Genomic DNA, 72,089 nt, shown 5'->3' with positions numbered 1-72,089 from the left:
TAATCTAACAGTTTACAAATTTTTAAGCCCTATGAAAATTATTTTTTTCTTCTGAACTAATTCAAATAGAGTAGTTATTTATGAGAAAATTCAAAGAAAAGATAGTATTTGATTGTTAGAAAATTTTGAATCACTTTTGTATAAGTATGCACAATATGTTTTATGAAAAGAAATAAGCAATGGAAAGATGTTTTTGAAAAAAAAATGAGTTTAAAAAGAATAGAGCTACGTTTAGTTGTTGATGTCTTCGTGAATCCTAGTAGTGGAACTCAGACACGAGATGGAGTGTTTGAGTCTTTTGACGAAAAGGATAACGAAGGAGATCATCTTCTTGTCTAGTTGATATCTGTGGCCTTTGTAGTTCGAGTAAGTAGAATCTAAAGGGTGTTTTACACCTGGTGCCTCAAAGCCAGCTGGTTTGGGAGCCACCGGTTTGAAATCTTGTTACATGGACTACATAGAAAGTCTAAGAGATAAAGACATTGCACATGACGAGAGGAAAACTATACGTAAACTATTAGAATAGAAGGTCTAGTGACTCGAGCAATTAAGTCTGAGGGATACTTTGTATCTAGTGCCCTAAGGTTGGCCAACCTGGGAGTCACTGACCCAAAGCTCGCTACATGGGTCACGAAAACTGACTATTCGAAATAGTGCTTGTGTGAGAAGAATGCTCAAGAGAACAAAGTTGAAAAAAAAGGTGAAAATGAAAGAAAAAGAATGTACTGAATGAGAAAATTTTCATTGCTTAGGCATATAGGTGTATTACTGTGCAGAAAATATACAAGTGAGAATAAATGAGTAAAACATGAGAATACTTTACTTTCTGAGAAAAAGCATAAAATAGCTACAATATTAGAAAAGTGAAGGAAAAAGAATTTTTACTGTGGTGGCATGAGATTTTTAAACTTGTTTTGAGAATGTCAATTACATGAAATATTTGTTCCAACTGCATTCTTAAGAGCCTCATATTTTTGAAAAAATCATCCTTGCATTTCATTGATGTTTATGGGTAGCATCTCTGCAAACCCTCACGAGACCTTACTCGTCCACTAGTGTAAGCTAGGGGTTAAAAGGGCTTGTTGCATACGCTAAATACAACCGTGATTCCTACGAAAGTGAGTTAGTTTTTATGCATTCATATTTAGCATTTCTTGTCTTTGTTGCATAGCATAATTAGGGTTTGTTAAGGGACTAACAAACATTCAAGCATGGGGGTATTTGATGATGCATGAAATGCACATCATGTTAATAAGATTTTCATGTATTTTGTAACAAGTTTAAGGTTTTAAACCCATGTTTAGATGTATTTTGATAGTAAGGGGTTATGGTTCGAATTTAAAAAAAAAACAGAGTTAAAATGAGAGAGTTATGGCTATTTCAGTGTTTGGGCACGGATTTCGAGGTGGATCGGATCCATATCCGACCCAATTAGGTTATTTGGACTTTGGATCAACCCTTAGAAAGCCCAAAACCCAACCCACACGCCTATCCATATCCATTTCAAAAAGTTTTGCAGAAAACCCCCCAGAAAGTGTCGCCTAGCAAAATATATTTTTTTAACCTTCTTTCTAAAAAATGTCAAAATTATAAATACAATTTTTAGAGAAGCCCTAGACGTCTTTGGCTTGGAATTGACGCCCCCTGCAGTGCCTCTAGCTCCAGCACCTCCTTCCCCTCCATTCTTTCACGTTTTGGCCATTGAAGACCGGTTCATGCTTGGTTTCCAAGCATATTTCGATCTCTCTTGTGGTTTCTATATGTTTCTTCCTTTTTCCTTGCTGTGTTTTCACCATTTTTCTGTGTTTTTGCAGGTGTAGCAGAGGTGGAGACTACTAACCTTGTGTGGGAGTGCGAAACACACCAACAAGGTGAGCCGGCCCTACCTCCATCCGGTTTTCTACACCCTCCTATCAAGAATCGGCGCATACTCCATCTTCGGTGGATCTCCAACATGTAGCAGCTGCAAAAGTGCTATTTTTGGTGAAGTCCAGCATTCTCGAACAGTTTGGGACGTCAAGATCAAGCCACTTTCCGCTCTTCTTCATCCCCCCGGTCGTCGGATCACCCAAGAGGTAGGTCTTCTTCTTCCTTTTCTTCTAGCTAAAACCCAATTCGTGTGTGTGGTTTTCTTTTATTATTTCTGTGTGTTTCCTGCATTTTTCTTATTTCAGCCCTAGTATAGAGTTTGTGCACAGACCAGCACGATAGATTAGGTTCTATTTCATTATTTTTGTGTTCGATTCGGGTTTTTCCATCGTTTTCATCTAAAACGTGTAAATCGGCTAGAAGTTCTTCTAGTCGATTTGGGTTTTTGTTTCCAGCGTGTTATATGTGTTTTTTTCTAGAAAATCTCATAAACAAATTTCATTTTGATTCATCTTAGTCGTTAGGTTTGTTTGTGTGTCATTTTTGCTTGAAAAGAAGAAAAATCGGCTAGATTAAGTCTAGCCGATCCTTGGATTTTAATACGTATATGGTCTGTCATTAGTTTCTGTATTGTGAGTGCATGATCTGAATTCCTTCAAGTGTTTCCAGGGTCATTTCTTCGCGTTTTAGAGGAAGTTAGATTTCTTATGTGTCGTATGCTAAGTTTTTGTTAAAATCGTGAATGAATGTGTGAAGTCGTGTAAGTATATGTGATTTCCTTGTGTAATTCATGTGGTTTCCTGGTTGTATCGCAGTTCACAGTTTCGTCAAGTTGAGTGAATTAATTTCAGTATCTTAGGATCGTCTTAAATCTTGTTTTTGATGTTCTCAAGTTTTAGGTGTTTTCTTCATATAAAAATCAAAAGTCGATTTGTGTTATGTTGTTAATTGTCTAGCTAGTGGTCGGTTTGTTATGTTGTTTAGTTTCTAAGAGCATAAAGTGTTGATTCATGCTGAGTTTAGTTAGATATTGCATAGACATAGAGCTAGTATTTTCGAAATTTTAGTTTAGTACATTAGGTTAGTCGTTTAATAATTTGTTGTTTTATGTTAGCTTTATTCTTAGCATCTTAGATTACTTTGGTAGTTTTCCTTAGTTGTAGATTTAATTTATGTTCGTTTATATAATTTCATACTTGTGTTATCTTAATTAAGAAATTTTGAGTTTAGTTTTTTTTTTTTAGTCTTCTTCTTCCCCAAGGAGGGGCGGCAGCCATTAGAGCTCCAATTAAGCTCTAGGCTATTTTAGGTAGGACTTAATTGTAAGTAGGTAGAGTCATTAGGGTGTCTACATTCAATGCATTAAGTGTTTAATGCCTTAGACGTTTTTAGGATTCCAATTAGGTAGGTAAGTCTTGAATTAGATATAGCTCATTTACTTAGCTTAGAAATTCGTATTTTTCCATCTAGATCTTTTCATTATCCTAGGTAAGTTTAAATTCCTTAGCCTAGAATAACCTTCCTTTAGTCTTGACGTTTTTTAGAAGGAGGGTCATTAATGACTTAAAGTTGGAAACTTTTTCTTGGAAAGAATTGATTTTTCAAAAATCGTGTGGAGTATTTAAAAAAAGCATTAAATTTCGATTATTTATTAGAAGGGAGTTACGAAGTGAACTTTGGAAAGTGATTTTGAAAATTAATTGAATTTCCAAAGTGAGAGGCTACGGTTTCAAGAAAGAAATAAGTGCTTTTAATTCTTGTTTGAAAAGCCAAATCCGTGGGGTTCTCTAGGCTGGACGTTTCCAATTCCCAAGTTGCATTTTAATGCCATTCCTAATTGGGTTGGACGGTTTTTGATATTCCAAATTTCTAAAAGCCATTAATGCACCTTTCCTTCCTTTTATTTAACCTTCCTTAGTGAATTAAATTAGATTAGGGCCTAATTAATTTAGTCATAGTGGCCTTAGTTTTGGTTTTGAAAAAAATCGTGTAGTTAAGTTAGGTTAGTAATTTAGTCAACAATTAGGTAGGTAGTCTTTATTAGTTAATTAATTCTTAGTTAGACGTGTATTAGATTTAAATTAAATACCTTTATTGATTTTTGTTTTCTTTTATTTATTAATTAGCATTGAGTTAGTCTAACCTAACCTAGTCAACTTAGTTGACCAAGTAGCTAAGTCAAAACCCAGCCTAGATCCAAGACCTAACCAAAGTCAAGACCTAGTCTAAACCTAGTCGAGTCAACCGAACCTAGTCGAGTAACCAAGTCAAGTCTTATTCCTACCCAGGGTGAGTCAACTGAGCCTACCGTACCCCAACTCGAGCCTAGTTGAGTCAACCGAGTAAACCTAACCCTAACCCTATCCTAAACCCGCAGCCTTTGGTCTTTAGTGGATTCATTTCATTTGGTTTTAAGTCATATTAACCGTAGAATAATTAGTTTAGTTATTTACTTTATTGATCTAGTTAGATTGTTGAAACGTTTGTTCAAGTTGTAATTGATGCTTGTGATTCATTTTTGTAGTTCAATTATTCCAATTGTAGTTAGTTGGTAATAACTGCATATCTTAATTTATGTAACTAGGTTTGTATCCCTTTGATTATTTTAGTTGCATTTGCATTGTTAGTTAACGTAGCTTTAGTCATAATTTGCTTATCGTATTTCGTTTGTCATGCATTTAGCATAAGTGTATTAATCATCTGCATATACACTGTCATTCAGTGTCATTTAGATTGCATTAGGTTTAATCTGCATTTTTTAGAGTTTAAATAGATTTATAAAGTGAATAGTGTACTCAAAGAAAAACCTGATTTTTGCCCTGTCGCACAAGCATTATTTTATGTGCAAAAATTTTGAGTTTTCCAAAAATTCTTTTTCTGTTCACTTTATTGACATGTTATCTGACTGCAGACCAAATTTCAGCTCTTTCGAAGTTGATTTGGTCTGATTTTTAAGCGTTTTGCGAAACCCGCTTTTTCTGGTTTTTAAATTACAGGACTTTCGATATCCTGATTTTTCCTAGTTTTGAAACGCTTATATCTGGAGTTCCAGATATTGTTTTTTCATTCTGTAAAAACTGTCAGATTATTTAATCTGTTAGTTACAGAACATAATAAGTTTCGGGAAAATCGGACCTTGTTTGCCTTGTCAAACAGTGGTTTTCCGACAGTCTGTCAGAAATCTATTTTCCACTAGTTAGGGATATTTTTGTAATTTCCTTAGTTTTGGCATTTTAAGACTGTTTTCAGTAGTTTCTGCATTTTATGAGCTGCATAATCTTCATACAGCATTATTATGATTAGTTTAGCTAATTTTAGAATTAGTTTAGTATTTTATTTAATTATTGTCTGATAATTAGAACTTGTTTTATTAATTTCGTAAAATTAGATTTAGTTTCATTTATAGTTTTCATTCTTAGATTAAAATACTAACTTTGTATTTTCCTTTATTTTTAGGTTGAAAAGCATATTTAGTTTTCCAGGGTTATTGTCCAAGTGCGATGAGTGAATAATTGGCAAAAAGATGGAAATACCCCTGGCGTGCAACTGAAGACTGGATTGCTATTTCAAGTTTTTTTATTGTAATTTCATTAGTTGTGTAATTGTAGATGGATATTTGTAATTAATAAATTAAATTTTACAGAAATATCTTGATTAATTCCTATTCCCTGAGGATTCGACCCGTACTTACCACTTTGTGGAAAGTCTGTTTTTACACTTTTGGTTGACGATTTTCCAAAGTTTTATTGAAAATAATTGTTTTAAAAAGATCATTTCAAAATATCAACCAACCCCTGGTAAAGGCGCCAGGAACGGTCGAACCTCGTACCGACGAGCGGATCCTGTCTCCCAGTTTTCCCGCAAATATTTTAAAAACGGAGGCGAGTTATTTTTCATTTTCAAAAATTAAGGTCAAGTGAGACCTCGCAAAAGAATTCCTCTTCTCTCCTTTTCTTTTCTTTTCTCTTCTCTTTTTCTTTCTGTCTTTTATTTTCTCCCTTCAAAAAGGAGGAAATAGAGGTTGGTAAGGAAAAGAGGAGGAAGAGAGAGAATATTACAAGAGGAAGAGAGAGAAATTACATTTCCACGGTGGATCGCCGCCCTTGCAGAAGGAAAGGATGTAACTAAGACACGAAGGTCAATCGTATGCTTATACCTTGCTAGGATACTTAATGCTTACATGTCACGGAAGGAATCCAGGATACTCCCAACTTATGGGAATAACATTAGCATCTCCACGGTTTGGGTGTCGCGTCTGCGGACCCGAATCAAAGACACCGAACAATGTTTGTGACTTGAAACCAACGTAGGCTCTATACATGTGGGGTTAGCAACAGTGTTTACCCGCATACACAACTAGTCAACCGAAACGGAAACCAAGGAAGTATGAGGTCCACTACGGACCTACTGACAAGATTTTTGGGCCATCAGACTGGACCGTCTTAGGTAAAACACTTATGTGACTCGCACTCACACTGGAGTGTAAAGGTTGTCGTGGAAACACTTGGACAAAGCACGAGGGTGCCACGTGTCTGGTTAGTTTCTCGTAGGTAGTCGCACTGAATCACTCGACCCTACAATATATTTATATATATATATATATATATATATATATATATATATATATATATATATATATATATATATATATATATATATATATATATATATATATATATATATATATATATATATTGTACTTGTATATGTACACATGCACCCGCGCACGTGCTAGCTGATTGCTCGCAACCGAATTCCCATGTTTGGGGCCCTAATCGATTTGCAATAGATGTGGGAAAAAGGGGGGTGTTCGGGTCTGGCCATTCAGGCTGCACCGAAGCTATTGTTCGGCCACTAGCAAAGGCCTCATGCAGGTCTAACTGGTCACCAATGGTGACATCCGACTAGTGGGACCCAAAGGTTGCAGAGGATCTGAGGGCAATTGAGCACTAGGTGGCCCCTCGCGGACCTGCTACTAAAGGAGGTTTGGAAGGGATATGCAGGTCTGGTCCTCCGGACCAGACTGCTAGAACCACCAAGAGTCTTGGTCTGAACTCACGGTTCAGACTAGACCCTTAGGTAAATCCGGTAGGTCCGGAAAGGGGCTGCCAAGGTGGCAACGCCCGGTAATCTCGTGGCGCTGGGGTACTACTGGGGTTAGGACGTGGGTCTGGTCCGTCGGACCAGACCATGCTGTCAAGGTTCACACGGGTCTGAACCCTTGGTTCAGACCTGAACTGAAGGGGGTTAGCCATTGGGTGGCCTAGGTGCCTAGCACCCGATGGCTCGCACCCGGCTACAACAAAAAGGGAACTGGGCCGGGCCCAAGGTGCCGCGGCCTGGTAGGGGTCTGGCCCCTAAGCCAGACTACTAGGTCTGTTGTGGCACTGATTTGAACCCACAGTTCAAAACAGTAGCCCAGCCAAAATGAATGCCCCAAATCTGGACTACCAAAACTGAGCAGCGGGCAACCCGCAGGGCGCCCCAGCTCCAAAACAAGAAAATACAGGGTTAGCCAATGGGTCTGGTTTGTTGGATCAGACCTTCCGACCACTCAAACCCAAGAGCTTGAACCCATGGATTTGGACCACCGTGCCAAAAAGCTCGGGCGCCTGTTACAGGCTCGCCCACCTGGCTAGACCATCTGGGTGCCTTTGGTACCCGATGGTTGGCTACACGTCAAACGCCCAACAAACACAAAGATAAACTAATATATATATATATATATATATATATATATATATATATATATATATATATATATATTGTGGCCTGCCAAGAACCGAAAAAAAGTATCTCTAGTCGAGCTCAGCTCGGACCAGGGAACACCTGGTTGGTCGGTTTCCACAAAAAAAAAGATAGTCCAAATGTTGAAGCCGAAAACATGTGCGGCATTATTGACTCACTGAAACTCGTTTTGGTGGGTGCGAAGGTGTGTGCAAACTTGTGGCTAAGAGCAGCCCTTCCGTCACAGAAATACAAGGAAAATGAATCTGGTTGAGGCTTATAAGTGACAAGAATAGAAAAAAAATTCAATAGGAACATGGCCAGCAGCCCACGGTTGGTAGCACACTCTTGAATCCCATGGACCGGGAAGAGAGGTGCTCCACATACAAAAATAAACAAAAACAAGGGTAAAGAAATGCACTAACTAACTCCACCAAGGGACGTGCATGCCCGGATGCCACCGACTCCTTGGTTTCATGTATAAATCGTATGCACAAGGAGGCATACACTCCATTTTTTTTCAGCAAGAACGAAATATAAAACATATTGTTGTAACTTCACCTCTCAAGTTCGGAAGAAGGAATGAGGTCATGACTGCAAGGTCCTCCTTCAACAAGGGCTGAACACCCCACGGTTGGGAGAAAGAGAAGAGAAAGGATGGGAGAGAGAATGAGAGAGGTGAGAGGGAAGAGAGGGAGCTCCTAGGTGTCAACTCCAAAGGAATGCTCTCTCTCTTCTCACTAAAAGTTTTTATATCTCAATGCATGAAAACCAAGGGCTAGGATTGATGCTGCCATAGATGAGTGGTTGGGGTCAAACACGCCCCACCAAGTTCTGAAAAAATAATGAATGGCCACCCCATTCGGCCAATGCATGTCCTTCTTTCAATAAGTCTATCATTTTTTTTCAAAAACGCCCTTCAAGGGCCTTCACACTAGCCATCAAAGTTTAATAGAATTATGTGGGGGGCCTTTAGGCTTCCGCCCACTCTATCCAAACATTGAGCACTCTTTTAGACTACAAATGAGGATTTACCAAGGTGCCATGGGCTGCCGCCCATTTGGCCAACCCATGGCTGGCACCTCAAACCAAAGTGGAGCTATTACCTCCATGCCACCGCCCAGACCTGGTCATCCCTTGACCAGCTGGCCCTCATGGCCACAACTGTCCCAAAGCAACTCAAGTGGTCGACCATGGGCTTGGTCGACCCTTGACCAACTAAAAAAAAGAAATAATTAATACTTCCTTCAATTTAAGTGAAAATTTATATAATGTATATCATATATATCATTTCTATTTTAAATTTTTTATGCAATTCTCTTTCCAAGCCTAACCAAGAGGAAAAATCTCCTCTACACATTAAACGGGTCTCGTTTAGACCCTCGCTAAGTCTCTAAGCGATCTCCCATAAATCACATGCACTGACGAGGTTTTTTGGTCGTTGGGACCTCAAACTTGGGGACAACCCAAATATATGTATTATAAGCTTGCTCTAAAAATTTCGGAGGTTAATTCATCATAGATTTCCCTCAATTCTTATTTAATGTAAACTTACGCGATTTTTTACTCGTATCTCCACATAGGTATAAATATGAGAATTTGCAAATTCAACAAGAAATTCTCAATCACAACACAATTCGCTTAACATTACCTCAAAATTAATCATGGACCTTACAGCTACGAACTAACTTCACTCGCTCCTTGAGAGGCACCCCAAGAACGTGGCCGGAGGTACAAGGTGAAGGATGAAGGTGGCGGGAGGTCACCTCTACAAAGATTGGCTGCAGGTTGGAGATTTGGATGCTACTTGGCACCTTGCTGGAAGGTGAGAGGAAGGAGGAAACGGGATATGGGTGTGTGGTAGAAGAGAGAAAGAGAGAGAAGTGGGAATTCCAAGAAAAGTCCTCTTTTTTCAGATGGGACGACTGGATGATTTTCAGAACAAGAAAATGTCTGCCCTTTGGAGGGGTGTGTGAGGCTCTTTTAAAGACCTGGCTCTAGGGTTTTAAAGCCCACTTGAATTTCAAAATTTGGTTTCTGCAGGAGCTTCCCATGTGGCGCCACCTTAGAGTGGGCCACCTTGGATTTATTTAAACAAAAAAAATAAAAAAAAAATAAAACTGAAGAGCTCTGAGGGGCGCCACCTCAAAAGGGGATTTAAAAATTTCTGAATTCTAGTTTCCAGCTTTTTCCTAGAATCAAGCTGCAGAGCTATTTTTGAGGAAAGCTTTCCAGAGATGGCGCCACCTCAGGGTGGGACGCCCCTCTTGCTTGGAGTACATTTGAAATTCGAGTGCTACTTTTTCTAGAGGAGGGAGAGATGGACATGTGACGCCACCTCAGGGTGGCCGCACATTGCCAAGTGGCAAGTGAAGGAAAGAGAGAGAAAGGGCCATGTGGCACCACCTCAGGGTGGCTCCACATTGCCATGTGGCAAGAGGGAGAGGAAGCACCAAATGGCACCACCTCAGAGACAAGATTCCTATTTTTTTGAGATTTTTGAATTTCAAACTATACAAAAGGAGGGCCTATGTGATGCCACCTCAGGGTGGCCCCACATTGCCATGTGGCTGCGAAAAGAATGAGGATACACCAGATGGCGCCACCTCAAGAGCTACTGCTATATTTTTTGGTTTTTCAAAAAGATTAAATAAAATAAATGTTCAATTTTTATGTGGTGCCACCTCAGGATGGACCCCACATGAAATTAAAATTAAATAAGATAACTAAAAGGGAATTTAGGTGTGACACCACCTCAAGGTGGGTCCCACATCATCTCTTTATTGAGTAAAAAGCAAAATTAAAGTGAGAAAGTAAAACTTCTTTTGGGGATTTTTATAAAGATCTAAACTAACTAGCAAATACGAAACAAGTCTTTGGCCTAATTATGAAAATTTTGAAAGAAAGGTGGCCCCTGTAGGGCGATTTTGTGAAAATGATATTGAAATTGCTGATAAAAGGGTAAAATAAAGAGAATTTATAAAATTCAAAGTCTTTTTGCAAAATTTGGGATACAATTGAAAGCTTTGTCACCTTCTTCAGGCAGAGATGGTCCAATTGGCAAAATTGGAAAATTAATGTCAAAATTTATCCAGATTGTTTTCCTGAGAAAACATTTCAAAATTCAGGATCCTGGGGGTAAAATGGGAAAAGGTAACACTTTTGAAGACCCGGGGGTTGGAAATCGATTTTGAAAGAGTTTGAAATTCAAATCTGGATTGAGGATTTTGAAATTACGAGTTCTGAACCTCAAAATGACATGCTATGCGGTGAAATTATATGAATTGCAATGCGATGATATGCAAAGGCATGTCTCAGAAAATGTAATTCTGAACCAGAGATTGGAGATTCTAGTCTCCTGTTATGAATAAGACTTTGGAAATTCGAGACTGAAATTGAAGTTTTGAGCCAAAATATGGGAATTTTGAGAATCGTAGATGAAATTTTGACTTTTACAAGGTTCAAGCTCAAAAATTAACCATTTTGCCCTCTAAAGATCTTGGAGGACAGGCTATGATGATTGTATGTAAGTGTGAGTGAAAATTTTGGGTGTTTACATCTCCACACAACCTATACATTGGTAATTCTTTTTAATAACGAGTGCTAGATATATTACAACGAATGTTACTAAGAATGCACACGATTATTAATATCTACAGTACTAAAAGATAAATGCTAAAGTGACAACGATTTGTACTAATAAAGACAAAAATTCTGCAGCGATAATTACTTAAGAATGCTAAACATTTCAACGATTTATACTACAATGATAAATGTTGAACCGATTGTAAACAATTTTAGACCATTTACCTCATTTAGTTGCAGCCCATCTAAAATGAACTTAGCATTATCCTCCTTGACATTTATTATAGCCCACCAATCGATCTTTGGAAAACCACAAATTGCAGGGCCACACTGAGGATGCAACACGACAATATGCTTCTATGCCCAGGCCTACAAAAATAATATATTAGTAACACTATAACCTTCAACGAGCTTAGTCTATAATGTACTAAATATGTAATAAACAAATACCTGAACAAATGGCCAAAAACCCCTGATGGTTTTTGTACCATTACTCGCACAGTAAAGTTGACTGTATAAGTGTGCATGCATAGCAGCACCCCATGCATAGTTGTCAACTTCGTCTAAGTCTTCCAGGTACTGCAGTCACAAGTAACTTATTCTCGAACCAGAACAATCAAAAAATAAAGTATGACCAAAAAAATAAAGAAGGAAGTCGCACAACTCTTGGTTAGCTCTTTCATATGCACATGTAGCAGACCGGCCTTCCAATTTACTACAGAAAGAAGAAACTTTCATCGATGTGGAATTGCTTCCACCAGAAATACATTGACTCTAGTCGTCCATCGGCATTCCTAAAAGGGTCGTACAGTTTTCCCTTGCGTTATAGTTTGAATCTCGTAATAGGACAACACTGTCATGGTACTTAAGGGCACTGATTCACGTCATATCTTCTAGGATCATGGTGATCTCAAAAGAATCAAACTGGAATGTGTTCGTCTGATGATTCCACTTATTTACCAGGTGGGTCATGGTGTTCCAGCACTTTTCAAAATAATGCTAGTCCAAAAGACCACCGAAGTGCATATTTTGTAATTGATCCTTCTGATATGCACTCAGCTGAACATACCACGATAGAACTACAAGTCATTGACACTGCCCTCTGAGCTTTTCACCTGCTTCTCTACTTCTCTTCTGACCTCCTTGTAACACAAAATAACACATTATTCATATCAATTATAAATTAGTCTCATTTGTACTTATACACCTAACTGTAGACAATAATCGCTATAAATAATAATCGTTGCACACACACTATCACAGTAATCGCTATACATAGTAAAACCCATCACAGTAATCGCTATACATTAATCGCTATCATAAAAATTGCTATACATAGTAATCGCTAACACAGTAAATAAGGACAGGCAGGATCGATTTACGTACCTTGGTCGCACTTTTCTCCTCTTCAACCCATCCCTTCAACCTCTGCCTTTCTTGTTGCTCCACTGCCTCCCACTGTTTTTCTACTACTACCGTCCCTCGCTCCATCACCTCTGTCGTCTGCTTTGCAATTTCTTTCTTCCTTTCCCTTTCCTTCTCTTCCTTTTCCTGCTTCTTCCTTTCTCTTTTCTTTTCTTCCTTATCCTCCATGTCCTTCCTTTGCCTTTCCTTCTCTTCCTTCTCCTGCTTCTTCTTTTCTCTTTCCTTCTCTTCCTCCTCCTCTTGCTTCTTCCTTTCTCTTTTCTTCTCTTCCTCGTCCTCCTTCTCCTTCATTTGCCTTTCCTTCTCTTCCTCGTCCTCCTTCTCCTTCCTTTGCCTTTCTTTTTCTTTCTCATCCTCCTTCACCTTCCTTTGCTTTTCCTTCTTTTCCTCATCCCCCTTCTCCTTCCTTTGCCTTTCCTTCTCTTTCTCATCCTGATACTTCTTCCTTTGCCTTTCCTCTCTAATCTTCAATGTTTGTGTTTCCTTCTCTTCCTCATACTTTTTCAATTGCCTTTGCCTCTCATCCTCTACCTCCATATTCCTTTTTTGCCTTTCCCTCTCCACCGCCTCCTTCATTTGCCTTATCCTCTTTCGCATAGCTGAATGGTCCATGATCATCTTTTGCCTTTCCCTCTCAAACTCCTCGTCTTTATTCTTCAATTGCCTTTTCCTCTCCACCTCCTCATTCTTTTTTTTCCTTTCCCTCTCCTCCTCCTCCTTCATTTGCCTTTTCTTTTCATTCTGCTCCTTCTTCCTTTGCTTTTTCTTCTCTTCATCATCCTTCTTCATCTTTAGTTCTTCCTCATTCTTCTTTTGATCTTCAACCTCAATATCTGATGGATAATCCTCCGCATAATATAATTCCAACGCTTTGTACCTATCTTTATCATTCTCAATCTTTATTATATTTTGGTATCTTTCATAATGCTCATATAGATGGGACTGGCGAATAACTTCTCTAATACACATCCCATAGAACGCCGCGGTATTTCTTCTCTGACGAGCTGCAAACATTGCTAACCTACACAACACATAAATTTAACTGCATCATTATACATTAAAATTGTCTCCCCCAAGTATATAATAATATAAATTATCCCATTTGTTAAACGATCACCAACATTACAAATTGTTGCAATATTTGGCTTCATAAGTAAACATCGTTGTAAGATTTAGCAAACTTAAGTACAAATTGAGGTAACTTCATAACTACACATCGTTATTCCTTTAAATGTATAAATCATTGCGGATTCAAACTTACAAATCATTGTATAAATCGCAACCTTCATAAATACATATCATTGAAATATTTGGCCTTCGTAAGAACCAATCGTGCTAACAATTTTTGGATGCCCACAAAGTGGATAGGTACAAATCGATTTGTTTTTGTATGATAATAGGTGTTATTTAGCATGAATAGTATAACTAGTTGTAAGATTTAGCATTCAGATTTACAAATCGATTCGTTTGCATACTGAAACCTTACACAAAACTCACCGAAATGATAAGATTTTTGGTAATCCGACAGTGGAGTAAGAAACACCCAAAAGGCAGATGCCACAGATGGTGGCAACGATGCGCCCACTGCGCATAAGACGACAAAGGATGCTCTGGATGCTCTGGTGGTAGTAGAAGAACGCAAAGGATGCTCTGGTGGTAGTAGAAGAACGCAAAGGATGCTCTGGCGGCAACAGAATAAAGAAAAGAAAGCTCCAACGGCAGCAGAATAAAGCAAAGAAAGCTCCGACGACAGCAGAAGAAGGCAAAGGATGCTCCGACGACAATATAAAAAGGCAAAGAATGCTCGAGTCGACTATGCTACTTAGGGCAAAAATGTAATGTTTGGACTTTTTAAATCCTTAAGATGAACCTTCCTACGCAAATTTTGTTGCAAATTTTGGTGTGTTCTCGATGCGTCGTTTCACTTTTCTAGATGGAGGACAGTTTGGTCCTTTTCACGAATCGATGTTTTAGTTTTCTAGATGGAGTGCATTTTTGTCCATTCCATGATGAGAATGGCAGTAAAGGGTACTTAAGTCTTTGCAACCACACCAGATTCTGATGCTAACTAATGCTGACACACATGGGGATACTAGCCACACATGATCTTATACGTGGCGCTCATTGGGACCCAAGAACACAAGATGTAGCTAACGGCCATCTTCTGGGGGGGGAACATATAACCTTCTTTGATAAATAATGGATGTGGTGGATGGCCCACGTTTGTTAAAAAATATGTACTTTTTGTGTTTTTTGTTTCGCGCGATGCACGGGACGTGCCATCAAACATACCCTAAACACATAGTCACAGATTCCGTAATGAGGATTTTCTTGGCAAATGAAAATCTTGGCATAAATTAACATTTTATTTTTCTCAGAAGGTTCTCAGTATATTTGAATTTTAAAATTGTATAAGAAAATATATAAGGATATCAAAACCATCAAAAATAAAATTAAATATCACGTTAATAATACCATAATACATATGATCTTTCAAAACAAATGATATTTTAAACTTGTGTTTTTTGGGGATTATATTACTTTTCTAAAATTTCTTGGTCAAAAACAATATTCTCAAAAAATAGTTGATATTTGTATCTATGCTTAAACCAATATCTGAATTTCACCTAAAAAAAAGGTTAAAATATTTGAATGTGCATTAAGACTATTCAAATTTACTTGGCTAGATTATTCTTAGATTTTAACCAGATTTGAATCAATATTTTATATAGGATTTATGTTCTTACTCTAATCAAATTTGATTTGTTTATATTTTTCTTTTACAAGTGAAAAGCATTTTTTGATATTTACATATAGAAACCACCCCCAGGACCAAAGACCTAGTTGTGTTGGCTTTGCATGTCATACTTACAGTCGCGGACCTGGCAACATAAAATTTTATGGGCTTAACCCTTGCCCACAGGAGTCGCCACTTTTGGGCTTGCACAAGGGGTGATGCCCATGGGATTTAAACCTAGACCACCTGCCTATCTGCCTAGGTTCCATCCCACTATGCCAAACCCCTTTGGGGCTTACAAGTGAAAAGCTTGATTCTAGTCTTTTTTTTTTACGAGACATGATTATAGAGTCCTTGTAAAATGACATGTTCTCTTAAATGCCTCACAATATGTCAAAATCCCCCTTATATCCAAAATCTCCAATTCTTGATTTTCTAAGACATTTTACCCTTCGTACAATTTGACTTGTTGAGGTTTGCATAATATATAGGTACATTGTAGGATGTTCACAATTTTTTAACAAAAAAGATTGCATGATGATTTCATGGACCTCATGAATTTCGCACAAACAATTTTGTGAACCTGATTAACAGTCCCTTAGACCCTCTAGAACTGATTTTTTATGCTTAAGAACCTGTAACAACCAAATCCACTCACTTGATTCTAAAAGTCATGTTTTAGCCCACCAATCTACCTAGTCACAACCCATAACTCATAGGTCCCGAGATCAAATTTGCATGCTTAAAATTTGGGTCATAACATGTCCTAATGAGAAACAAATAAAAAAAATGCAAAGACTTTATGTATGAATAAAAAAACATGCAAAGGTCAAGACATTCACAACATGAATTTGTGAATGTCATACATTTGTGGACGTAAGTGATGAGTATTTACTTAACGAAAGCTTGCAGGGTATCTTCATAAAAGTCATACTATATTTATGAAGGTCGTTCTATATTTGTGGAGCTCGTATAGAGCGCAAATGTTGGGGATATTCATGGTTGGTAATTATGAATGCCAGCATACATTTGCAGACCTCCTTAAGGAATATTTACTTAAAGGAGTTTCATGAGGTATTTACGTAAATGTCATACTATATTTATGAAGGGTAAAAATGTTCTAAAAAAGTTAGGAATCAAATATTTTGGATATAGATGGGATTTCATCATATTGTGAGACATTTCAAAGAATGTGCCATTTTGCAATGATAATAGTCATTTTTTTACTAGACATTTGAGACTAAAATTCATCCCTAATAAATCATATATCATTTAGATTCATATTTACACTTATATTTAGTTATATTTATCTACATTTTAATTTCAAATACGGGTTTGACTTGCATTTGACCCATAGTTGAATTGGTACTTGATATACTCTAGTGTATCATGTATCAAGCATACCAATACTGCGATATACACTAGTGTATCACGTATCATGCATACCAGTACTTGGTCTTAGTACAAAACTTGTCTTTGAAACCATAAGCAAAAGTATCAAATGTTCACGAAACTTGCCCCAACAACTTAAAAAATGTGTATTGTCTTACGTAGAAACGCACTTTTATTGCATTATAAATGAGTTTTAAGTTCATTTTTATTATCATTTTTTACTTATAAACAACAATTTCATTTTATAAAGACACTATTTTTGTTAAGAATTTTAAATATTCTAATTTGTAAAAATAATGTTATATAATAATAATTGATTTGCATATTGTGTTTTATTTTAATTTATAGGTATCTTAATTAAAATATAGATTTTATATCAACTTTTTAGAAACTCATAACAATTCTTTTAGAAACCATATCAATGTATATTAGAAACTCGTATCAATATTTTTCAAAACCGTACCAATATGCATTTCAAATAAAAATATACCCAAATCTTTTTTAAGTCCTCATACTAGTATTGCTTACCTCTACCAGTTTCTAGCAACTATTGAAACCAAGGTTGTCAGTAAAGGAAATGGAAGTGATAAATGTGTTGAGAAAAACAAAAATGAAAAATGTGACTATTTATTCATGTGAAATGGAAAATGTGATATGTGTGTGTGTGTGTGTGTGTGTGTGTGTAACACTTGCGATTTTGATGTAGTTTAACTTTTATATTCAAGCAAAATTCAAGTTAAATTCATGTTAAAATCAGGTTAAATTCTGGCAAAACTCAAGAGTTTAAGTTAAACTAGGACTCCAGTTAGATACGTTATGAGCCGTAGATCTTGTAGGAGATCTGATTCGGCAATTTTGGATTTTGGTTGGTTCAAAAAATATAATTTCTTGGTTTTCTTAAAATTCTTGAATTTCTTCATTTTCTTTATTTTGAATTATTATGAAATTAAGTCTTAATTTAAGAAGAACATTGCAAGCATAATTATAAAATTTAAAATATGTGGACTAAACAAGAAAGTAAACGATTTTAATATTTTTAGATTATGGATATTGAATTTGGATCTAAAACCTAGCATTCGAGTCCAATATGGATTTAGACATTAAATTAGGTAGTGGATTTAACTAATGGTATTTGGATCAAACCCAATTAGGTTGGATATAATCCATGACATTTGAATCTAATTAGAGATGTATTAGGTTGGATATAATCCATGACATTTGAATCTAATTAGAGATGTATTAGGTTGGATATAACACAGGATATTTGGATCCAATCTCATTGGATTAAACCCACAGGGTCAGACACTCTAAACAACGTCATTATTGTTTTAACAAAATTTTTGGCTGATTCATGACTCACCTATTAAATTAGAGTCAACTTTGATGTTGCTCATTTTGAGGGCATAGAAATCAACTATCTACACGCCCAAATTGGTGTTTATTTGAGCATTTTATCATTGACCAAAGTTCATGCCTAATTATAGATCGAAAATCAACATTTTTTTGTGTCAACTAAATTTTCTTGTTGATCTGTGTGTACGGCTAAATCTAAGACTACCACAATGATCTACGTTTCATAGGATATCGAATTGACTATTTAAAAGTCAAAATTTGTTGATTTTTTGAGTTTGTAGGCCTCCCAAAAGGTTACCATATCATTAGAGCCCAAGCTAGAGTAAGAAGTCCCCACTTTTCTTTTATAGTTTAAATAATTTTGAAATCTAATGAATTATGACCCATAATTTATTTACTTATTTTATTAATAAATAAAATTAATAGACATTAACCTTTTATATTAGAGATAGGACTCTTACCTAAGACATCTATAAATAGACACCCTTATAAGGAGGATTAACAAGGTCAGTTATCTCTCCCTCTCCTATTCTCATTAAAGTTCTCTAATCTCTCTCTCTCTTTCTTCCATCTTCTTCTTCTTTCTTCTTCTTGGATCTTTTTCAGAATCCATTGAAGCTCTTCTAAGGTTTGAAGATAGGAGGCAAAGGTCAATCTACGTTTGAGAACCCGATTAAGGTAGGTATATCAATCGTGTAGGCATAGATTTTTCCAAACGCATGAAATATGCATGGGACAATTTTCAGATCTACACCAGTGATGGATCAGACCTTGAAACATCTCTTTAAGATTAAGTTTCAATCTGAAGAACACATTTTTATGGATCTACGTTACCATAGAATAAAAAAGAAAAAAATTAAAATAGAATGATTTTTGGGCTTTTAATGGAAAAAATGATTTCAAAAAAGCTTATTTCTTGTTATTTGCTATATCTTATTTGTTTCAACATGTTTAATTCATTAATATTATGTTATATTGATAAAATATCAGTTTTATAAGTTCTAAAAATTTGATATATCCATGAATCCATGTTCTTGTATGCAAAAAATGTTTTTGAAGAAGGTTTTGGCAAAAACGTTTTAGGGTTTTAATGTTTTTGATAAAGAAAGTCGACTTGAGCAAGTATGGTAGATTATTTCATGTTTTTCATGACTAAACAACATGTTAGTGCATAAAAAAATTATTTATTCATGATTGTTTAGGGTTTCTTATGATTCTTGCATAGATATAATCATATTTAAGATATTTCTTGAAGGTTTTGTAATTCTTGGGTAATGTATGTTATTGTTTTAGCAAAATTAGCATGAATATAAAAAAATATGTGTTGTATGATGATATAAAGATATTTAGAGCATAAAAAATCATGATTGTATGGATTTTTACCTTGAATCTTGTTCTTGCTTAATGGATCTTGCATGAGTTTGAAACTTGGCTTTTCTGTCTTCATTTTTTATCCTGACCTATTTAAGAAAAAAATTAATTTCTCTATAACAATGAAGCCAATAAATTAAAATAATACTATTGGAGTGTTCTACACATCGAGAGCTTGAATTTAGAATCATTTTTTGCTTTGTTTGGATCAGTATTGTGGCTGAAACGTCTATTGCAATAGAGTATAGGTTTTATGTCATGTTTGCAGTACTGTTCCAATAAATGATTTTCATGGTTCTAATGACCCAACCAAAACTAATCAAAATAAATTGAAAATTTTTTGGGTAAAAGGTAACATGTATAAGAAGATCAGGTAAAAAGGGTTTTGTCAAAAGATTTTTTTGTAGGTCTGAAAAAATTCTCCAAACCAGGTTGAATTTCTGCAGTTGACGGGATCTGTCTTATATTTTTCCCAAATAGGATTTAATCCCAGAATTTTCTTGATTTTATTACATCAAAATTTTCAGTTTTGTTCCTTGAACTGTATTTCTAAGATATGTGGGCAATCCTAATAAAATTGGAAAAGTATAATTCGATTTTTGTGATTTTGGGTGAGTTTTCCAAAAATGGGTTAGCAGGGATCCAAGTTTACACATTATGAAATATATGGATGTTTAATTATATTTTACATTATGTTGAGTTTTTTGGTCTGTAGGCCTCCCGAAAGGTTACCATATCACTAAAGCTCAAGCTAGGGTAAGAAGTCTCCACTTTTCTTTTCTAGCTTAAGTAATTTTGAAATTTAATGAATTATGACCCATAATTATTTAATTATTTTATTAATAAATAAATTTAATATATATTAACCTCTTATATTAGAGATAGGACTCTTACCTAAGACACCTATAAATAGATGCCCTTATAAGGAGGATTATCAAGGTTAGTTCTCTCTCCCTCTCATATTCTCATTAAAGTTCTCTAATCTCTCTCTCTTCCATCTTCTTCTTCCTTCTTTCTTCTTCTTGGAGCTTTTTCAGCAGCCATTGAAACTCCTTTAAGGTTTGAAGATCGGAGACAAAGGTCGATTTATGTTTGAGAACCCGATTAAGGTAGGTACATCAATCACATAGGCATAAAATTTTTTAAATGTATAAAATATGCGCGGGACGATTTTTAGATCTAAACCAATGATGGATCAGACCTTGAAACATCTCTCTAAAATTGAGTTTCAATATAGAGAACATATTTTTATGGACCTACGTTACCATAGAATAAAAAAGAAAAATTGTTTTTAAAACAAGACAATTTTTGGGGTTTTAATGGGAAAAATGATTTAAAAAAAGTTTGTTTCTTGTTATTTGCTAGGTTTTATTTGTTCCAGCATATTTAATATGTTAATATTAGGTTATATTGATGAAATATAATTTTTATAAGTTTTTAAATTTTGATATATGCATGAATCCATGTGCTTGTATGTGAAAAATTATTTTAAAGAAGGTTTTGGCAAAACCAATTTTAGGGTTTTGATATTTTTAAAAAAGAAAGTCTATCAGAGCATGTATGGTGGATTATTTCATGTTTTGCATGATTAAACATGTTATTGCATAAATAAATCATTTTTTCATCATTTTTTAGGGTTTCTTATGATTATTGCATAGAAGTAATCATATTTGAGTTATTTTTTAAAGGTTTTGTTATTCTTGAGTGATGTATGTTATTGTTTTGGCTAGATTAGCATGAATCTAAACGAATATGTGTTGTATGATGATGTAAATATGTTTAGAGCATCGAAGATCATGATTGTATGGATTTTTACCTTGAATTTTATTCTTGCTTAATGGATCTTGCATGAGTTTGAATCTTGGCTTTTTTGTCCTCGTGTTTTATCTTGATATATTTCAGAAAAACAAATCATTTTTTCTATGAAAATGAAACCAATAAATTAAAATAATACTACTGGAGTGTTTTACGCATCTATGGCTTGAATTTAGAATCATTTTTCGCTTCGTTTGGATCAGTATTGAGGTCGAAACATCTATTGCAACTGAGCATAGGTTTTCTACCCAGTCTGTAGGACTGTTCTGACCATCGATTTTGATGGTTCTAAAGACCTAACCAAAATTGATCAAAATAAATTAAGAAAAAAAATGGTAAAAGGTAACCTATATAAGAAGATCATGTAAAAGGGGTTTTATCAAAATATTTTTTTGTAGGTTTGGAGAAATTCCCCAAACCGGGATGAATTTCTGCAATTGACATTATGTCTTAATTTTTTTCTAAACAAGGTTTAGTCTCAGGATTTTTCTCATTTTATTACATCAAATTTTTTAATTATATTTCTTGAATAGTGTTTCTGAGATATATGGACAATCCTAATAAAATTGAAAAAGTATAATTCATTTTATGTGATTTTTTGTGGATTTTTTAAAAATGGGTTAACAGGGATCCAAATTTACACATTATGACATATATGGATGCTTAATTATATTTTATATTATGCAGCATGGTTATGGATGTTTATCTTGAAATTTGGGCTGATATGCATGCAAACTGAATATATTCTATATTATTCTTGATTCATAACCATTCATATTACATGCATGTTAACGAGTATTAAATATCATAAGGCATGATCAGTGTAAAGTAAATTGTTACACATGTTGTTGCTTGTTTAAGCATGATCATGAATTGCATATGGTTACAACCTTTATTTATGCATGCGGGCATATGACATGGTGATAATGATGTGTGATATAAGCATGTGTGTGGCTTGGTATGAGCCTGAGCTCGATGGAATCTATGGATGCCTGTGGTGCACCCATGATAGAAAAGATATTCATGCACATAATCACATAATGGTTTCATGGAGGTCGGGCTCATAGTGTTAACTGTGGGGATCTGAATGGGTCAACACAAACTTGCTTATGGAATTTTCATTAGAGAGATTGAGCTTGTGAATCCAGATGTGTCTGTTGTGAGCACATGTAATTAAGTGTATGAGCCTAATAATTAAATAAAACCCATAACCCATTCAGAACATATCCTTTGGACTAGGGCTCACTTTAGAGAGAGTGGGGCTACACACGACTGGTTGACCATTGTTTTGTTTTGGAAGGCAGCGACATCTCTTGGTACCCTGTCTCCGGTTGTAGGGGGGGCGAACCACCAAGTGTCCTAGGTGGTATTTCTAAAATCTTTTCAGAGTAGGAATCGATTTCGCGTAGGACCACTAGGAGTTTCTCTCGGTGACGGACCTCTCGAGTGGAACCTCGTTGTGAGGTTGCAGATTCTTCAATTCAATGAGGTTAATAAAATACATATTATAATATACCCCCATTGGATTGGTTAAATCGAAGCTAGGAACCCGCGAGTATACCTTCGGGAGGAAGGAAAAGTGGAACATAAGAAATCAGAACAAAATCATTATAATATTTCAGTTTTTGCATAAATTGTTATTTCATTAGCATGATGCATTGTAGCATATTTATTTTTGTAATATGAATGAAAGCATGATTAGTTATGTAATTATGAATTATACTTAGTTCTGATATTGTGATATTGCATGATTTAGATGTTATCCGAAATTGTGCCAATGCCTATTTATGTGATTGAAATATTTGTATCCACCTGGTTGGTGATTACCTACTGAGGTTGTGAACTTATGCCTCTACTTATAATATTTCAGGTAACAAATAGGTTGGAGGGTGATGATAGTTGGCTCGGGGTGGTGCCAAGAGGGTCATAGTTCTTTAAGGCTTTGAGATGACTTAATATTTTTATTATTTGGTTATTTGATTAAGTCTTGTAAAGTCTGATGATGTTGAGACTAGTTTTTGATTTATTTTTAATGCAAACTATAGTTTGGTTTAATTATTCTATTCTTACTTGTGTATGTTGTATCTGTAACTCGCCCAAGTCTTGTATTGCATTCAAAAAGAGTTTTCATTGTATTTCTTAATAATCATGTAAAGGAGTCTTAAAAAAATTTATTTTCCAATTTTTTTTTAAAAAAAATTAGGCATTATAGCAGTGGGATCAAAGCCCAAGTTAAAGAAATTATGACTCCTGACCCGTCGAGTATTTGGTCATCATGGTAAGTATGAACCAACTTAATTTTGATTGTTTGATTTTGTTGTTACTTGAAAATTTGTAGTGTAATGCAAGAACCTAGACACATGATAGACCTAACTGTAGGGTTTTAAAACTTATATAAACTTTTGTTTTTTTAAAGGGATAAGTATTAATCTTTTAGGGTAAATATTTTATCAAAGTGCGCAGTGAAAGCTTGATGAACTATATTTTGGTAGTTCTTTTGTTTGATACTTATATCAAATTTTGCGAACCAAATTTCTTTAAGGGGGATAGAATGTAACACCTGCGATTTTGATGTAGTTTAGCTTTTACATTCAAGCAAAATTTAAGTTCAATTCAAGTTAAAAATAGGTTAAATTCTAACAAAATTCAAGAGTTCAAGTTGAACTAGGACTCCAGTTAGACCCGTCATGAGCCATAGATCTCATAAGAGATACGATTCGGCGATTTTGGAAGTTGTTTGGTTCAAAAAATGCAATTTCTTGGTTTCGTTAAAATTCTTGAATTTCTTGATCTTCTTGATTTTTTTAATTTTGAATTATTATGAAATTAAGTCTTAATTTAATAAGAACATTGCAAGCATAATTATAAAATTTAAAATATATGGACTAAACAAGAAAGTAAATGATTTTAATATTTTTAGATTATGGATATTGAATTTGGATCTAAAACCTAGCATTCGGGTCCAATATAGATTTAGACCTTAAATTAGGTAGTGGATTTAACTAATGGTATTTGGATCCAACCCAATTAGGTTAGATATAATCCATAACATTTGAATCTAATTAGGGATATATTGGGTTGGATATACCTAAGGATATTTAAATCTAATCTTATTGGATTGGACCCATAGGGTCGAACGCTCTAAACAACGTCAATATTATTTCAATAAAAATTTTGGCCGATCAATGACTCACCTAATAAATCAGAGTTGACCTTGATGTTTCTCATTTTGAGGGCATTGAAATTGAATATCTACACACCCAAATTAGTTTTGATTTGAGTATTTTATCATCGACCAAAGTTTATGCCTAAATTATAGGTCAAAATTCAACATTTTATTGGTGTCAACCAAATTTTTTTGTTGATTTGTGTATATATGGTTAAATCTAAGACTATCACGATAATCTACGTTTTTTGGGCTATCAAATTGACTATTTAAACATCAAATTCTGTTGAGTCTTTGGGTCTGTAGGCCTCCCAAAAGGTTATTATGTCACTAGAGCCCAAGTCAGGGTAAGAAGTCACCATTTTTCTTTTCTAGTTTAAGTAATTTTAAAATTTAATAAATTATGACCTATAATTTATTTACTTATTTTATTAATAAATAAAATTAATAGATATTAACCTCTTATATTAGAGATAAGACTCTTACCTAAGTCATCTATAAATAGACTCCCTTATGAGGAGGATTAACAAGGTTAGTTATATCTCCCTCTCCTATACTCATTAGAGTTCTCTAATCTCTCTCTCTCTTCCATCTTCTTCTAACTTCTTCTTTTTTCTTGGAGCTTTTACATCATCTGTTGAAGCTCCTCTAAGGTTTAAAGATGGGAGACGAAGGTTGATCTACGTTTGAGAACCCGATTAAGGTAGGTACACCAATCACATAGGTATAAATTTTTCTAAATGCATAAAATATGCGCGGGACGATTTTTAGATCTAAACCAATGATGGATCAGACCTTGAAACATTTCTCTAAAATTGAGTTTCAATATAGAGAATATGTTTTAATGGATCTACGTTACCAAAGAATAAAAAAGAAAAATAGTTTTTGAAACAGGACAATTTTCGGGCTTTTAATGAAAAAAATGATTTGGAAAAAGTTTATTTCTTGTTATTTGTTGGATCTTATTTGTTCTAGCATATTTAATACGTTGATATTAGGTTATATTGATGAAATATAGGCTTTATAAGTTTTAGAAATTCGATATATGCATAAATCCATGTTCTTGTATGCAAAAAATTGTTTTGAAAAAGGTTTTGGCAAAAACATTTTTAGGGTTTTGATGTTTTTGATAAAGAAAGTTGATCTGAATATGTATGGTGGATTATTTCATATTTTTCATGATTAAACAATATATTATTGCATAAAGAAGTCATTTTTCATTATTGCTTAGGGTTTCTTATGATTATTGCATAGAAGTAATCATATTTGAGTTATTTCTTGAAGGTTTTGTGATTCTTGGGTGTTGTATGTTATTATTTTAGCAAGATTAACATGAATCTGAGTAAATATGTATTGCATGCTTATGTAAATTTGTTTAGAGTATAAAAAATTATGATTATATAGATTTTTACATTGAATCATATTTTTGTTTAATGGATCTTGCATGAGTTTAAATCTTGGCTTTTTTGTCCTTGTATTTTATCCTGACCTTTTACAGAAAATTTTAATTTCTCTATAAAAAATAAGCTAATAAAATAAAATAATACTAATGGAGTGTTCTACACATCTAGGGCATGAATTTAGAATCATTTTTCGCTTCATTTGCATCAGTATTGAGGCCAAAATGTCCATTGCAACTGAGCATAGGTTTTCTGTCGTGTTTGCAGGACTATTCCGACCAATGATTTTGATGGTTTTAAAGACCCAACCAAGGCTGATCAAAATAAATTGAGAAACATTTGGGTGAAAGGTAACCTCTATAAGATGATCATGTAAAAAGGGTTTTGTCAAAAGATTTTTTTGTTGGTCTGGAGAAATTCTCCAAACCAAGATGAATTTCTTTAATTGACATAATCTATCTGATATTTTTTCTGAATAGGGTTTAGTCCCAAAATTTTTCTTATTTTATTACATCAAAATTTTCAATTATGTTTCTTGGACTGTGTTCCTGAGATATGTGGGCAATCCTAATAAAATTGAAAAAGTATAATTCGGTTTCTATGATTTTCGATGGGTTTTCTAAAAATGAGGTAACAGGGATCCAAATTTATACATTATGATATGTATGGATGCTTAATTGATTGTTACATTATGCAGCTTGGTTATGGATATTTATCTTGAAATTTGAGTTGATATGCATGCAAACTCAATGTATTTCATATTATTCTTAATTCATAACCATTCATATGACATGTATGCTAACGAACATTGAATATCATAATGCATGATCAGTGTAAAGTAAATTGTTACACATGTTGCTTGTTTAAGCATGATCATGAATTTCATATGGTTACAACCTTTATTTATGCATGTGAGCATATGACACAGTGATAATGATGTGTGATATAAGTATGTGTGTGGCTTGGTGTTTGCCTGGGTTCAGTGGAACCTATGGATGCCTGTGGTGCACTCGAGACAGAAAAGATATTCATGCACATAATTACATAATTGTCTCATGGAGGTCGGGCTCACAATATTAATTGTGGGTATCTTTATGGGTCAAAAAAGACTTGCTTATGGAATATCCAATGGGGAGATTGGGTTTGTGAGCCCGGGTGCGTATGCTGTGAGCACATGTAATTTAATTTATGACCCTAATAATTAAACAGAACTTATGACTCATTTGGAATAGATCCTTTGGATTGGGGCCCACTTTGGAGAGAGTGGAGCTACACACGACTGGTTGACCATTGTTTTGTTTTGAAGGGCAACGACGTCTATTGGTCCCCTGTCTCTGGTCGTAGGGGCCCTGAACGACCAAGTGTCCTAGGTAGTATATCCAAAATCTTTGCAGAGTAGGTATCGATTTCGCGCAGAACTACTAGGAGTTTCTCTCAGTTACGGACCGCTCTAGTGGAACCTCGGTGTGAGGTTGCAGATTCTTTAGTTCAATGAGGTTAATAAAATACATGATATAATATACCCCTCATTGGATTGGTTGAATCAAAGTTAGGAACTCGAGAGTGTACCTTCAAAAAGAAGGAAAAGTAAAACTTTAGAAATAAGAATAAAATCATTATAATATTTTAGTTTGTGTATAAATTATTATTTCATTAGCATGATGCATTGTAGCAAGTTTATTTCTACAATATGAATGAAAGCATGATTAGTTGTGTAATTGTGAATTATGCTTAATTATGACATTGTGATGTTGCATGATTTAGATGTTTTCTAAAATTATGTCAATGTCTATTTATGTGATTGTAATATTTATGTTCGTGTGGTTGGTGATTACCTATTGAGGCTGTGGACTTATGCGTATACTTACAATATTTCAGGTAACGAGTAGGCTGGAGGGTGATGACAGTTGGCGCGGGTTGGCGCCAAGAGGGTCACAGTTCTTAAAGGCTTTGAGAGGACTTAATATTTTTATTATTTGGTTATTTGATTAAGTCTTGTAAACTCTGATAATGTTGAGAGTAGTATTTGATTTATTTCTAATGCAAACTATGGTGTGATTTAATTATTCTAGTCTTACTTGTATGTGTTGTATTTGTAACTCGCCCAAGAGGCTTGTATCGTATTTACAAGAGTTTTCGTTGTATTTCTTAAAAATTGTGTAAAGGGGTTTTAAAAAAATTTATTTTCCTAAATTTTTGGTTTCAAAATTTGGGGCGTTATAGCAATGGTATCAGAGCCTAAGTTAAAGAAATAGTGACTCTTGATCTGTCAAGCATTCGGTCATCACGGTAAGTATCAATCAACTTAATTTTGATTGTTTGATTTTGTTGTTATTTTAAAAATTATAGTGTAATACGAGAACCTAGACACATGATAGGGACCTCACATGACAAACCTTACTGTGGGGATTCGAAACTAACATAAACATTTGTTTTTCTTAAGGGACAAGTATTAATCTTTTAAGGTAAATATTTTATCAGTGTGCTGTGAAAGCTTGATGGACTATATTTTGGTAGTTCTTTTGTTTGATGCTTATATCAAATTTTGTGGACCAAATTTCTTTAAGGGGGGGTAGAATGTAACACCTGCGATTTTGATGTAGTGTAACTTTTACATTCAAGCAAAATTTAAGTTAAAATTTGGTTAAATTCTGGCAAAATTCAAGAGTTTAAGTTGAACTAGGACTCCAGTTCAATCTGTTATGAGTCATAGATCTTGTAGGAGATCCGATTCAGTGATTTTGGATTGTGGTTGGTTAAAAAAATACATTTTTTCTTAAAATTCTTGAATTTCTTGATTTTCTTGAATTTATTGATTTTGAATTATGATGAAATTAATTCTTAAGTTATGAAGAACATCACAAGCATAATTATAAAATTTAAAATATATAGACTAAACAAGAAAGTAAATTATTTTAATATGTTTAGATTATGGATATTGAATTTGGATCTAAAACCTAGCATTCGGGTCCAATATGGATTTAGACCTTAAATTAGATAGTGGATTTTACTAATGGTATTTGGATCCAACCCAATTAGGTTGGATATAATCTATGACATTTGAATCTAATTAAGAATGTATTGGGTTGGATATAACTCTGGATATTTAGATCCAATCTCATTGAATTAGACCCATAGGGTCAAACGCTCCGAACAATGTCATTATTGTTTCAATAGAAATTTTGGCCGATCGACGACTCATCTAGTAAATCAGAGTTGACCTTGCATTTTGAGGGCATCAAAATCGACTACCTACATGCCCAAATTGGTATTGATTTGAGCGTTTTATCATCGACCAATATCCATGCCTAATTGTAGATAGAAAAACAATATTTTTTTGACATCAACTAAATTTTCTTGTCGATTCGGGTGTGTACGGTCAAATCTAAGACTACCACAATGATTTATGTTTAGAGAGCTATTGAATCGACTATTTAAACATCAAATTTTGTTGACGTTTTGGGTATGTATTCCTTCTGAAAGGTTACTATATTACTAGAGCCCAAGTCAGGGTAAGAAGCCCCTACTTTTCTTTTCTAGTTTAAGTAATTTTAAAATCTAATGAATTATGACCCATAATTTGTTTACTTATTTTATTAATAAATAAAATTAATAGATATTAACCTCTTGTATTAGAGATAAGACTCTTACCTAAGCCATCTATAAATAGACTCCCTTATGAGGAGGATTAAGAAGGTTAGTTCTTTCTCACTCTCATAATCTCATTAGAGTTCTCTAATCTCTCTATCTATCTTTTATCTTCTTCTTCCTTCTTTCTTATTCTTGGAGCTTTTTTAGCGTCTATTGAAGCTCCTTTAAGGTTTGAAGATGGGAGACAAAGGCTGATCTACGTTTTAGAACCCGATTAAGGTAGGTACATCAATCGCGTAGGCATAGATTTTTTCAAACACATGAAATATGCATGGGATAATTTTTAGATATAAACCAATGATGGATAAAACCTTGAAACAGTTTTCTAATATTGAGTTTCAATCTGGAGAAGACATTTTTATGGATTTACATTACCATAGAATAAAAAAGAAAAACAAATTTTGAAATAGGACAATTTTCGGGCTTTTAATTGAGAAAACGATTTGGGAAAAGTTTGTTTCTTGTTATTTGCTAGATCTTATTTGTTTTAGAATGTTTAATTTGTTAATATTAGGTTATATTGATGAAATATAAGTTTTATAACTTTTGAAAATTTGATATATATATATGAATCCATGTTCTTGTATGCAAAAAATTCTTTTAAAGAAGGTTTTGGCAAAAACATTTTTAGCGTTTTGATATTTCTGATATAGAAAGTTGATCGGAGTATGTATGGTGGATTATTTAATGATTTGCATGATTAAACAATATGTTATTGCATAAAAAATTCATTTTTTTATTATTGCTCAGGGTTTCTTCTGATTATTGCATCAAAGTAATCATATTTGAGTTATTTCTTAAAGGTTTTGTGATTCTTGGGTGATGTATGTTATTATTTTTGCAAGATTAGCATGAATCGGAGTAAATATGTATTCTATGATGATGTAAGTATGTTTAGAGTATCAAAAATTGGGATTATATGGATTTTTACCTTGAAACATGTTTTTGCTTAATGAATCTTGCATGAGTTTGAATCTTGACTTTTCTATCCTCGTGTTTTATCCTGACCTTTTTTAGAAAAATTTGATTTGTCTATAAAAATAAAGCCAATAAATTAAAATAATACTATTGAAGTGTTCTACAATCCAAGGCATGAATTTGGAATCATTTTTTGCTTTATTTGGATCAGTATTGAGGTCAAAACGTCCATTGCAACTGAGCATAGGTTTTCTGCCCTATTTGCAGGATTGTTCCAACCAACGATTTTGATGGTTCTAAAGACCCAACCAAAAACTGATCAAAATAAATTAAGAAACATTTGGGTGAAAGGTAATCTGTATAAGATGATGATGTAAAAAGGGTTTTGTCAAAAGATTTCTCTTTAGGTCTGGAGAAATTTTCCAAACCGGTATGAATTTCTTTAATTGACAGAGTCTGTCTTATATTTTTTTTCAATACGGTTTAGTCCCAGATTTTTCTTTATTTTATTACATCAAATTTTTCAATTATGTTTCTTGGACTATGTTCCTGAGATATGTGGGCACTCCTAAAAATATTGAAAAAAGTATAATTCGGTTTCTATAATTTTTGGTGGGTTTTTCAGAAATGGATTAACAGGGATCCGAATTTGCATATTATGACATGTATGGATGCTTAATTGAATGTTACGTTGTGTAGCTTGGTTATGAATGTTTATCTTGAAATTTGAGTTGATATGCATGCAAACTTAATGTATTTCATGTTATTCTTAATTCATAACCATTCATATGACATGCATGCTAACGAACATTGAATATCATAAGGCATGATCAATGTAAAGTAAATTGTTACACATGTTGTTGCTTGTTTAAGCATGATCATGAATTGTATATGGTTACAACCTTTATTTATGCATGCGAGCATATGACATGGTGATAATGATGTGTGATATAAACATGTGTGTGGCTTGGTGTGAGCTTGGGCTCGATGGAATCTATGGATGTCTATGGTGCACCATGATAGAAAAGATATTCATGCACATAATCACATAATTGTTTCATAGAGGTCGGGCTCATAGTGTTAACTGTGGGTATCTGAATGGGTCAAAACAAACTTGCTTATGGAATTTTCATTGGAGAGATTGAGCTTGTGAGTCCAGATGTGTGTGTTGTGAGCACATGTAATTTAATTTATGAGCCTAATAATTAAATAAAACCCATGACTCATTCAAAACAGTTTTTTTGGTTTGGGTCTCACTTTAGAGAGAGTGAGGTTACACATGACTGGTTGACCGTTGTTTTGTTTTAGAGGGCAGCAACGTCTGCTGGTCCCCTATCTTCGATCGTATGGAGCCCAAACTACCAAGTTTCCTAGGTGATATGTCCAAAATCTTTGCAGAGTAGGAATAGATTTTATATAGGACCACTAAGACTTTCTCTTAGTTACAAACCGCTTTAGTGGAACCTCGGTGTGAGGTTGCAGATTCTTCAGTTCAATGAGGTTAATAAAATACATGGTATAATATACCTTTCATTGGATTGGTTGAATCGAAGTTAGGAACCCAAGAGTGTACCTTCGGGAGGGAGGAAAAGTAGAATATAAGAAATCAGAAAAAAATCATTGTAATATTTCAGTTTATGCATAAATTGTTATTTCTTTGGAATGATGCATTGTAGCACATTTATTTTTGTAATGAATGAAAGCATGATTAGTTGTGTAATTATGAATTATGCTTAATTCTGATATTGTGATATTGCATGATTTAGATGTTATTTGAAATTATGCCAATACCTATTTATGTGATTAAAATTTTTGTGTTCTCGTGGTTGGTGATTACTTACTGAGGCTATGGACTTATGCCTCTACTTATAATATTTCATGTAACGAGTATGTTGGAGGGCGATGACAGTTGGCTTGGGCCAAGAGGGTCATAATTCTTTAAGGCTTTGAGATGACTTAATATTTTTATTATTTTGTTATTTGATTAAGTCTTGTAAACTCTGATAATGTTGAGACTAGTATTTGATTTATTTTTAATGTAAACTATGGTTTGATTTAATTATTATAGTCATACTTGTGTGTGTGTTGTATTTGTGTGATCATTGCAAAATCTTTCTTCTTGTTCCTTCTTTTCCTTCTCTTTGTCGTTCTAACCTCTATTCCCTTTTTAAAGGAGAATAAAAAGATATAAAAGAAGAGAGAAGAAAAAAGAAAAAAGAGAGATGAACTCTTTTGCAAAGGTCTCACTTGACCTTAATTTTGAAAATATTTTGAAATTATTCGCCTCTATTTTTTAAAATTTGCTGAAAAATGAAGAGACGGGATTCGCTCGTCGGTACGAGGTTCAACCATTCCTGGCGCCTTTACCAGGGATAATCAAACCAAGGATCGAACTTATGCCTTTTGCTTTGCCTAAATATTGTCTAAGAATTTATTCTAAGTCTAAAATGTATAAAGAATCATGTGTGTGCGAATGCACAGATGTATGCTCTTTTGAGAAGAATAACTCAGAAATTTTGGGGATTTTTTAAGTAATTTTGAAATAATTTGAAGATACCTGAAGAAATGTTTCAAAGGGTTGAAATTGGTTTGAAAAAGTTAGATTTTGAATCTAACTTAGAACTTTGAACAATATATCTGGAAGAAGAGACTTTGAAATTCTAAGTCTTGGAATAATCAGAGTTTGGAAAATAAATCTTGGACGAAGAGAAAAGGATAATTGGAAGTCAAAATTAGAATTTTGAAGTAAGAATGAGATTTTAAAGTCAAGATGAACTTTGAATTTGGATCGATTTTCAAGAATCGATTTTGAAAAGGGATCCTTGGTTTTGAGTTCAGAATTCGGAACCTGAAATAGGAAATTTTGATTTGGAAATTGAATTTAGACTTTGGAGAAATAGATTTTAATAGTGGTTTTTGGAAAATAGAAACTGAAATTAGAACCTTGAAATCCATATGAGATTTGAAAAACATGGAATTGAGTTTGAAATTGGAAATTGAATTGAAAAATGGAATTGGATTTGAAAATTTGAATCCAGGATGGGATTGGATTTTAAATCTGGAATCCAATATGGGATTGGATTTTAAATCTGGAATCCTAGATGAAAATGGATTTGAAATCTGAAATCCTAGATGGAATTGGATTTGAAATTTGGAATCCTAGATGAAATTGGATTTGAAATCTGGAATTCGAGATGAGATTGGATTTTAAATCTGAAATCCAATATGGGATTGAATTTTGAAAATCTGAAATCCTATATGAAATTAGAAGATGGATCTGGATTCTGAGAACCTAGATAGAATTTGGATTTTGATTCAAGAAATCCAGATAAAACTTGGAGATGGATTTTGGATTTGAGAAATTCTGATTGAATTTGAAAGTGGACTTGAATTTAGGGAAAATCAAATTTTGAGATTCAGAATCAATTTCAAAACCTTGATTTTGGAAATGAATTGAATTGAGAATCAATACTTAATCTTTAGATAGAACTTTGGAGATTTTGAAAAATAAAGAATAAACTTGATTTTAAACTTGAATTTTGAAATCAGAAGATGAATCTGTAAATTTCAAAGTTTAAATTGAACTTTGAAATTGGGATATTGAAGTTGGAATTTTTGAAAAATAAGATAAAATAGAAAGATGAATTGGGATAGATAGGAATTGAAGATTGATTTGAGAAATGAAGAAGATATTTGAAGAATTATCTCAAAATCACTTAGATTTTTTAAGATAATTTGAAATGATTTAAAAATATGATGCAATTCTATCCTAAATGATGAAATGAATTAAAAGAATGTTTGAAAATTGAATTTGAAAAGCATATTTCATTCTTTAAGTGAATTAAAATAAGATTGAAGATATAATACATTCCTGACTATGGTCATAAAATGTATTATATAATAATCTATATTTCAATTCAGATGAAGAATAAAATACATTTTGGTGCCTTTATAGAGTTTGAAATGAAATTAAATCTCAATATATCTTGACTATGACCATTGATATATATTTTGAGTTAATTTCAAGTTAGATTCTGATAAAGGAAGAAAAATTCAGAAAATATGATGATTTTTTAAGGATATCCAGTGTGGATTCGATGTTATTCCATAAAAGATAAGAATCCTAAGCATTTCCCACATTTTGATTATGGCCATCAATGTGAGTCATTTGCTTAGGATTAATTACCTCTCATCAGAATGGTACATGTGTCATTCATGAAATTTAAAAAAAAGAGAGAGAAAATGATATGAAACAAGTATTTTTAGAAAATATGCATGCTCATACATTCTAATCTAAGACTAGAAATGTAAAGAATTCTCATTATATCTAGTTATTACATCATTGAATGAAATTTGAAAAAATGAAAAAGTCTCTAATTTAAGAAAGAAAATCTGAATTCTTCATATATTCTTGTAAAACAGAGTTAGCACTTAACATAAATGTAAAATCAAACCATGATGAGATCAATATATATATATATATGGCTACATTTATATCCATGAAGGGATGCTTATATTATATACAATACATGATGAATATATGGTGTATTGTGAGAAGTGTAGATGATGTTGTATGAGTGAAGTAGTGGAAGATGAGTGTTGTTGGTGCAGCAATGCACCAACAAAACATGCACCTGTTGCTGCAAATGGGACTGTAGCAGCAGGTGTGTGGTGAGGACACAAAAATGCAGCAGTGTATGAATGAAGGGTTGCACCAAGTTGGAGGTTGGACTGTTACATAGTGCTGTGAAGGAACCTGGGTAATGGGATGCCGTTAGTGAAGGGTAGATGCTAGCAAATGGGGGATGTAGATGATGGGTGTATATGTTGTGTCAGTGAGTGTGGTAAGGTGGGTTGAAGGGTGACAATGGCCAGTAGTAAAGGTATATTAATAGGTGTGGAGTGGAGCTTCTATATGACGGGGTGTTGGGAAATGTAGCTGCCATACATGGATAAGGTAAGACTTGCTGCAAATAGCACTGTAGCAGCATAATGGTAGGTAAATGGTACAGGGTTATGCATTGATGATGAAAGTGGCTTGGAGGGTGTTGTGAGATGCACTATGGAACATACTAGGGAACTGAACTGGCTACAGGAACTACTACCTGTGCTGATGGAGACAGTGACATGAGCGGTTGCAGATGGATTGTGAAGAAGTGTGATGGAGGTGTCGTGAGCTGGCAGCTGGGAGTGTTTGTGAGTGTGCTGGAGATATATGCAGGATGTTGATGGAATGGTCTAATCTATGCACTTATGACTAGATGTAAGAAGCAATGGAAAAGCAAATAAAACTGTATGCAGGGACAGATGGTGAATAGTATCGTTTGTAGTAAACACAAATGGTGAGGGGGGTAATGGTAAAAGATGGTAAGTGTTGGAGAAGTAATGTTGTAATTGAGTGGGCGCACTGGTGCAATGAAGATTGTTGACATACAGTGAATGTAGCAGGAATGAATAGGTGTACAGAGTGATAGACGCGATGCAACTCATGTTCCAACCCTGCTTTAAAGACATAATCAGAATATCCTAGCAAAGTAAAATCACGATACAGATCCTCAATTCTGGAATCCTGAAATTGGAGATTAGATGTCTCCTCTTGATTTCTGCTGACAAACTCTATAAATTTCTTCCTACTGACAAGAGTCTGAAACTCTTTCAGAGCTCTTTCCAGATTAGGATCAAATGGCTTTACGTCATGTAGATCAGGATCCTGGCCAAGGATAAGCTTGAAGAAAGTTTTTGAAAATGGAAGATCCAGCACCCGCCCATCTTCAAGTGCCTCTGCTACCACCTGTCCTAGAAGGAAAAAAAGAAAAAAAAAATCTTTTCTTCTGAGAAGGACTTAATGCTCTCATTAATCATCAAATGGATTGAAAACATGTCCAGACTTTCTAATGCTTTGAGAAGCAGCAATACATCATACATAGAATCTTATTTAGCAAGAAATTCTATTGTCAAAATACTGAAGAAAGAAGATATGCTGAAGGCAGTTCTGGTATAATGTAAACGAATGTGTTACCTTATTTGCAGGCCACTTGAAACTGGAACTCGAGGATCTTGGAGACTAATATAGGGGCAAATACAAAATCCAGACGAGCCATCTGATTGAGCTATTACAGATAACTTCAAAGTGTAGTCAAGTTGATCAGTGATCTCTTAAAGCTCAAACAAGACAGACGTTGGAATCAAGACCATCTGATCACTAACTTGGATTTCAACCATATATGGCTTGAATCTGCGGATTCTAAACCCACGCTAGTAGAATAAGTTAGCACAAGATTTTTGAGCTAATAAGTAAACAAATTCCTCTGGGGTATGATTAATGATAGACAAACCCAATTCATCAAGCTCAATAACAACGTGACACACAAAAGATGAATATAACAGGCCCCAGAAGACTAAGACAGATGATCAACCTTTTAAATAAAATAGTGGGTTACTGTACATCTAATTACCAAATTTAACGCTATTTACTGATCTTCCCCTTTGAACAGCAACATATAGAACTCTTGAAATTCTAGAAGAGATGTACGGTGGTTGTAGTTCACTTTCATGCTACTGATGGGATGCAGGGATACTGGATACATAAAAGTAACTAATGAAAGTGATAAGAACGTGAGATGCAATGGAGCCATCAATGTATTATAAGATCAAATGAGAGCTAATGATGCAGGAAACATCTGGAACTAGTGATGCTAGATAATACTTACAGGACCGACCCAACAGGTACGAGAATCTAGTTTAGATAGAAAAAAAATGTGGTGAAAGTACAAGGCAAGACGTACATCTGGTAGGGATGAGGGGGAACGGTAAAGTTTGGAGATAGCATTTTCAATTCACGACTTGCAACAATATGAAATCACAAAAAATGGATGGCATTGCCCCATCACAAGTTGCAGAAACATAAAAAAATTGCCAGGATAAGTAACATCTTCAAATTACAAATGGTAGAAATGCAGTGTTAGGCAGTGCAAATTCCTAAGACGAGTTAGCAATTTCAAATTGCCATTTATAGAAGAATAAAGAGTATAACAGGGGATTAAGACATGAACAGATAAAGTAAAAAAAATGAATATAAGAAATCAAACCTAACGAGAGAAAGATCCAAAACATAAGCAGAAGATCAAAACTAGGAAAGAAATTAAGCTACAAACAGAAAAAAGAAAAAAAAGGAAATCAAAACTAATAATAAAAAAAAGGATTAAAATAAACTCAGAAACCCAAACCTAGGTGAATCGGTGATGCTATTGTGAAGCATCATTGACTGCCAACATGTCAGAAAAATGTATAAAATAGAACTAAAGGTCTAATATAAACTGGAAATCAAAATTAGCATAGGAAATTAAAATACAGATAAAGAAATGAAAACAGAGACAAAAAATTCAATGTAAGCAGACATTCAGAATGTGCAAAAAAGAAATTCATAGAGGAACTACAAAAGAAAGGAAAAGAGAAAAAAAATAAATAAAATGTAGGAATATATTTATCTCGTTGCTATATGCAGATCGACCCTGCAAATCATGCATTTAATGAGTAAAAATTGGAAATGAAAGGAAGATAATGGATATTATATGGAGAGCAAAAGAAAAGAAAGCTTGGAATGGCGATTTTTCAGAGGAACTGATGAGAAAAGGTGGAGCTCTTACCTTGGATTAACGGAGGTTGAAACCCAGGGAGTGAATCTTCTATACGTGCTGCTGGAGGGTGGTTCCTTCAGTCGATGGAAAAAAAATGATCGGAAGAAGGAGGAGAGAGGGGGAAGAAAATGATCGTGAAGAACATGCGGGGGTGGAAACGGATCGAATCTTCAGCCGAGTGGTTGATGCTTTGTGATTGAAGCTCCTTCAATTAATGGGGAAGACCAATAGAGAAGAAGAATAGGGATCAAAGGGAAAAGAAGAAAACTTGAGAAGAGCACCGTGGAGGGGTGAAGAGGCGATGGAGATGAAGGACCCCGTGGCTCTCTTTTTATAACAGAAATCCGTTAGAGATTTTTCAAATTGGGTCCAAAGAGTTTTTTTTAAGTTTTCAAAAAGTGGTTCCTTTTTAAGGATTTTCTAAAGAGATGGTTTTAATAAAGAGAAAATTTCAAAAAGGGCTTCTAAAACCCATTTTTTTATATTTTCTTTTTTTTATTTCGATTTGTTTGTTCTTTTTCTCTATATTTTCTATTTTTTTGTGTTTTTGAAATAAAACTCTGAAAACTAAAGGATTTTAATCTAATCTTGCAAAATTCAAAAATATTTACAAAAGAAGGATTTTCTGAGAATTTGGGATTATCTTTTGAAAATTTCTTCAGAAAATGGGTTTGGATCCAAGGTTTTGAGAAAATATTTGAGTTTTGGATCTCGATTTGAGGGATATAGAATGATGGATCCAAATGGATGTCGGATGGACTGTCTAAGACACTTAGAAAATTATTTTTGTATTTTTGTAATTTCAATTTGAAAATTGGGTAACGAGGCTCAGATTTGGATTTTATTATTGGATCCAGATCCGAAATTAAATCAGATATAGAAAATGGATTATGATTCCAGTGAATCCAAGAAATAACTGGAATTTTGATCAAAACTGACTCAATTATTCAGAAAATGGAGGTCAGGGGCAAAAAGGGATTTTTTTACAAATTTTGAAAATTTTGGTGTGTTCACAATCTATAACTCGCCTAAGGCTTGAACCGTATTTAAAAAGAGTTTTCATTGTTTCTTGAAAATTGTGTAAAGGGGTTTTAAAAAAATTTATTTGCCTAAATTTTCAATTTCAAAAATTGGAGCGTTAGTGTGTGTGTGTGGATGGGGATTATACTATCCATTTTTTCGTTCTGTCTCGTTAGGACCCTCCAAAAAAAGGAGTTTTAGGTGATTTATTCTATATCTAAATCGCTAGATGTGTTTATTATTCCTTGTTTATTAAGAAGCAAACTTTATTTTATATAAAATATAAATATTTTATTATCAAATTTGAATAGAATATCAATCATTATTTTTTTATCTCTTTAAAATATGCATTTTAGCATAAAGATGCTTAATCAAAACATGCCTTCTATTAAATAAATAATGATAAGTACATCTAACGGTTCAAATTTAGCATAAATCACTTAAAACTATAATTTTTTGTAGGTCCTAAAGTGACCTAACAAAAAAAAGGGTGAAACACAATGCCTATTAATTATGTATATATGTATGTATGTATGTAGGACTTGTTGTTGTGGTAATGGTGGATGCCGCTACAAGGGAACCGGTGGCTGAACCCACTAAGGGACCAAGAGAGAGAGAGAGAGAGAGAGAGAGAGAGAGAGAGAGAGAGAGAGAGAGAGAGAGAGAGAGAGCTCAAAAGGGGATTCCTACGTATGGTGCCTTGAGGGAAATAGAAAGGAGATAGGGCTTTATGGTGTGGGCTGGACCAAGGAGGGAAAGGAAGGAAGGAAGGAAAAAAAGGGAGAAGAAGAAAGGAAAGAGGGAAGAAAAGGGGAAAAGAAAGAAAGAAGGAAGAGAGGGAAGAAAGAAGAGGAGAAGGAGAGGGTTGTACATGAATGAGAAGGAGAGGAAGAAAAGAGAAGGAAGAAAGAAAGAGGAAGAAAAAGAAGGAAAGAAAGAAAGAAAAAGAAAAGGAAGAAAAAGAAAGAAAAGGAAAAAAGGGGAAAAAGGCTAAAGAAATGGGAAAAAGAGGAAAGTGGAGAGAGAGAGGGTCGACCCCCCCTTGTGGGGCCCACATTTCAAAAAAATAAAAATGAAAATAATAAAGAAAAAAACAAAACAAAAAACAACAACGAGAAAACAAATTTTTTTTTTATAAAAAGGAAACATAAATGGTGAAGCCATCTCGGAGTGGGCTTAATTTTGAAATTCATTTTGAAAGCCAAAGGGGTAGAATGGTCTCTCAGAAAATTCTGGATGAAATGAGCTATTTTTGGCAGTTTTTGAAATGAGCTCAGAATTTGAAGTTCTATACTTCGTTGCAAAGCAACTCTAGTTTAGAATTTGAAAAACCAAGTTTGAAAAGAATCCAGATTGTTTTCTCGAGAAAATATTTTCAAATTTAGAGTCATGGGGGTAAAAATGTCAATTTTGGAAACCCAGGGTTTAAAATTGATTTTTGCTGACTTTAAAACTCGAATCTGGATTGTAATTTTCAAAACTGGAGTTCTAGACTGCATGAAATGAAATATGGTGAAATGTTATGAAATAATGGAAAATGATGAGAAATGATATGAAATGCTATGCAAAATGCTAACCCTGAATGAAGAAATTTGGATATTAAACCCCGATTGACAATTCTACCAGTTCAAAAAGTGATAATTTTGACAGAAATCACAAAATGGTTCGAGAAATGGTTTTTGGGCTCTGTTAGGCCAAAGTGACACTGTAAATTAGGGTTTGAACTGAAATGAACTAGATTGAGCTGAGTTTTAGAGTTTCAGAACTCAAATGAACTGACAAGACACTGACTCAACTAAACTCCCGAACTGAATTGTCAAAAAATACTACCATTTTTAGAGAAATGGTCACTGGAATGAAGTGATTTATGAACACGAGCTGGGTTTGAGCTGAAACAAAGATCAGTAATACTGACATGAACTAAAATTAAAGCTCAAATACTAGCTCAACTAACTGAATTCAGCTCAATTTCAGCTAAATGAACTGAAATAGGCTAAAATGGGCTCCTAGACACTTGAAAGTGGTTTTGAACTGAAACTGGAGTGCTTGAACTCCTGGTGACCTCTAGCTAGACTCAGGAGAATATGACCAACTCTGAATGACTGACTCAAATACAATTGGCTTGGATTTGAGTGAGAAATGAACTCATTTTTGAAGAAATGATCCCATTTTGGCAGGAATGGTCAGAAATGGAAATGGTCTGTTCATTGTGAGCTCAGATGAACTTGAAATGACTGATATTCTAACTGTTCTGAGCTTACAAATGATCTTGGTCAAATCTGATTGACTCGGGGTTTGGGATAACCTAGGGGCAAAATGATAATTTTCCTAATGAAAATGGGTAAAATGGTAATTTTCTAACACAGACTCGGAGTTGGACTCCTGTACTGACCTACCAGGGTTGGCACCAACACGAGGGGGTGTATCTGAGAATAGATGAAGAAAATTTGGGGTGTTTACAAGTACTACCCTATGCCTCACGACAACCATCCAAGTTTCTCACCTTCTTAGAGGGCAACAAAGGAGCAAAAATTAGTACACCATTTGGGTATTTTTTATATCTTTAACTTTCATATGTTCTTTCCATAAAGAACAATTTTGGATCCACAACATTCATAGCATGCACTCATGCCACATGAGGTCCATCTAGCTCAAACATGCATATCATCTCATGCATAATCTAATTGGGCTATCTTCTTGCTCGGACACAATAGTGTACCCATCGTGTACCAATTATGCCATTCATCGTATGTATCATGACAAAATTGAAACTTTGCATTTAAATGATTTGTACAAGAGATTGCACTAGCATACTACCTCAATAGGCCTACATGTTGCTCGACAGTATGCCACAAACGCATCCGGTTTACCTCTTGAATCATCTAATGCATACAAGCAAAACAATCCATTAACTTGGGACTGATAGCGTAAAAACTTACTTGATATTAGAAATTCTATTATAAATCATACAAAATAATTTAGACTCTGATATTTTAATTTATAGTACTTATATATGTTAAATACATACACACAAATCTCAGACCTTAACTCATTACAAATCAGGAAATAAAATTTCTGCAACACATACTATTTTCATAATTCTTGAATCTTGTTCAATTCTGTCATTTCAAAAGAAAAATACATTATAAATCGTTATGGGAGAATTAGACATTAAGACTTTTACTGTAGGTGTCTTGATATGTTAGGTTCAAACCACCACATTTCAGTATTTAATTTGATTCCAGTTGAGAGATAAAAATCTCAGAACCCATACAATTTCTATTATTTGACAGAACGTGTCCCCAAAAGTACAGATTTGGACAAACTTTCAAGATTTTTTGTCTTCAAGAGATTTTAACCATTTGTTCTTTCATATCTAGACTAATATATTCTAAAATCTCAGCCATAGATTCTGAGTATTTTGGGGGTTATAATTTTTACAAAAATACTCTATCTATATAGGCTCACATTCAGGATAGAATATCTATATCAACTTGCAGATGACATATCTCTCAATTCACAACTCATCGGAGGCTAAAATTTGATATGAGACTATTTGCACATGTAAGAAATATCTTCACCAAATTTCAAGATTTATGGGTTTGTGGTTTGGGAGAACTAGATTTATATTTCTCACTGGTCAGACTAAAATAATACAACACAAATTCTAGTTTTTCAAGATATTCAAGATTTCAGGAAATTCATTCAATAAAATAAAAGTACATCTACACATACATAACAACATTAAAATAATTTCTATAGACCTTAAACATGATGTATATAACAAAAATCCATCACCTAACATAAATATAAAATCCAAATCCAATCATTTTTCAGAAGAAAATGAGTTTGATTTTTCCTACAAGTCAAAATGTTGTTTACAAAGAAAATCTTGGTTTAAAAAAATTTAATCCAACCTATATCTTCTGTACACAACCCATAAAAATAAGGTCCAATGCTTGGTTGGCCTATGCTGAACCCCATACATGTTGAAAAACGTAAAATTCTATACCTTAATGCAGTTTTTGTTCGGTTAAAACACGATACTCAAAAACAAAACTGAAATCATAACGTTGCACTCCCGAGAATTCTTTGAAACACGAAAGAGATCATAGATGTCTTTCACAACACACATAGTTGCTGTCCATGGCCAAGGTACAAACCTTGCATCAAACCCAATACACAAAAACAATCCTAAACATGAATAGGATTGACTAATATGACCGATCACCGAAAAAAACATGGAGTAGAAGGTGTAAGCAACAACGACCTCTACACTGGCTGGCTAGAAGGTTAGTCCTCTCTTCCCCATTGCTCTCTCTCTCTCTCTCAATGTGGTGTATGAGAAAAAGAAGGAAACTCAACCTCTTTAAATAGAGGAGGTTGGGTTTTCTACTTGGATTCTAACTCCAAGGTGACACCCTCATTGTAGTTTCCAAAAAATAGCCAATCTCCTAATCTTGGTCTACCTCTTGTCACCTAATACTCCTTCAAATTTTGAACTCATCAAGTGGTCCCATGTATAGATTATGGATCCTCTCCATTAGGATCCATGATGTAACGCCCCAATTTTTGAAATAAAAAATTTTAGGATTTTTTTTTCAAATCTTTTTTTCACGATTTTTAAGAAAAATAACGAAAACTCTTTTTTAAGAATGGTTCAAGCCTTGGGTGGTTACAGTTACCGACACACACTTGAAAGACTAGAATAATTGAATCAAATCATCAATTAAATGGTAATAAAATAAATACTAGTCTTCCAAATATCAGAGTTTATAGGACTAAAGAAAAAATAATAAAGCAAATAAAATAATTTAGTCCATCCAACAACCTAAAGAACTATGACCCTCTTGATGCCACTTCGAGCCTCCCGTCATCACCCTTTAGCTTATTTGTTACCTAAAATATTAAAATGTACGTGCATTAGTCACAGCCCCAATAGGAAAACACCTTACACATAGGCATGAAAAGAATACAAGTACATAAAATATACATATTTCCCAATGCAAATAAATCATAGCATGTTATAACATATAAACTCAAGATAGTTAATGATCACAACAATAATAATTTAGTCATGCAGAATTACATAATAATTCATTCTTACTATCCAGTAACACACCTGCATCATATCATTAGTAATCAAGATAATAATCAAACAGATCAATGTATGCCAACATATGCATAAACTAAAAATTATACATGACATGCATAGAATTTTAAGCCAATATTCAATGAATTATTTAACCATTTGTGAACCTAATCTAATGCATTATTTTTCTTTTCTTTTCTGAAGGGTACACACTCAGGATGTAATCCCAACTCAACCATCAAATCAGGGTTTATTATGCTATTAATTTTAATTAACCCATCGATTCGAAGAGTTAGACCAAACATCCATTGAAGCAGTCTTTAACCGAGAAAGAAATTTAACAGTGGTCTAGAGAATTGATTCCTACTCTGCAGAGCCTGACTGTCTCCCTAAGATAAATTGACAGCCCTAGCTCCCTACACCGATGACTGGGGGCCCAAGAGGTGTCAATGCCCTCAAAACGTGTCAGTCGGCAAGTGTACTGCCTACACTCTCCAAAGTAAGCCACTATAACAAATGAGCTATTAGGTGTTATTTATAATAAGTTCAACTACACATTAGGTGCACTCTGCACCAAGCTTAACAACTACAAGCTCCACTATGTGTAACTCAAACCACGACCTCATAAGTCAAGAACCAACACCCCCTATAGTCATTGAGGTGTCCTAACATAGCTCATTTGAACCCAACTCAAGGCACATGCTCTCTAATAAGCAACCACCAAGAGTCTAGTTAAAGTGTTTGTGTATATAAACATGTTTAACAAAACCAAACCAAGTACTCACAAGCACCCCATTGGTTCCATCGAACCTGACTCGTATTTGAGCCCCATGTATGCATGCCTTACATGACTTACAATATAACACACATCACATACCACACTCCATGATGCATGAAACTCATTTCAATTTAGAATGAACCATAAATTTTATAGAGTAACACATGCATGATTATGCACACCACTTGGCCTAATTATCATGCTTAATTCTTATGTTTAACATGCAATCTCATATGTCATCATGCACAAATAATCCGCATGCATACATACAACATATTTATGGAAAATCTCATATCAACATATACATAATTAACATCTCACATCGTAATTAAGCACATGATTTTAGAAAAATAAATTCACAAGTCAAGATATTATCTAAAATCAAGAACTGTATAATATCAGAATTTGATGTTGTTCACGAGTCTAACAGACCATCAAAATGAACAGATATAACTCAATAAAAATTCACACTCATATCAAAAGATATTAATTTTTAATTCCAAGTGGTAGATCTTAGCAAAATGATTTCGTTTGCTTCTGAAAATTCACAGACCGAAACCATTTTTCTGTTCTTGACAGAACCTGCCAGAATCTTGTTAACTTTCAGAAAGGTATGCTTGTTAGCTTTCAGAATCATCTGAGTTTGTCAAAAAAATCTATCATATAATTTTTTAGAGTTTCTGGACCGAACTCTATCTGAGACAGTTCTAGATCCAGATTTTTTGCATAATCTTGAATTTTATACGATTTGTGTGTCTTCAATATTTATAGAAAATGAAACATTAATTTTCGTTTATTTTTTTCAGATCTATTCATATGATTGCATAACATATCTAAAAATCAGCCATAAATTTGAAACAATTGATTTATTAGATTTTTTGCAAAACCGACGATCAAGAATCACTCTGCACATAGGACAAAATTTCTATCTTGGATTGCAACAACCATAACTCTCACTTTAGTAACACCAATAAGGTCTAATTTTTTTTTAGAGACCTTTTAGACATCTGAAAGGTTTCCATAAAAGGGTTTGACCATTGCTGATATGATTTTTGAGTTATATTTATTTTACTGCAATGAGTCAGTCGAGAAAAATCAAGACAACATGGAAAATACAATATAAATCATGATAAAAACAAGAAAACTCAAGCACAAACGTGAAATGTTTATTTTTAATCATGCATCAACACATGAATAGTATCTAAACATCATTTACAGTCATAAAGAGACAACATATGATCATGATACATGCTTTGAAATCTAAACTATCAAAATAAATCATGATTTTTGCACCGAATAACTAGTTTAAGATGCTACCATGCGAAAACACCAGAAAACACATAAAATAAATTTGCAGTAATTTGATTTATACTATAAATACATCCAAGAAAAAAATATACATTCATTCATGCTGAAAACAAAGATTTAACTATCTAAAATTATGTAGGAACACAAAACTATGTGTTTCGGGTCACTTGATTTAGCAATCCAAACATAGATTTACCAAAAATGATTTTGTAAATCTGTTTCAAAGTATGATATTGAATTAAAAATACTTTTAAAACCTTTTTCAAACCTATTCCAGATCTTATCTACCATCGATCAACCCGTAGAATCGGCAAGATGCACGATTTATGCGTTTGCATATGATCTATGCTATGTGTAAGATGAATCCTACCTAAAACATGTTTTCGGAATCACCAACACCTTTGTCTCCCATCATAGTACCTTGGAGCAACTTCATTGGATTCTGAAAAAGCTTTAAAGAAGAAAAAGATAGCGAATTCTAATGAAAATAAGTGTGAGAGGGAGAACTAACCTTATTAATCTTTCTTACGAGAGCCTCTATTTATAGATGGGCTTAGGTAAGAGTCTCATCTCTAATATAAGATGTTAATATCTATTATTCTTTTTTATTAATAAAATAAAAAAATAAATTATGGGTCCTAATTCATAAGATTTCAAAATCAATTAAATTAGAGAAGAAAAGTGAGGACTTCTTACCCTCACTTGGGCTCCAGTGACATGGTAACCTTTCGGGAGGCCTACAAACACAAAGATTCAATAAAATTCAATGTTTAAATAGTCGATTTGATAGCCTTCAAAATGTAGATCGTCATGGTGGTCTTAGATTTAATTGTATGCATACAAATTGATAAGAAAATTTAGTTGACGCTAAAAAATGTTGATTTTTCGACGTACAATTACGCATGAATTTTGGTCGATGATAAAAATGCTCAAATCAACACCAATTTCGACGCGTAGATAGTCGATTTCAATGCTTTCAAAATGATGAACATCAAGGTCAACTCCGATCTAATAGGTAAGCTACCGGTCAGCCAAAATTTCTATTAAAACAATAATGATGCTGTTTAGAGCGCCCACCCTATGGGTTCAATCTAATGAGATTGAATCTAAATATCCTGAGTTATATCAAATCCAATCCATCCCTAATTAGATCTAAATATCCTGGGTTATATCAAACCTAATTCGGTTGGATCCAAATACTATTAGTTAAATCTACTACCTAATTTAAGGTCCAAATCTATATTGGACCCAAATGTCAGGATTTAGATCCAAATCTAATATCCATAATCTAAACATATACAAATTATTTACTTTCTTATTTAGTCCATATATTTTAAATTTTACAATTATTCTTGCAATATTTTTCATAACTTAAAACTTAATTTCATAATATTTTGAAATCAAGAAAATCAAGAAATTCAAGAATTTCAAGAAAACCAAGAAATTTCACTCATCATAGATGCAGATAAAGTTCATTATTTATTGATTTTAATTGCCAAAGAAAAATCTTGGATTTTACACATGATGCAACACAGGGCCCACTCCTAGAATCCAACGTATAATATTAACCATTTTTTAAATAAATAATAATTAATTATAATGAATCTACACTTTCAAATCTTTCATGATAAAAACAACAACAACGACAACAACAACAACGCCTTCATCCCAAAACAATTGGGGACGGCGATATGAACCAAAAAAGAAAATCATTCTGGGTCTTCCACATGAATCCTTCTCCTCCAATCATTTCTATCCAATGTCATGTCCTCGGTGGGGTTCAAAGCATTCATATCCTTTCCTATCATCTCCATCCAAGTTTTCTTAGGCCTACCCTGACCACTTTTAACTAATATATTTTCCCATTTCTCCATCCTTCTAACTGGAGCATCATTAGGCCTTCACCGAATATGTCCAAACCACCATAAACGATTCTCTCTCATCTTATTTTCAATGGATGCAACACCTACCTTCTTACGTATCTCCTCATTCCGAATCTTATCTTTTATTGTATTTTCACACATCTATCTAAGCATACGCATCTCAACTACACTCATTTTTTGAATATGATGTCTCTTGGCAGCCCAACATTCTGTACCATATAGTAAAGCGGGCCTAATTGTTGTCCTATAAAACTTTTCCTTCAACCGCAATGACATTCTATGATCGCACAACACTCCAGTTGCACTTTTCCATTTCATCCACCTAACCTTTATCCTATGATTTACATCTCCATCAATTTCTCCATACTTTTGAATGATAGATCTCAAATATTTGAAACAATCATCCACTAGTATTTCTTGCTCACCAAGCTTCACTACACTCCCATCACTACTTCGTTGCTTACTAAACCGACATTCGATATATTCAGCCTTACTCTTACTCAACTTAAAACCTCTTGCTTCCAATGTCTGTCTCCATAATTCTAACTTAGCATTAACCCCAACTCTAGACTCATCAATCAAAACAATATCATCAGCAAACAACATACACCACGACACATTTTCTTGAATTGATCTTGTAAGCTCATCCATCACTATAGCAAATAGGAAAGGGATTAATTCAGATCCCTGATGTAACCCAACCGTTATAGAAAAATTGGTTGTCACTCCGCCACAAGTGCGGACATTGGTTACTACTCCTTCGTACATATCTTTAATTATACTAATGTACTTGAGAGAAACACCTTTCTTTATCATTGTCCACCAGAGAACATTTCTAGGTACTCTATCGTATGCCTTCTCCAAATCAATAAAAACCGTATGCAAATCTTTGTTCCTCTCTCTATATCTCTCAATAAGTTATCTAAGAAGATGTATAGCTTCCATAGTTGATCTTCCAGGCATAAAACCAAATTGATTCTCTGATATCATGACAATCTTTCTCAACCTATCCTCAATCACCCTCTCCCAAAGTTTCATAGTATGACTCATGAGTTTTATACCACAATAGTTTGTGCAATCTTGTATATCACCCTTATTCTTATATAGAGGCACCAAAGTACTCTTCCTCCACTCATTAGGCCTCTTATTTGTTCACCAAATCTTGTTAAAAAGATTTGTCAACTATTCTAAACCTTTCTCACCCAAGCATTTCCAAGCCTTGATAGGTATACCATCTGGGTCAACTGCCCTTCTTGATTTTATTTTCTTCAAAGCCTCTGTAATTTCTTTCTTTTGAATCGTGCTTATGAAGTCAAGATTCATCTCATGAAAAGGAATGAAGAAGTCTCCAAGATTCTGAGCATGACTTCCATTAAATAGCTTATCAAAATAATCTTTTCATCTCTCCTTAATCTTTTCATCTTTGAATAAAACCCTTTGCGTTTCATCTTTGATACATCTAACCATAACCAGATCCCTCGATTTCCTATCTTTCATCTTTGCAAGCCTTTAAATATCCTTCTCGCCCTCTTTGGTATCCAACTTGTCATAAACCTCCTTATATATCTTATCCCTCGCGTTTCGAACTACTTTTTTAACTTTCTTCTTTGCTATCATATACTTCTCCAAATTCTCATTATCACGACTTTTACTTAGATTTCAATAACACTCTCTTTTAACCTTAATAGCTAATTTGACATCCTCGTTCCACCATGATGTATCCTTACCTAGCAGTGCACCGCCTTTAGACTCGCCCAATACCTCCTTAGCCACCTTTCTCATGCCACTCGCTATCTTATTACACATTGATTCTGAATCCTCCTCGAGACACCAATCAACTTCCTTAACTACCTGCTCTATAAAAAATCCTTGTTTAGCTCCTTTCAGTGTCCACCACTTAATTCTAAGATCTATCCTATGTCTATCCTTTTTGCGACATTTTCTAATTCTAAGATCTAAAATTAAGACTCTATGTTGTGTAGCTACACTTTCTTCCGGTATAACCTTACAATCGATGCAACAACCCCTATCTCTCTTTCTAAGCAGGAAAAAATCTATCTGACTCGTATTAACCCCACTTTTAAATGTTACTAGGTGAGACTCCCTCTTCCTAAACCAAGTGTTTGCTAAGATCATATCATATTCCAAACAAAATTTTTAAATCCTTTCTCCACTTTCATTTTTTTCTCCTATACCATAGCCTCCATGGATACTATCAAATCCATCCCTACTAATGCCTACATGTCCATTAAGGTCACCGCCGATGAAAAGCTTTTCTCTATAAGATATTCCTTGTACTACTCCATCTAAATCTTCCCAAAATTGACGCTTAATGGAATCATCTAAACCTAGGTGCATAAACACTAATAATATTAATAGTATCCGTACCTAATACTAATTTAATAAGTAAAATCCGATCACCCTTCCTACGGACCTCAACTACATTATCTATAAACTCACGACTAATAACAATCCCTACTCTATTCCTATTCCTATTTATTCATGTATACTAAATCTTATATCCCCAAGGTTCTATCACTTTTGCTTTTTCACCTACCCAATTGGTGTCTTGTAGACATAAAATATCAGTCTTTCTCCTACACATAACATCTACTAACTCTACCAACTTACCAGTTAAAGACCCTATGTTCTAAGTGGCTAACCTAATTTTATGGTCTTGAACTATCTTTTTTACCCCCACCCATCCAACAAAGTGAGGCAACCCTTGCCTATTTGACACCACAGTCGAGCATCGGTGTGACGTGTCACTTCTGGGCGATGACCTAGCAACTCTTGCCCATTTATCATTGCCTTCAGGCCTATAGAGAACGCCCCAACGAAATTCTCATATTGGTTCATATTCATAGGGTGTGACTAAGTTTTTATGCTGGCTGTTTATGACAAAAATGCTCTTTCATGATAAAAACATTCACATAAAATTTTTATTAATTCAAGATTTTTTTTATTAATTAAATTTTTTGGATTTTAGAAAATGCTTAGTATTACACTTTGATCCTAGCAGTGCGATGAGAACGAAGGAGAAACTACCATGTATTGGAGGGAAGACCAATACTAGTGTAAAACTTATAAATTTTGAGACTTATAAATAAATAAATAAACATCTTTATCCTCAAGTTAGAAATTTGTTTCTGGCTTAAATCTCATTTTGGGATGAATTTCGTGTTCATTTGCTCATTTCTAGCCAATAAAGGTAAATTTGGCATTTTTAGAAGTATTTCAAACAATTTATTTTTTTTAAATATTTAATTTATAATTAAAACTAATTAATTTAGTGAGTTGTGACGTATGAAGGCATTTTCAAAGTGTTTTAAGCCTAACTAGAAGTATTTTGGTGGTTTCAGAAGAAATTCTAATGAAAAGTATTTTTGTCATAAAATATTTTAATCAAATAAATTAGTATTTTATAAAGTATCAAAACAATGAACTATTTAGAATTAGTATAGTGATTTTGGTGTTAATAAGATAAGAAAATTGGATTTTTTGAAAATATTATGGGTTTTAGAATGGACCCGGTTCAGACCCAATGGGTCAACCCAATTTCATAATAAGGACTACTTTACTTAAATTTAAATATTCATTGAAATATAGATATTTTAACCTTTTAATTTAAAAAAAAAAGAAAATAAATAATCACTAATTAAGTCTTCGTGTTGTGTGGTTTGGTGGGAACTGACCCACTTGGGTCGGGACACGATCCGAACCCGCTCTTGTTGGGCGCACAATGGAAAGAAGAAGGGGTGGTGTATGTTCGCCCCCGATGATTCACTGAATCCCACATCTGTGTTCGGGGGGTCGAATGAGCGCCACATATTCATGCACATGGGGCTCGTATGCCCGTGTATGTTGACATACCTTTGCATCGGACTCTGGTGCTGTTGCAAAGACTTAATCACCCTTACTTGCTTTTCTTGCCCTGAAATGACGGTTCGAGGAAATGACAAAAATATCCTCCATTCAAAAGTTGTGAAATGACCGTTCGAGAAAAGGACAAAAAAGTCCTCCATCCAGAAAGTTCGAGGAAATGACAAAAATATCCTCCATTCAAGAGTTCTGAAACTCCGGTTCGAGAAACGAACAAAAAAATCCTCCATCCAGAAAGTTTGATGTTAACTATTTAAAGTGGAGACGTTCCCTATTCATTAAACTCCTGCGCCATCTGCTGTAACAGTAGCTCTCATTATCAACCCAAACTTTGCCTTCGTCTCCAGTCGAGTTTTCGGCCTTGTTTTTTATATTGTTTTACAACACATTGTCGCCTAAATGGAACAATGCCTTAATGGCACACAACACGACATCCCAGATCCCATCACAATATATGGATTTGACAACCATGGTCAAACGACAAAAGGGAAGATATTCCTGGAGGTGTTCATCAACTATTCAGTGCATTCAGTGCTTTTCCACGTGGTTAATGTACCACCAACCTACAACTTTCTGCTCGGAAGGACGTGGATTCATAATGCTAATGCAGTGCCTTCCACCCTCCATCAATGTGTAAAATGGTCAAATGGTAGAATGATAACCACGGTACTGGGAGAAGACCCCGAAGAAAGGCTCCCGCAGCCCATGATTCCCCAGCCATCATTCAATGCAGATATTCTCAGCATCAGGGAAAGTGAAGAGATCAATCACGGAGAAAATCGAGAAATACTCCAGGCATCCTCAGAACTATCTCCGCACACAGTAGCCACGACCCGATGGAAAGGTCCTCAATTCTTCAAAGTTGGAGGCCGAATCGACTACAACACCATTAAGGATCACCCATTGTTTCCACAATTCATGAAGTCAAGAAAGGGATTTGAGTTACTCCTGAAGCATGGCTATCAACCCTTCAAGGGACTCGGCAAGAACGAGGACGGCCGCATCGAGCCAGTGATCCAAAAACATGGTCCCCACAGAGCAGGACTAGGGTTCTCCGGAGGAAGCTCGTCAAAGAAGACTGTTTTTGTCAAAGGGGCACAATGAAGGCCATTTGTTATTGTCTTTCTATTCTTTTCCAAATAAATGTCTCATTTTATCGATGTCATTGATAAATCAATAAAATTCCAAGTTTCTTTGTCTATCCGGATGCCATCTACTCCCTTCTTGTCTGTCTCATCATTTTATAATTCAATGTCATTTTATGCATGGTTATCTTCAAATGATTGCTTGTCTTACTATAGGCCGATTTGTCTAAACCAGATTTCTTCTCCAAAATTTCAGAATGACTTCTCGGACAATCAAGAAGCTCGTTCTCAATCCCAAGGCCTTTCAGAAGTCGACAGCAATTCACAAAATCAAAGCAAGCACCGAAAATGATAAGAGTGCAAAGCAGTCAGATGATTACGCAGAATACGATCAGTCTCTTCAGGAATTACCAGAGTTCGCCGCTGTTCAGAAGCAAGATGAACCATCTCCTCTAGTACAAGATCCAACTGAAGGTGTCAATATCGGTTCAGAGGAAGATCCCAAAATTCTCCAGATCGGAACCAGTCTGAGTCTGGAAGAAAAGAAAAGGCTTACAGATTTTCTCAAGCGGCATGAAGAAGTGTTCGCATGGACATATGAAGACATGCCAGGCTTAGACCCCAAATTAGTCGAACACCATCTTGTCTTAAAGCCGGATGCTAAGCCAGTCAAGCAGAAGCTGAGAAAAATGGATCCCAGAATAGAACAACAAGTCAAAGAAGGACTTGAAGATTTGCTCAAAGCAGGATTTATCCGAGCTATTGACTACCCGGATTGGTTGGCCAATATCGTTGTTGTCCCAAAGAAAAATGGCAAAGTGAGGATTTGCATAGACTTCAGAGACCTCAATAAGGCAACTCCGAAGGATGACTATTCACTTCCAAGCATCGATCTTCTAGTTGATAGCACGACAGGACATGCCATGTTCTCTTTCATGGACGGATATTCCGGCTACAATCAGATTAAGTTGGCCGCCCGCGACCAATCAAAAACTTCCTTTACTACGCCTTGGGGCACTTTCTGCTATACAGTTATGCCTTTTGGGCTCAAGAATGCTGGAGCAACGTATCAACGGGCAATGGCTATCATCTTTCACGATCAGATGCGCAAAATCATGGATGCGTATGTTGATGATATTCTCGTGAAATCTAAAGAGGAAGAAGATCACCTCGAAGCACTTGATCAAGTCTTTAAGAGACTCATTCTTTACAAGTTAAGGCTTAACCCGCAAAAATGTGTCTTTGGAGTCAAATCAGGCAAACTGTTGGGTTTTCTGGTCAGCAAAAAGGGAATTGAAGTTGACCCAGTCAAAGCAAAGGCTATCATTGATATGCCACCCCCGAAGAATCTCAAAGAACTACATAGCCTTCAAGGACGTATGCAGTCAATTCGGCGATTCATTTCCAATTTGGCGATGAGATGTGAGCCCTTCAACCACTTACTTAGAAAAGGAGTGAAGTTCGAATGGGGGCCAGAATGCCAGCAATCGTTCGATCGAATCAAGAAGTATCTTCTTAATTCTCCCATTCTGAAGCCGCCAGAATTGGGAAAACCTCTTTTATTATACATCTCAGTTAATCAAGTCGCATGCGGTGGATTCTTGGCGCAATACAAAGAAGGCAGCCTGATAGAGCACGCCATCTATTATGTGAGTAAGACTTTCATAGACTATGAAAAAAGATACTCTCATATAGAAAAGACCTGCATAGCTCTGGTATGGATGTGTCAGAAGCTAAGACACTACCTGTTGGCATCAGAAGTCAAAATTCTGTCTAAACTCAATCCCCTCAAATACATCTTAGAGCAGCCTTTCCTCAGCGGACGAGTCGCAAAATGGCAAGTCTTACTGATGCAGTATGACTTAGAATATGTCTCGCAGCAATCAATCAAAGGCCAAGCAATTGCAGATCAATTGGCAGATTTTCCTTTGGCCGAAGAAGTGAAAGCCGAAGATGACTTCCCTGATGAGCAAATTTGCAATATCCAGCAATTTCCAGTCTGGAATTTATTTTTCGATGGTTCTAAGAATATGGCGGGAATAGGCATCAGAATCCTATTAATCACTCCAGAAAAAGAGATGATTCTGTTTTCTCTCAAGTTAGATTTTCAATGTACCCACAATATGGCTGAATATGAAGCCCTGATTCAAGGTCTAAGGATTCTATTAGACTTCAATGTCAAGAGAGTACATGCCTATGGTGACTCATTACTGGTTGTCAATCAAGTCCGAGCCGAATGGCAGGTCAAGGATCAGAAGCTATTTCCCTATCAGAAAATTGTTTCAACTCTTGACAGCAAGTTCGAAGAATTTCAGTTATTCCACATCAAGAGAGATTTTAATCAAGTGGCCGATAGCCTAGCCAGTTTAGGCTCCATTATGGCATTCAAGAATGGAGAACATTGTCGCTCTTTTGAAATTGGCAGACTTGACCAACCTGCCTTCCTTCCAGCGGAGCAAGTAAACCAGGCTGAGCAAAAGAAGAAGCCTTGGTATTACAACATCAAAACTTTCATAGAAACTGGCGAATTTCCTCCAGAACTCTCAAAGAAAGAGCAACGAGCAATCCAGCGTATGTCTACTCGATACTTCATTTTGGCCAATGTCCTCTATCGTCGTGGATTCAGTTCAGAATATTCCAGATGTTTAGATGAAGACGAAGCCAAAGAAGTCGTGCGAGAAGCACACGAAGGTATCTGTGGTAGTCACGTCGGCTACCAAACCCTTGTCAAGCAGATCATCAGAGCAGGTTACTACTGGAAGACTATGCAACAAGACTGTTATCATTATGTGAAGAAGTGTGTGCAATGCCAGATACACGCACCTTCCATCCATGCTCCGGCAACATATTTACAATCTGTTGTTTCTCCGTGGCCGTTCTCCATGTGGGCCTTCGATGTCGTAGGTCCCATCACTCCTTCAGCTTCAAATGACCACAAATACTTCCTTGCCGCAACAGAATACTTCACCAAGTGGGTAGAAGCCATCAGTCTCCGCACAGTAGAAGGCCGACACGTGGTCTCTTTTATTCACAAGAACATTCTTTGCCGTTTCGGCATCCCACATGACATCGTGTCAGACAATGGCAGTCATTTCAAGAACGAAAAGATGAAGACATTCTGCTCAAAATTCAAAATCTATCACCATTTTTCCGCTCCATATTATCCTCAAGGGAATGGTCAGGCAGAGGCCACCAACAAGATTATAATTCGTATCTTGGAGCGAACTGTGGAAATAAGTCGTGACTGGCATGATAAGATCCACGATGCACTATATGCCTATCAGACTACCATTCGTACACCAACGAATGCTACCCCATCAGAACTGGTCTATGGAACAGAAGTAGTATTGCCGCTACATGTTCAGAAGCCCGCTTTGAAATTTGCTTCACTTCTGCAATTACCTCTTGATCAATACCAGCAGCAGCGACTAGTGCAGCTAGACTTACTCGACGAGAAAAGGCTAAAAGCAGCAGAGCATGCTCAATCCTATCGCCAGAGAGTAGCCAGGCAATATGCGAAATCTATCATCGAAAGAAGATTCAAAGTCAATGATTTAGTACTTCGATCCACAGCTTATCTCAAGCATCGTCCCGGCGGCAAATGGTCGCCAAATTGGGAAGGTCCCTATGTTGTCAAAGAAGCATTACCCCGCAACTCATATCGGCTCATCAATGCCAATGGGGTACAATTGCCAGATCCTATTAACGCGCGACACTTGAAAAAGTTTTATACTTGAAACATTTATTCTTCTCTTGTAATCCTTCCTGTTTCCTTCAGATAATGATCCAACTTTCTTTCCCAGTTACACTGAGGCATTTTAAAATTTTGTTCTGTATGCAGGCAGGATAAACAAATTCCTCATTTCATGCACGTGTGCATTCATATGCATCAATTCATATTCATTTGCATTCAACTGCATTAACAACAATCTGGTCAGTATTGGGATTTCAACAAACAGTCCCATCACGATTCCTAAATGATTCACAATTGAAAGGTCGTCACCAATACTGAACCAAAACCCAGCGCTCGGACTGGTATTATTTCAAAATCCAGTACTCAAATTGGCACATTTTCAAAATCCCAATTTTTCAGAAAACTGAGTTCCGACTCGGGTTTTTTATTCAAATCATTTTCTTTTGTTGATCTGAGTTCCGACTCGAGATCTCTCTATGTATTCGAGCTCAGATTCGAGCTCCTCATTTTCATTTATTGATCCGAGTTCCGAATCGTGATCTTATTTGAGCTCAGATGCGAGCTCTTCATTTTCTTTTGTTGATCCGGGTTCCGACTCGAGATCTCTCTATTCATTCGAGCTCTGATTCGAGCTCTTCATTTTTTTATTTTGTTGATCCGGGTTCCGACTCGTGATCTCTTTACCTTACTCGAGCCCTGACTCGAGCTCTTCATTCTTTTGTTGATTCGGGTTCCGACTCGAGATCTCTTTATTCATTCGAGCTCAGAGGCGAGCTCTTCATTTTCATTTATTGATCCGGGTTCCGACTCGAGATCTCTCTATTCATTCGAGCTCTTCATTTTCTTTTGTTTATCCGGGTTCCGACTCGTGATCTCTGTATTTTATTCGAGCTCTGACTCAAACTCATCATTCTCCTTTGTTGATCCAAGTCATTTTGATCCTCAGGGTTTGTCAATTGCTCAAATTTGATATTTTGCCCTCCAAATTCCAATTTAAATCTTCAAATCAGGTCAATAATTTCTCAATTTCGACCTTCGGGTCACAATTTCGACCTTTCGGTCAACCAATTTCCAATTTTCGACCTTCGGGTCAATCAATTCTCAATTTCATCATATATTGTGATGGGATTTGACAACCATGGTTGTCATGTCAAATTTTCAAAAGAAAAGCTTGTGTGACACCACCTCAGTGTGGGTCCCACATTGCTTCTTTACTGAAATAAGGATAAAACAACTTCTTTTTGGAATTTTCATAAAATCTGGACTAATTGGTAAAACAAGAATTTTGAAAAGAGTTGGCCCCTGTAGGGCAATTTTGTAAAAGGAAGATATTTGAAATTGTCAAAAGGGCAAAATCTGAGGTGAAGTGGCTGAAATCCATATTGAAAACTATCCAGATCGTTTTCCTGAGAAAATATTTTGAAATTCAGAGTCCTGGGGGTAAAATGGGAAGAACTGATAATTTTGAAGACCCAGGGTTTTGAAATCAATTTTGAAAAGAGTTGAATTTATAATCTGGATTGAAAATTTTGAAATCAAGAGTTCTGGACCTCAAAATGACATGCTGTGCAGTGCAGTGATTTGAAATGCTCATGCAATGATATGCAATGTCATGTCTTATGAAGTGCAATCTTGAACCAAGACTTGGAGCTGTCGGTCTCTTGTCAGGAATAAGAAATTTTGAGAGTTTCAGATGAAATTTGGACTTTTGCAAGGTCCGGGCTCAGAAAATGACCATTTTGCCCTCCAGCGATTTCAGAGGCTGGATGTTGATGCTTGGTGGAGAGGTGAGTGAAAATTTGGGGTGTTTACAGCTATGTATTTTATTATGCCTGAATATCCCCTTGAATTGTACCCCTCAAAGACAGAGCCCAAACCATGAGAGGAAACAATTGCTTTGAGAGAACTCTACTCGGAGGAGTGACGCTCGTGCCACACAATGATCATGATCACTCACTTATGCAGAAGTACTCAGGAACTGCCCAGCTAAGACAAAGTGTCAGTCCTGGTCCCCCTAACCACTCTTGCTGAAGGACCGTCGAGGAGCCCCTCGCAGCTCAAAACAATAAGGTCTAAAGAGTTCCATACCTTCTACCCTCTCTAAGGTAGATCAATGCCAAGCAACTGGTTCAACATACCTCAGCGAAACAAGGCATACCCAGAAGAGCTATCACAAAGTATCTTTAAATTAAGCCATAGGTAACAAATGCAACTACCATTTAGGCTAGTGCATTTCCATCTCATTTTTCCCTCTTATGGAAACATTAATCATTTCAATTTCATCAAGCACACCAAGTGCCTATCAACAATGTGAGATTTCACAATTCCTGCATGTATTTACCAATACTGCATATCAAAGCATAACATGCATTCTCAAAATCAGGAATCATGTTAACATGCTAATTAGCAGATCATTCATACAATATCACATTATTTTAAAGATTCCAGAATAAACATGCAGCAATATCACATATACATCATTTTGCATCCGTATACATGGCCAATATGAAACAACATTAACATGCTTGTATTCATTTTTCACTTGCTTTGCATTTACAATCATACTTATAATCAATTTATCATGAAAAACCACATGATCAAACTGCCATACTTGAACAAATCCATAATTTTTTATCGCAATATGTATAGAAACAATAAATCTCACCATTATCTATATTATAAATATTTATATCAGATTTAATATGATTCAAAACTGAACTTAGAAAATGTTTAAAGAAAATATCCAAACCTAATCAAAGCCATAAACTCGACTTTCCTGATAAGAGCTTCCATAAACACTTCCCAATCAAACCAATATGACTTCAATTAATATCTTCACCTTTCAGTACTCAAATCATATTGGATCTAATTAAAATATCCATGGTAGCATACACAATAAATAATTAACCACAATTGACCCATAACTAAAAACACAGGTCTTTTTTCCTAATTCAAGCCCCTATAAGCCTAAATTGAAAAGGCCCACATATTTATAATTATATTTAATTGTAATTATGCTTAAATAAGATGAATACACATTACTTAAACTCAGTTCATGCTATTCAAAGTATAAGCAATTCATATCTCAGTTGATTATGCCTTTGGAATCAATCAAAATAATATATTTACAAAACAATACAAAAGGAGTCATGTATTACACATTCAATTCACATAAACATCGAGTTCAGATCTTCTCACATATCTTACTTATTAATCTTGATACAATATGACATATAATGACTAATAATATGTAATACATGTTAGAAATATATTAAAATCATAAGTCTCTAACATGTTACTAAATAAAAACAAGTATAAGTTTCTCAGATAAATTTGAATCTCTAGTGACCCAAATTGATAAAATCTGTCAAGAATAGTAGAACACTTATAAAATCTTGGTATTTTTACTGTGGTTACCTGTACACATCATGAATACAACCCAATAAACCATTTGTTAAAATAATAAATATAAAAATAATTGAAAATCATTTACCAAACCTTATTCTGACAACATTTCGATCCAGAATTAGTAATCTGCAATATTTTAATCAGATTAAGGTAATTCTAAAAATTTATGCAGAATGTTTTTAACAAAACCCTTTTTACACAGTCTATTATCATATATTAAGATTCACTTAAAATGTTTATAAAATATTTGGAGTTTTTTTTAAAGGTGTTTCCTACTTTTATCAAAGATAGGTCAAAATCATCTTGTAAACATGGCAAAAAATTGGGGCTTTCTTAAAATAGGCATAACTTCAACAATACAAATCCAAAATGAGTGAAACAAAATTATAATTTTAAGATCAAGATGTGTAGTTTATTGTGATGATTTTATTTAGATTTTCTAGACTGGTATTCATAGAGGTATCAATTTATTTCCAAAACTAGTCGGAAAAAATATATCAAACATCATAGCTTTAGGTTTCTTAAAAAATGATTCTGTAAAAATCCTTTTAAGATTATAAAACCTTTAGAATCTGATTACTTTTTATTTGATCTGACTTAATATGGGTTAATAAATGAATAACATCATAAAAAATCATATTATGATTAGATCTAATACGAAATAACAACAAACTCCTAATTTTGCATGTTTCTCAAAAATATTTGATTTTCCTAAATAGTGATTTTTTTCCTAAATAGTGATTATTAGGAGAGAGAGACTATTCTAAAAACAACAACTTATAGACTCCTAATTAGTGATTATTTTGATTTTCCTCTTTATTTTATATTTTATTCCTTTGTGAGATAATAAAGTTTGACTTTTCAACCTTTAATTCCATATATGAAACACATGTGGACTTTTCTATATGTGTGAAATGTCTCCTCTATTTAAAACTTTAGAAATATTTAATTTAAAAGCCTTAATTATCCCTTCTTTATTTTGCTTAATTAATTTTTTTATAAATTTAAAACTAGAGGTTAATGAAATCCATATGGGTTCATGGATCCAAATGGGGATCCATATTGGATGTCCCCATAAGGGTCTAAAATACATCCATTAGATCCAAATATCAATTTGAATTAGATCCAAACCAAACTAAACCCAATATCCAACTTGGATCCAAATAGCGATTTTGGATCCAGAACCAAAATTCAAGATCCAAACGACACCAACTCATAAAATCTTCATAATTTATATTTTTTAATTATTCTTGAAATATCATTCATATCTTAAGACAAGGATTCATAATTAATCAAAATCAAGATAATCAAGAAAAAAAAGCAAGAAAATCAAGAATATCACAAATTTAAGATTTTCAAGAAAATTAAGAATGAACAATAATAATTATAATAACGTCAATTACATCATATATTCATTTTAATTGTCAAGAAAATCTTGGGCTTTTACATCCGACCCCCTTTAAAAAAAATTTCATCCCCAAAATTTGATACATGAAAGACTCAAAACAAATGAGGGTATTTCTCCCGCATACTAGCTTCAGGCTCCCAAGTGCACTCTTCAATGCCATGGTGCTGCCAATGTACTTTTACTAGGGGTATAGCCTTGGTCCTCAATACTTGCTCTTTCCGGTCAACAATCGCTATGGGACTCTCTTCAACAGTCAAATCTTTTTGGATGTATGGTGTACTTAGCTCTATGAGCCTCCTCTAGCAACTCTTCCTTCCATTTGTAATCGTTGGGAACCTAAATACACTCACCCATCCATATACTCCCATATTCTTTTTGCTTAAAGAATGAATGCTCCAATCGAGCAAGAGCTTGTAATCTCTCATACTGAGAATCTTCCTTCTGGGCTTCGATGATTCGAGCGATAAGATCAGACTAAACGATCACACTGGATAATTGTATCATTCCCGCATCCACTTCAAAGGGCTTCCAAGTATGAAGTCCAATAATTTCCATCATGCTACCAATAAACTGGCTGAACTGCCTCCCGACTTCCTACTAAGCGCATTTGCCACCATGTTGGTCTTTTCTGGATGATAAGAGATGTCGAAGTCATAGTCCTTGATGAACTCCAACCATCCTCGCTACCTCATGTTGAGCTTCTTCTGCGAGAATAAATATTTCAGACTCTTATGATCTGAAAATATCTTGACCTTCTTTCTGTATAAATAGTGGTGACATATCTTTAGCGTGAAGATAGTTGTCGCCAACTCTAAATCATGAACAAGATCATTCTTCTCATGAATCTTAAGTTGACGAGATGCGTAAGAAATAACCTTCCCATGATGCATAAGGATACATCCTAATCCAGTGCCTGGAGGGGTTGATATAAACCACAAAACCTTCACTGCCAGATGGTAAAGCCAAGACTGGGGCTGACGTGAGCTTCTTCTTCAGGGTTTAAAAGCTCTCCTCACACTTGGCGTCCCACTCGAACTTAGTTCCCTTCCTCAGAAGCTTTGTTATCAGCATAGCTATTCATGAGAAGTCTTGGATGAAACGTCTATAATAGCCCGCCAATCTAAGGAAACTTCAAATATCATGAACATTCTTCGGTTGCTCCCAATCTAGGATGGCAGTCACCTTCCACAACATTAAAACTTTTTAGTGAAAAATGAATTTACGAGTACATTAGGTCGAAACAACGGTTAGAAAAACTCAATTACCTTAGCAGGGTCTACGACAACTCCATCCTTTGAGATCACATGACCCAAGAACATAACTTTCTTGAGCCAAAACTCATACTTAGAGAATTTAGCATATAACTGTTGTTCCTTGAGTGTACTGAGTATGATCTGCAAGTGATCCCGATGTTGTTCCTTGCTCTCCGAAAATACTAAAATATCATCTATGAAGATAATAACGAAATAATCAAGGTCGGGGCAAAAGACTCAATTCATCAAGTCCATGAATGTGGTCGGGGCATTTGTAAGCCCGAATGACATCACCACGAACTTGCAGTGTCCATATCTTATCCAAAAGGCGGTCTTCTGGATGTCCTCTTCCTTCACACGTAGTTGATGGTAACCTGAACGAAGGTTGATCTTCGAAAAGATCCTTGCTCTGCACAATTGGTCAAATAGGTTTTCGATTCTAGGCAATGGTTTTTTATTCTTGATGGTCACTTGGTTGAGAAAACAATAGTCTATACACAACTTCATCGATCCATCTTTCTTCTTGATGAATATGATTGGTGCTCCCCAAGGCAAAACACTCAGCCTAACAAATTCGTGATCCACTAACTCATGTAACTGCTTCTTAAGTTCTTCGAATTCTGTTGGCGCCATACAATAAGGTGCTTTGAATATAGGTGTTGTCCCGGACAATAAGTTGATACCAAACTCCACCTTTCTGACTAGCGGAAGTCCTGGTAGGTCTTTCGAAAAAACATCTAGAAACTCCCTGACTATGTCAAGGTCCTCTATCGACGGAACTACAGGCTCTGCCCCAACTACACTAACCAAAAAGACAATGTGTCCTTTATCCAAACATCTCTGAGCCTTCATAGTTGAGATGATACTGCTACACAAGGTAGGTCTAGATATCTGAAACACAACCTCTGGGACATCTGGTCTCGAAATCAGAAATCACTACCTTCCCTTCTCGACACAGGATACTAGCATAATGCTCAAAGAGCCAATCCATACCCAATATAACATCATATTCCTTCATATCAATTAGGACTAGGTCGACTGGTAAGACCTGCCCCTATAACTGTACACTAACATCCTGTATATGAAAAACACACAAGGAAGTGTTTCCAACTGGGGTACGAATATCAACAACAAAAACAAGCAGTTCTACAGGAAATCCCAACTACCTAGCACAATCTACTGAAACAAAAGAATGAGTAGACCCACTATCGAACAAGACTAAAGCGACGTGTCTAACCATAATAACTATACCTTGGACCAGATCACTCGACTGCATCTGATCTATCAAGGCCACATACACACATCCAAGCACACGATTATGCTGGTGAACCTACTGTTGCTATTGCTGCTCGGGTTGATTTCTCCCAGGCTATTGTCTCCTATCACCACCATGCTTCCTTAAGCAATCTCATGCAAAATGGCCTTTCATTCCATAATAATAGCATACAATGGCCTCATTAGGGCAAATAAGTCCAGTGTGCAACCTATTGCACTTATGATACCTCAGTATATGTCTCTGTTGAGGCAGTTGCTGCTGACCTCTCCCTACCTGCTGTTGCTGACCTCTCCCTATCTACTGCTTCTACCTCTTGGAGGAAACAATCTATGATGGTTGTCGGTCCTCTCATACTGCTGCTGCTTGGATGGCTCCTTCTTTACTCTTTCCCACTCAGCTGACAAGGTCATAGCAGCCTAGATCACATTTGCCAATGTCATTGGCATACTGGTCATGACTCTAGTCCTGAGTCCATCCTCCAGTCCTTTAACAAACTTCATTGCCCTTGCCTCATTGTCTGTGAAAAGTGTAGGGCAATACCTCTCGAGATTCCTGAATTTGGTAATATAATCTACCAAACTCATGTTGCCCAACTCCAGCTCCAGGATCTCCTGTTGCTTCTTGATTCTAGCATGCTGAGGGAAGTAAGTCTCTAGAAACACTTCTCTGAAGGTCTCCCATGGGATATCAGTCATCCCTGCAAGTCGCACAGTGCCAGTAGTGTCCCACCACTTTTTGGCATCGCCCTTCAAGCGGTAGGTACCAAAGTAAGTCAGTCAATACTCAGGAATAGGCAGAACCCAAAAAGCTCGCTCGATCTCCTTGAGCCAGTTCTTCACAACTTTGGGATCAACTTTTCCTGTAAACATTGGTGGTTTCAATTTTAAGAACTTGCACGTCCTAGGTCCTAGGTTTAGGTTCTCATGGATGATCTGTATGGTTGGAATAAGATAGTTCTAATTTTTTGCTAGGGCCTATATGGCCTGGCCGATATTCTGTAGGGTGTTCATAATGAAACCCCTCTGCGTTTGTCAATCATCATTGATGTTAGTCTCGTTGGGAGCATTCCCACAATGAGCCATTATATATAAATATATATATATATATATATATATATATATATTAAACCCCACTTAGCTACTATGCAAGTCAATAATCTCAAGCATTATTTATTCATATTATTCTCATAATATTCACAAAGGCAAAATTTTTCTCAATGCAACACAGGGTTATGATTGAAACATACTTATAACGAGATGTTGAATTGTTGGATGGTTGTGAACTGATGATTTTTTATCCCAAGCTCTGATACCAACTATAACATCTTGATAGATTTCAAACAAAAAATACCAGGATTTTTTAAATATGTTGAATATATATATATATATATATATATATATATATATATATATATATATATATATATATATTCTAAAATGTAATAATGCAACAGTCTCATCAACGGACTCATCTCCACCATACCAAGTACTACACGGTCTGTTTGAGTGTAAGCGCGAGCATGTCTTGGCCTCCAAGTATCAGATCCAATACGTAACCACCATCAATGAATCTAATTGAACTATTATATAACAGAAATTATTAAACCAAGTTCTTTATTATTGGCCTCCACTTAATCGAATCAAACTCTAGGGAGTCAGCCTGCGCATGCACCAACATTTAATAGCTCTGTAGAACAAGGTTCAAAGTTAAGGCATCCAAATGAAAAAATCCTTATATAATTGTTATGTGAGTAAATACAACAAAAAATATTGATTTTGGAAATCAATTTCATAAACTGGTTTCTTGGTTAAATCTCCTAGACACATTACATTACAAGAACTACTACCATCACATACCTTAAAAGAAATTGCAATTCAGAATTGAACCAATAAATCAATTGTCCAATTAAATAGCCATTTAAATAATAAAAAAGTATAAAAATTTAAACGAAACAAGAAGCCCTTGGGATCATAAAAAACATCAGTGTGCATAACCCCCTCCAGCCGCCTGCACTCGCTCTAACCATCACATATCTCCAGAAAAATATTTTATTTTGAAAGAATGAGACTTTGGAAAGTCACAGTAAAATTCACATAGCTAATATAAAATGCAACACATAAAGTTTGCATAATATAAATATCTCAAAATTTGCATCAACTATCAACAAGGCAGATATAAAATTTCTACAAGCTATTCATGAATTCAAAATTCATAAGCAAGTATGAAATAACTCTCTTAAGCATGCTAACCTCAACTCTAGATGATAACAAAATATATATTAATGAGCATGCATTCATCAACTTTCAGGAAACAAGAATAATTTACAGTAATATAAAATAAAGTAAAGCAAGTATAGTAAAATAATATAAGTATTCAATGTTTTCTCTTAATTACCTGGTCTACCTGGGTATGATGTAGACCAACCCAAAACAGGATGACTTGCTCGAGTGTTTATTATGCTAAGTATTTTATTATGCCTGAATAGCCCCTTGAGTCGTACCCTCAAGTATGAAGCCCAACTCATGAGAGAAAATGACTGCCCCAAGAGAACTCTACTCGGGGGAGTGATGCTCGTGCCACACAATGATCATGATCACTCACTTGTGCAGAAGTACTCGAAAACTGCCCACCTAGGATAAAGTGACAGTCCTGGTCCCCCTAACCTCTCTTGTTGAAGGACCATTGAGGTATTTGCCCTCACAGTTCAAAATAAAAAGGTCTAGAGAGTTTCATACCTTCTACCCTCTCTAAGGTATATCACTGCCAAGCAACCGGTTCAACATACCTTGGTGAAACAAGGCATACTAATGCAACTTTTTCAATAAAGATTTTTAAAAATATATTTTCAATAAAAAGATTTGTGCAAACCGTGTATAAAATAATAAAAATCGGTTCACACTAGTGATGAAGTCTGGGTCGAATTCAAGGAACATAAAATACTTTGTATTCGAGCACACAATCTAACTACGCTTTATTGTCAAAAAGAAAAATTAATTAATTAACTAAATAAATAATAGAGTGTTGGCCCTGCAGAGGGCTTAAATAATTAAAATAAAGTGCCTTATTACAAACCCCAAGTTGAATAAAATAAAATAAAATAAAATCCTAAGCTAAAAAGAAAAAGGTCTTCAATGCTTTAGTCTTTTGTCCCCTTGATCTTCTTCTAGGTTGAGCACTTTTGCATGGTTTGATCAAGGGCTCTCTGAGGGTTCCCTGAGGGCACTTCTGAGGGCCTGAAGGAACCCTAGAGGGCACTTTTAGGGCTTGAAAGAGGGCTCACCGCACGTTCAATCGCTCTCCTGCAAAACAAAAATCACAAAACACAAAGCAGAGAAAAAAAACTACAAGAAAATCATAAGTTAATATGAGGAAAAATCACAAAAACATGAATTTATTAACATGAACTAAACTAATAACATGTAACTATGAACTAACTTGTAACAACTTAAAGCACTAAATGACAAAATAGCAAAACTAACTAATTAACAACTGAAGAAACTAATTTCTAACAAGCTAATGATTAGCTAATTCAATAAATTAACTAATGATAAATTAAACTAATTTAACATGAACTAAATGCTGTACGGATTTTCAAACTTAATGAATAACACTGGAAAATAAAATTAACCTAAGCTATTCAATAATCAAATGTAATAAGAAAATAAAAATTGGCTAACTATTACTTTAACTAAATATGCATGAAAAACAAATCTAAAGTAAATAACATGAATTGAATTCGTTCTAAACTAACCAAATTATGCAACAACAACACAAAAAAAATATTCTATGCTATACAAAAAACGATAATGGGGAAAGCATGGAAATCGGCTACTATTATTACAAATCTATATATATATATATATATTTTATATATGCAACACACAATAAACAACTCCGAATTAAACTAATTAAATGATGTGAATGAAGGTAAAACTAAACTATACTAATTGATATGCAGCTACAGCAAAACGTGAATACATTTTTTTTTAATGTGAACGATTCTAAAGAAATGACCGACTATTACTGAAAGGGAAATTTGGGTAAATACAACTAATTAAAATTCAGAATTATGCTAACTTAATCTAATAAAAATAGCAAAAATGTGATTTAATCTAAACCTAAACTAACCCTTTCACAGTAAATTAATCAAGAAATAATGACATTAACTACCAAAAATTTAAAAATGATTTTAAAGGATTATAAAATTCTAGCCGGCTAATAAAGAAAACAATTAAATAAAAATACTGAAATCAAAAGAATATGATCTGAACTAACTTAACCTAAATCTAACCTAAGGCTTATCAAAAATCAAGAAAAGATACGAAAACCCTATGTTAAAACTATTGATTTGCCTAAATCAAGGTTATTCTATGCATAGATCAAGAAATGGCTAAACTATATCAAAACAAAATCTTTCTCTCTCTCTCTCTCTCTCTCTCTCTTTATATATATATATATATATATATATATATATATATATATATATTATTTTTATTTTTCAAATGTTGAACAATAATAAATTATTTGAGATGCAATATGCTGAAAAGAAAATGTGATTAAATCATGCTACATGCGATAACACTAAAAATGAACTACGATGCATGTGATGCGATGATCCTAAATTACGGAGACAGGGAAAAAGAAGCAAACCGGACGATCCGCTGAACACACAACTCTTCGATGAAGAAGAAGAGGTTGTAGATGATGAGAAGAGTTCGAAGCAAGAAGAAAAAGAAGAAGAGGTAGAGGAAGAAATCAGCAAAGAGATAGAAAGAGCAAGAGAGAGAGAGAGAGAGCAAGTGGGCGTGAACTTCAATGTTGGAAAAAATGTGTTCTACTTCTTAAAACATACTATATATATATACTAATGTAATTAGGTTAAAACAAGTTTTTCAAAATAAGTCCAAAGAATTTTTAATAATTTCTAAAAAGAACTCTGCTTAGAAAAACATGTTTATCTAAAATAAGAATTCTTAAACTAACTAAAATTATTTAATTAAACCTAACTTAACTATAGTTACAATTAGAAAAATCCTAAACTAATAAAAAAAACACTAAAAATGCAGGGTAATCTTTGAAATGCATGATTTTATGATATTTTTTATTCCAATGCGGTTTCTCAAAACTAACAATAAAAATGAGTTTTAAAAATATTTTTCACTGGATCATGTATAAAATAGTAAAAATTAAGCTAACTAAAATTATTTAATTAAACCTTGTGGGATTTCATAATTCCTGCATGTATTTACCATTACTGCATATCAAAGCATAACATGCATTCTCAAAATTTGAAATCATGTTAACATGCTATTTAGCAATTCATTCATGTAGTATCACATTATTTCAAAGATTCAAGAATAAACATGCAACAATATCACATAATCATTTTGTATCCGCATACATGGCCAATATGAAACAACATTAAGATGCTCATATTCATTTTTCACATGCTTTGCATTTACAATCACGCTCATAATCAGTTTATCATGAAAAGCCACATGATTAAACTGCCATAGTTGAACAAATCTACAAATTTCCATCACAATGTATATAGAAACAATAAATCTCACCATTATCTCTATTACAAATATTTATATCAGATTTAATATAATTCAAAACTGAATTTATAAAAGGTTTAAAGAAAACATCAAAACCTAATCAAAGCCATAAACTCGACTTTCCCGATAAGAGCTTCCATAAACCCTTACCGATCAAATCGATATGACTCCAATTAATATCTTGACATTTCAGTTCTCAAATTCTATCACATCTAATTAAAATATTCATGATAGCATATATATTAAAGAACTCACTACCACTGAGCCATAACTAAAAACACATAGGTCTTTTTTCTTGATTCAAGCCCCTATAAGCCCAAACTAGAAAGGCCCATATATTTCAAATTATGTTCAATTATAATTATGCTTAAACAAGATGAATACACATTACTTAAACCCAATTTATGCTATTCAAACTATAAACATATCATATCTCAATTAATTATGCCTTTGAAATCAATTAGAATAAAATATTTGCAAAACAATGCGAAATGAGTAATGTATTACGCATATAATTTGCATAAACATCGAGTTCAGATCTTATCACATGTATAACTCATTAAATTTGATGCAATATGATATATAATTACTAATAATATGCAATACATATCAGAAATATATTAAAATCATAAGTCTATAACATGTTGCTAAATAAAAACAAGTATAAGTTTCTGGGACAAATTCAGATCTCTGGTGACTTGATTTTATAAAATCAGTCAAGAATAGTAGAACGCTTATAAAATCTTGGTATTTTTACCGTGGTTACTTGTACATGTCATGAATACAACCCAATAAATCATTTTAAAAAATAATAAACATAAAAATAATTAAAAATCATTTACAAAATCCTAATCTAACAATATTTTGATCCAGAATCAGTAATTTGCAAGATTTTAATCAAATTAAGGTATTTTTTAAAATTTATATAGAATATTTTTGACAAAACCCTTTTTACTGTGTTATCATATATTAAGATTCACTAAAAATGTTTATAAAATATTTGGAACTTTTTTCAAAGGTATTTATAACTTTTGTCAAAGATGGGTCAAAATCATCCTGTGAATAGGGTCAGAAATTGGGGCTCTGTTAAAACAGGCATAACTTCAACAATGCAGATCCAAACTGAGTGAAAAAAAATTATAAATTCAAGATCAAGATGTGTAGATGATCATGATGATTTTATTTAGATTTGTCGGACTAGTATTCATAGAGGTATTGATTTATTTTTGAAACTGGTTGGAAAAAATATATCAAACATTACAACTTTAGGTTTCTCAGAAAATAATTTTATAAAAACCATTTTAAGATTACGAAACCTTTAGAATCTGATTATTTTTTGTTTGATCTGACTTAATATGAGTTAATACATAAATAATAGAATAAAGAATCATATTATGATTATATTTAATACAAAATAACAACAAAACCCTAATTTTGCATGTTTCTTAAAAATCATTTTTAGGGAAAACTCATTATTTGTATTTTTTGATTCAAGAAACAATTTCTTCAATGAAGAAAACATGTAGAATAGATCATGAACATGTACAATGTTGTTGAAAACCAAATTAATCAAATCATACATGCTCTAAGTGTGTAAAGAACATCAACTACATAAATCTTACCTGTCAATGATAGATTTTTATGGTTAAAATGAAGAAAATGAATGATCTAACTCCTTTTCTATCACCACCCAATGACTAAGTGCAGGTATAATGGCTGCACAAGGGTCCTCCAAGCCTCCTAGATATTTTGGAGGAGAGAAGAAACCACAAGCAAGAAGAAAAAGGAAAGAGAGAGAGAGAGAGAGAGAGAAATTTTTTTCTCAAAAGTGAGGGCCGTGTGGGAGGGATGTGTTTATATACCCTTCCCAGCCCTAGATCAATTAGATCTAGACTCTCCCTCTCCAAAAGTGTGTGGAGGGGGAGAGAAGACCATTTTAGGAAAAAAAAAAACTTCTAGACTCCTAATTAGTGATTATTTTGTTTTTTCTCTTTATTTTATCTTTTATTCCTTTGTGAGATAATAAAGTTTGAATTTTTAACCTTTAATTCCAGCTATAGAATGCACATGGACTCTTCTAGATGTGTGAGACATCCCCTCTATTTAAAACTTTAGAAATATTTAATTTAAAAGCCTTAATTATCCCCTCTTTATTTTGCTTAATTAATTTTTTTTGTTAATTTAAAATTAGAGGTTAATGAAATCCATATGGAGCTCATGGATCCAAATGGGGATCCACATTTGACGTCCTCCATGAGGGTCCAAAATACACCCATTGGATCCAAATACCAATTTGAATTGGATCTAAACCAAACAAAACCCCATATCCAACTTGGATCCAAATAGCGATTTTGGATCCAAAATCGAAATTCAAGATCCAAACCACACCAACTCATAA

The sequence above is a fragment of the Nuphar pumila genome, chromosome 9, assembly GCF_984573655.1.
Source record: "Nuphar pumila chromosome 9, dmNupPumi1.hap1.1, whole genome shotgun sequence".
Taxonomy (NCBI): Eukaryota; Viridiplantae; Streptophyta; class Magnoliopsida; order Nymphaeales; family Nymphaeaceae; genus Nuphar; species Nuphar pumila.
This window is presented reverse-complemented; position numbering follows the sequence as displayed.